This window comes from Adiantum capillus-veneris, chromosome 1 (assembly GCF_014529385.1).
Source record: "Adiantum capillus-veneris isolate H3 chromosome 1, ASM1452938v2, whole genome shotgun sequence".
Lineage (NCBI taxonomy): Eukaryota > Viridiplantae > Streptophyta > Polypodiopsida > Polypodiales > Pteridaceae > Adiantum > Adiantum capillus-veneris.
Window position 1 is genome coordinate 88,772,418 of NC_140931.1, and position 67,585 is coordinate 88,840,002.

At 41.1% G+C, this 67,585-nt stretch overlaps 1 protein-coding gene across 2 annotated transcripts; it reads left to right on the plus strand.

The window, feature by feature from the left end:
• Positions 1 to 13,157: 13,157 nt before the first annotated feature.
• Positions 13,158 to 39,330, plus strand: LOC147465152 (RNA-binding ASCH domain protein). 2 transcript variants are annotated; one of them, XM_086518472.1, is made up of 7 exons: positions 13,158 to 13,382; positions 13,513 to 13,665; positions 15,130 to 15,197; positions 15,321 to 15,371; positions 38,478 to 38,537; positions 38,650 to 38,782; positions 38,941 to 39,330. In XM_086518472.1, the coding sequence occupies exons 1-7, from the start codon at positions 13,253 to 13,255 to the stop codon at positions 38,976 to 38,978; spliced, it is 633 nt and encodes a 210-aa protein (XP_086374598.1). In that variant the 5' UTR covers positions 13,158 to 13,252; the 3' UTR covers positions 38,979 to 39,330. The 2 variants fall into 2 exon arrangements, with proteins under 2 accessions (XP_086374598.1, XP_086374593.1); XM_086518467.1 differs by having other exon boundaries at positions 38,650 to 39,330.
• Positions 39,331 to 67,585: the final 28,255 nt, after the last annotated feature.

A 67,585-nucleotide genomic window follows, 5' to 3' on the forward strand; every position in this document is an offset into this window, starting at 1 on the left:
AAAAGAAATGTCAATGGCACAATCGCTTCATGAGGAGAATGTCGATATGCAGGGCAAACCAATGTGGATCTTGGGATGAGGGTTGTTACCCTATGGATCCAATGATTCGAATGCTGCCTCCTTTCCCTAATCTTTCCACATTCTTACAATATGTGGGGAGGGGTGAGCAAGGACGTTTGGGGTATTGCAAGCGCTAACTTGATGGGTCTCATTCAAGAACACCAAGCCATGTCTATGCATTTGGTGACTCTTGTGAAGGACGACTTCATTAATTAGTAAGAGATCTCCAAGAAGCAAATAATGCAATGGAAAGGATTCAACCATAAAAAATCTAGAGGACATGCTCCCACATGAAAAATATGTTGTTAGGTACTAGGGAGTGTAAACGAGATCTATCTTTCATTGAGACTCTTACACCTAAAGGAGATGCTTGCAAACGGAGAGTGTTGGCAACAAGGTCGTGATTTGCAAATCATAAAAGTTTTTTAACGTATTTAACTAGTGTTATTAGTTTGTGATTCATAAACGTTGTTTAACGTATTTAATTAGTGTTATTAGATTTTTTTATTGTTATACAAACTTTATCCAAGAGGCTTGTGGTAAGTGAAAGTACTAATGATCAAGTTAATTTATTGCATAATTGCTTGACCAAGGAGTACATCTTGTCTATCCTTGATGCACCGAAAGCTAATGCTTTGAGGGACATAGTACAGAAAAAAGTATTGCAAAAGTTTTCCAATTTGATAACTCCCAGTGATATTCGAGATGCTTGTGATGAAGTTGACATTATAACTAGAGGCTACCAAAGGATTCATTGCAACATGAGGGTATCATGAAGAATTTCTTTTTGGTCCAGTGTAAAGTTACAATTGCAAAAAAGTTATCCAATGAAGATGTTATGTCGCATATTGGTGTGTATTTGCAGATTGAGGACTCGACGCCAATGCCACCTACCTTCAAGCGCTTCACAACTAAGATACCACCACGTCATCAAAGAGGAGGGGAAAGAGGAGGGGTTAATCCCATTGCTAATAGCCCTTTGTTTGCTTACACAAAATTTAACAATATTTTCATGGATTTGAAAAGGTTGCAATGCATGGTGAATTTTTACAACTTGCCTCATGAAGGTTTTTTTATAAAATGTTTTCAAAAGTTTGAAAGATTCTTAGTTTGTTAGTTTAAAGTGAATTTATTTGTACTTTTGCAATTCTTAAAGGGAGATTATTTTTTGTGCTTAAGTTGGATGAAGCTCAAATTGGCAAGGGGTGTCGACTAGAGAGAATGAGTATAACGCTCATGAATGAAGCCATGTTCTATACAAAGCGTTCATCTTTTGAGGTACAAACTCATAATCTTACATTTAAGGTTCAACCAAAGGAGGGAGATTTGGTGGCTAGATGCATTTGAAGTACCTCAAGAAATGCATGATATCTTGGCGTGGGTGTTTGAAAGAACACTCTAGATCATAGATGTCATTAAAGCACAAACAGGAGGCAAAGAGGTTGGAAGTGCAAGTGTGAGGGGAGTTTGAAGTTGGTTGTCATTTAGGTGGTGACTTGAAAACCATAAAGTGTATGCTAGGGTGCAAACAAGGGCAGGTTCACATGCAATAAAATCAACTTTCAAGACTATTCAATTACTTACCAAAAATGCAACTCACGATTCATCATGATGCACCGAAACTCTTCCTCTACAGATTCTTGTGGCATGTCATTTGCTATGCCTTTATGGACCTTGGAACCTATGCCATCATCGAGAACTGTTGGTGCATCCAAAATCTTCCAACTTCCTTTGCAATGACATAAGTTTGAGCACGCTCCCAAATTTGAGTGTGGCCAAAGGTAGTCCAAAAAAAATCGGTGAACATTTTGACAAGAGAAGTAGTGCAAGCCGTTTGGAGAGATACGACACTATCAAGAGAAAATAGCATTGCTAATACGCAAGGGAAGTAGTGCAAGCCGTTTGGAGAGATACGACACTATCAAGAGAAAATAGCATTGCTAATACGCAAGGCCCCTTTTTGCTAGAACTTGCAAAGAAATAATGCAAAGCTACAAGATGAATAGCAATGGATTTGGAAGCGATACAAGAAGCCACCAAAGCATACCACATTGGTCTCTATGAAGACACCAATCTTTGTGACATCCATTCTAAGAGGGTCACAATACAAGCGAAAGATATGCAGCTCGCCCACGGATTGTACCATTACATGATTGCATTTTTGTGTACCCTACGCCATCTTGTTTTGTAATACAACACCAAGTTTTTGTAACTCTTGTAAACAAGCAATGAAAGTCCACGTGGGTGGAAGTAGTACTATTGAGCCAGTTCTGGAATTTCCATTGTAGTGTTATGATATTACCTCTCTCTTGAAATCATAGTCGGCCTCAACTATGAGGTAGAGAAGATAAAGCCTAGTCATTAGTCCATGTTTCTTAACGGGTAGAGGATCCCTTTTTACCCTATGCCATTATTCCAGAATGGATGACTAATCCATTCGGTGCTTAGCTGCAGCAAGCATGTCTGCTCTTTAGTCCATATCATACTTCCAAAGTAGAGTGACAAGTTCTACTTGTTGTTTGGGAGACGTTGTCACTTGTCACCAAAAACATATTCCTAAGCCTCCATACTTCTTAAATTTTGTGCACAATAAAAGAAAGAGAATGAGTCTTATAAGACAAAAACATTGTTCATTTAAAATGCAATTTCATTTGCTTACTTTAGTGTAGCATTGTAAGCATTGACAAGGTTCATATTATCCTTAAGCTAGGTTCCTTGCATCCATCTAGCATATTTAAAAGGATAATTATTAAACTTAACAAGAGATCATTGGATAATGTTACCGTTTCTTAGTACCTTGTCTTCGTGTGTCAAAGAATCAATTCGGGTTGCAACACCTCTTCTTGATCTTCGATCTCTAGCGGGTCCTCCATTATTGGTTCTTTTGGTGGCTCTCCTTTGTAAGGCTTGAGTAGGCTCACATGGTTAGCATAGTGAATGAGCCGATGGTTGGGCAACTCTAACTAATAAGCCATCTCATTGATTTGCTTAAAATTTTTAAAAGAAAAGACCATAGCATCTTTTTGCTAGTTTAGCATAATACTCTTGGTGGCTCGTAGGATTCTTGCCCCGTAGTATGCCTTATATGAGCCTTGAGAAACTTTAGCAAGACCCAATAATTTTCCTTAAAGGCTAAGGCTCTTCTGTGCTTATTGGTAGTAGCCCTTTTTGCCTTTGGTTTGAGATGGATATAACCTCTTAAATCTTTGGAAAAGATTCTTGTGAGTCTCGGCTATATTCATCAACAGCAAAGATCTTCCCATGTACTTTAAGTAGTAAGGGACTTTTGGATTTTCCCTCTTTAACCCCAAAAGGTGCTTTCCCCATAGAAGTATGTACAATGTCATTGTATGCGTACTCTATAAGAGGTAGGTACTTCTCTCATTGAGAATGTTGATCTACTTCCATGACATAGGCTTTTAGTAGATTCAAGAATCATTATATTAGTTATTTCACTTTGATCATCCGTTTGTGGATGATAGGCCGAAAGAGAAATTTAATCTACTTCTTAGATTCTCAAAGAGACCCTTTTAGAAATTACAAGTCATTCTAGGATCTTTGTCCAACACTATGGATGTTGGTAAGCCATGATACTTGAAAATTTGAGATCTAAAGAGGGTTGTCGTTTGATGTGCCTTAATAGTCTTTTTGACAGTCATACAGTGTGTTTTCTGGCTAAGCCTGTCGACTGAAACAATCCAAGTTGCTTCCCTCGATCAAATTTCAATTTTTGGTATACCACGCATTTTGAAACATACTCTTGTTTGTTTATTTTTCATGGTAGACCAGCAGAAATACATTTCTACTCCTCGAAGAGTAGATTATGAAATCCCTCTTTGCCCTGCATAAAGAGAAGCATGGGATTCCTACGTGACTTTCTTATTGTATGGGTGAGTAATTCAAGGTGAAAGGTTCTTTTTTTTATTCCCTAATGCAAGGCTGTAATTACCTACTTAAAGTCTCAGTCAATAGCATACTCATCTATCATAAAAGATAGATCATTGTGAGTTGCTATAGACACCACATTTACCCTTGGCCGTTGTAAAAGTGCATCAACCACTTGATTTTCTTGCCATCAATGTGAGCAATATGAAATTTAAATTGTGAAAGAAAATTTGTCCACCTCATTTGTTATCGGAGAGCTTGGTTTGCATCATGAAGTTCTTGAGGATTTGTATTCGTAGGATGAACAGAGCCCCCAAGAGATAGTGCTTCCATGTGTCTAGGACATGTAGAACAACTAAAAGCTCTTTTTCGTATATGCCCAGACCCGTTCATCAGCGTCGAGCCTTCGGCTCTCATATGTTATGGCATGCCCTTCTTGAAGCAAAACTGCTCCAAGGCAATTACCACAAGCATCACATTGGACCTCAAATGGCTTTGAGAGATCCGGAAGCGGAAGGAATGGTTGGGAGGTAAGCTTCTCTTTGAGCTTGTCAAAGCATTTTCTTCTTTAGCAGTCCATGAGTACTTAACGTTCTTCCTTGTTAAGTCATGCAATGGTCCTGCTATTTGAGAGAATTTTTCTATGAAGTGTCTATAGTATGCACACATAGCAATAAAGCTTCTTAGCTCATGTAGATTCCTTGGATTAGGCCATGCTTTTATTACCTCCAACTTTGATGGATTCATACATATACCATCTTGAGAGATAATGTGACCTAAATATTGAATTTCTTGTAGAAAAAAAATCACTTTTCTTTTGATTAATGAAAAGCTTATTCTCTCTCACAACTTGAAAAATTACATGGAGGTGTCACTTGTACTCCTCAAGAGAATTTGGGTGGCCTAAAGATTTTTGTTTATCGTGAGTTTGAATGCGGCTAGAGCATTTGTGAGGCCAAAACTTGTAACTTATCAAATAGATCTTCTACGTACGTCATGGGAAATCTTTTTTAAAAATTTTAGTGATCCTATTTAGTGCTCTATAGTCGACACACATGTGATATGTGCCATCTTTCTTTTGCATTAAAAGTACTGGTGAACAGAAGGGAGAGGAACTAGGCCTCACTATCCCTTTTTCCACCAATTCATGCACTTGCCTCATGATCTCCTCTTGTTGAGCTTGTGAAACTCAATAAGGAGGTTTATTAGGCGGTGAGCTTCTTAGTAGAAGCTCTATTGCATGGTCATCATCCCCTCGTTTTAGAGGTAGCTCACCAGGGATGTCATCAATGAGAACATCTTGGAATCCATTTAGGAAATTAGACAACTCTTTTCCTCTTGATTCCCCTTTTGCTACCTTTGAAAACATTAGAATCATTTATAGATTCTCTAACAAAAATCATATACGCAAAAATAGAGCTTTTCATTGACTTGTCAAAAGCAAGCATATTTACTAGGGATATGGTGTTCCTTGACTCATTAGCATCTATGTACATGCTCTTTTCCTTGTAGGTGAAATAAATTCTCCTTTCAGGGAACTTCATGTTGGCAGCCATGCGGTGAACCATGGTGCCCCTAGGATAACATCCTCATGTTGGAGAGGAGAGATAAAAAAGTCTTCTTTGTCGATGTAGCTTTGGGCATGAAGCCTCAACTTCCCAATCAAGGGAGTAACGAAGGCTTGCTGTCCCTTGAAAGCTGCATCGGTAGTTACACTATCTCCCATCTCAAAAGCTTGAATGCCCAACTTAGTGGCCAACTCCGTTGATATGAAGTTGTGAGTAGATCTAGGGTCAAAGAGAATAAGGGCATCATGCTCCCTTACTTTTTCCCAAGCATCGGAGAGGGATGAGCCTTTGCAATGAGTATCCTCTTTTGGAGCTTCAACCATGGAAGCTCTAGGAGTGTCATTGCGTACATTTCTTTTGGGGCAAGAACGATAACCATGTGCTTGCTCCCCACATTTAAAGCATTTATGGTCTTTACAAAACGCCTCTAATTCTTTGAGAGAGAGCTTATTTTCACCTTTGTAAGCTCCTTTCTCCTTGGCCTTATTGTTGTTGGTGTTAGTGTTGCAAGAAGTACCTTGGGAAGAATTTTGGGCATTGGTTTTTCCCTTTGCATCATTTTTGACTTTGTTTTCGATGGGTTTGACATTCCATCTAGCCCCTTGTTGGAAATTGATGTGGGAAGCAACCATGGTGTGGTGGATTACTTCGATGATAGAACCAGGCCGTTGTGAGTTGACATACTCAGCCATTTCTTCAGATAATACTGCACAAAATTGTTGCTTTTGTTCGAGAAGTTTATCCTTTGAAAGACTATATCTTTGAGATGTAAATCCCAAAACTTGTCTACATATTTGTGGATAGACTCGTTAAAGAGCAGCTTCAAGCTTTGCCATTTGGTGAACACTTTGTCCTTGGCATCGCTTGCAAGGAATTGCTTCATTATGGAAACTTGTAGGATTTTCATGTCTTTGGGGCTTCATTGTTGCCATGAAGGCTAGCCCACCATTGATGAGCAGATTTCTAAAAGTGCATAGGCTACATGGTGTATCTTGGAGGACTGCGTGAAGCCCTCGTCTCCAAAGGCCGCATCAAATTACTGGATGAAGGCCAATACTTTGTTGGTGGCACCAAATGTGCCATCATAGGTGAGAAAAGAGATACTCTTTCCTCCCTCTTTGAATTTCTTGAGCTTTTGGGACCTTCGCCATGCAGGGTAAGTTTTGCGATATCCTCTACTCTTGTATTCTCTAGGAGAATGACTATTGCTTTCGTCGAAAGAGGAGAAAGGTGAAGAATAAGGAGAAGAGGGTGACCTCTTTGTTATCTTTTTCTTTCTTTGTTTCCTCTCTTCCCTTTTGGAACAACGAGAAGAAGGACTATGTGTTGACCGTTTCCTCTTGGGAGGAGTTGGCGACAGTCTAAACCGCCGTCTTCGTGGAGCCACATCTTCGGAGGAACTTAGGGATTTGCTTCTTTCTCGTTCTTTGGATTCCTCCTTTGTTATGGGAAAGAGTCTTCTTTCGGGAGTCTCATCAAGAGACCTCCTAAGCTCTCTCTCTCTCCTCTTGGAGAGGAAGGGAAATCCTATAAGCACCAAGTTGTTGAGTAACTTTGGCTTGCAAAATAGGGTTGCCCATAGCTTGATACAACTTAGTAACAAGATAATTTATAAACATGGGGGCATTATCATTAGCACCTTCATGTGCAAAATCAAAGTTATCAATGTTCATTCTACTCTCTTGGTTATTGTCAGCCATGCTAATTGTACTTATGTGTTTACTTAGTGCTTTCTTTGGCAATTCAAAACCTTAGTTGCTACTCCTCTTAGCCTTTGAAAATAAGCACTTAAGTATCTACACCCACAGTTCGAGTTGGTTAATTATAGACCCAGGGAGGTCACCTAATAAAAATGTAACCAATCACATGAGTTCAACAGAAGGGTATTTAAAGTTCTTGAAACTTACAAAAATATATATATAGAAGCGTATTATTTTTTCAAATTTGAAAAAAACTTACAGATTTTAAAAGAAAATGGTACATTATATTCTTAACAAAATTCACAGATAGGGGTTTTACAAACATGTCTTGAACGCACGTGATATGGTAGTTTTACACATAGTGAACCCCCCGAGATTATAGAGAGTAGTGGGGTGGGTCTAACATAGCAGAAATGCCGAGGGATAGCTCCTTTCGGACTTCTTATGGCTCAATAATGATAAAGCCATAGGCAAGTCTAAAAAGACCCCATTATTAAGACCAAAGCTCACGAGGTGTGCATCATATCCCACATAGTGGGCTCAACAAAACCGATAATAGATCCCAATCCCACTTATCCTAATATAATTAACAAAATCAACCATTAATAGGCTACTTAAGGACCTCTCTTCTTAAGTAAGAAAAGAGAAACCAAATGCTCTGATACCAATGTAATGGGAATGGCCTATGAACTTTGAGAATAACAGAATTAAGAGAATTAAAGTGAGCATTTTTGTGAGCTCGCTTTGAGAACATAGAGGGTGAACTTAATTGATGGTAGGAACATAAACGTAGTACTTAATTAACTTGGCATAAACAATACTTTTGCAAGAGAGAGAGTATTAGAGAACATGACAATAGTTGAGGACCTGATTTACTTGGAGCCGGTCCCCCCTCCAAAAGGCGTTTATATTATAGACTCTCCCATCAAGAGAGACTTGGTACAATACAATCTTTGTGTTCCTTGTGACCTTGGTGATACTATGAAGATGGAAAGCTTCATGTATCATGAGCATAACATAAACTTTGCAAAAAGCATTAACTATCCCAAGCCTCAGTCCCAAGGCCTCAAACACCTTCGAAGGTGGAGAGAGCTAGTGGGGAATGAGAATAGGGAAGAGGAAGAAGAATCATCCATAAGAGAAAGAAATAGTTCCTCGCTTATCATCTTAGCGTAGCATAAAAGCATAGTAATGAAGATGAAGAAGATGGCAAGCTTAAGCATTGAAGCATGACTCTTGGTTGGATTTGCATTTCATAGCCAAGAGTGTTGGTGTAGGCTCTCCACTTCTCAACAAGCTTGGAGAAGGAGATGGAGCTCTTACACTTTATACTCCACACAATGAGAGAATGCGTGTGTGTGTGTGTGTGGGAGAGTATACGTCCCCCTCTCAATCTTGGTCCCCTTATTATCTCTCTCGTGTATTATTTAATTATATCATTTGAGCATTTGTCCTCTTTTTACTCTTTGAGAGATAGAACTTAATTATTTATTTTTATGCATCTAAATTCTCATTGGACCCCTTTAAAGCCTATCCAATAGGATTCAAGCACATCATGAGGGCCACATGTGGAGGATTTTGACATGTGTCGTTTATGCTTCTTAAGTCATTTGGTTTGAATTGAACACTTCAAGCACTTAGTCAATTAAGCATGGAAACCGTTTGTGCCTCTTGAGAGTTTATCTTTGAATTGAACACTTCAAGAACCTTAGCCATTTAAGCATGAGAATCACCTCAAGCTTGGGCAAGGTTCCCACAAATACTTTAAGCACTTTGGTTAGCGAGCCGACAAGCACCTCATGCTTGGGTAGGATTCCAACCTCAAGGTTAGCCCTAGCTTTCCTAAGGTCAAATGACTTTTTAACACTAAGGTCTTTAATGAAGCTAACCCTAAGGTCTTTTAAGCTCCATTAGATGCACGTTGCTCTTTGATAGACTACCTCCTTTTGGACCCCTATTGAGATGTAACCATCTCTCCTCTTGGTCCCTTGCTGAGGTAAATCTAGAAGCACTTATTGTAGATTGCTCTTTGGTAGACCATCTCCTTTTGGACCCCTATTGAGATGCAACCATTTCTCCTTTTGTTCCCCTGTTGAGATAGGTCTAGAAGCACATATCTATATCCTGACACTTGTTCCCCTTTTATCTTTCCATATTGAATGATCACTTTAATATAAGAAAATCATTTGGTAAAGTTAGATATTATAATTTATGACATCACTGCAGTTATGATTTCTTATAGGGGTCGTATCGAAAGGACTCCCATCATTTCTTTGTACAATTTTGATAGTGACTGCAAATGTTGGTGGCCCTTGATGTTTTACCAATGTACATAGATTATGTCACAATCGTGGTTATAAAAATCGTAGCTTCATATCTTTGGCCATGCGTTGATCAACACGAAACAAAATTTGCTTCAAACAAACAATAAATCAAGACACTGGTTCATGTTGTAACTGCTTGTAGCCTTGTAATTGGGATAAAGCACTCTTGGCCACGTCTTCTTGCACAAATATTTAATTAGATATTCTTAAATGTGTCCCATTTTTGTTTAACATAGTCTTCCTGTTGTACATACCATGTATCCACTAATCCTTCCAGTGTGATGCAAACTTTGACAAATTTTTGAGAACTATCCCATTCATGATATGTGGCCATATTCTTGGAATGGTCTAATAATGATAACACACCTTCTGTCTGGAGGCCAGCAAATAACTTTGGTCCTACAAGATTGCTTTGTTTATGCACAAGAATCTGTTGTGTTTGCATTTGCTGATTTTCCATCAACGTCATCAACATCCGATTACTTTATTGAAGCTGTTGAATGAAATTTTGTACTAAACTGTCATTTATTATACTCGAGGCCATGTTTAGTGTAGCGCCCATGAATTCTGTAGGGTATTCCCGTACTCTTGTTAATATCTTAGTGAAGATACCCACCTACTCATAACTTTGGACTTAGTGGTCGAGCCTAATTTGATTTCACCTTGCTGTGTAGCATCATTGTCGTGTTTGTATCGACATTGTCTTGTTTGAATTTGGACACCTAGAACAATAATTTGTAGCGTGTCAACTCCACCAAGAACTCTCTTGTCTGAAATGCCTCATAAAGTTAACATTAACACCTTAATATGAATAATGACAAGAGAGCAAGAAAGTACATATTAGTGTCATTATTCAGATAATGCCTTGCAGGTAGGTTATAAAGGGAAAGAAGCAGTAAGTAAAGCATTGGTGGTGAGAGAAGAGAGACGAGCATTGGTCAAAGAAGAGAGATGAGGAGAAGTTAAGGTGGGACGTAAGTGAGCATGGAAAGACGGGCTGGCAGACAGTTGCATCCCAAGCACATGACACTACAAACGACAATTATAATTTTAGACAAAATGCTTTGAAGCTTTAGTGGAAGCAAAAAAGGCAAAGTACCAAAATGACCTTTGCCCTTAAGACGAGCCAAGAATAACTTTTGAGGATTGATTACTCATATCATAACCATTTTATTTATTCACCAATAGAAGAATTTCTTGAAATACCATCTCTTTTAGTTATAATTAAGCCAAAAAAGCTAAGCAATGCTATTGCCTTACCCTTCCCTCAACACTATCTCACACATGCATTCACACAATGGGATCAATGGCCCATCTTTATTTGGGGTAGCATGGGCATCGTTGGCCTTGTGATGCCGCCCAATTTACCAATTTGCCCGAATTTACTAAACTGACCCGTGTTTAGAATTAGGTGGTTTTGCGATGAAAGAAACATGTCTCCCAATGCTTTCAAGTATCACGTGCATGTGAGGTGGCTTGCAAAGGTGAGGTCCTGTGTTCTTGTCTGGGAGGGGGGAGGGGGACACACCCGGATTTTCATGTTTTGTGCACTCGAATTTATAAAAATCGGATTGGACGATGCAAATCACACCCGATCCCCAAAATAGACACAGGCCATTGATCCGCTCCTATAGCACCCTTTCGCCATGCCAAATAGTCAATGATAGAGCACACGTTGGCTTTTTTGGCCTGTGGAAGGCCATAGGGTTCATTGTGCAAGGTTGTTGCAACACTGAGGCCGTTGGATTCTTTGGTTGGATGAGCGTCACATGGCAAGGGTCTTTGCAAAATAACTTTTTTGTCCCTTCAATTGTTTCCTTACACGTTCTTTGAGAGACAAGTGTCCCTAAGGGATTCAAAAGTCTTGTGAATAGAAAGCTAAAACTTTGGAATAGAAAGCTATTCTCCAAGGCAGCATTTACTTTGTCTGCATGCTTGAAAATGAATTTAGAGATCAAAACATTAAACAAAATATTCATAGGAGTTTGATCTTATGATGCAATCTTCGAGAAAGTATTTTTGTCTAAGCGGCTAGTTTCCTCCTTATACAAATAAAAACTGAAAATACTATTAGAATTTTTTAAATTTGCAAAATATTCGAACTATTTTCTAGTATATTTTATCGGGTTTTTTCTCCTTTACCATCCTTTGCAACCGGCTAATCTCGATTTTCAATCGGCTTAAGCCTAAGCTCAGATACACCTTTCTCAAACACTGAGGTATTGATAAACGATTCTCTCATTTTAGGATTTCAAAAAAATTCACTTCACTAAATTGTTTAATTATTTTCTATGCTTATTTGAAAGCATTAAAATATTCTTTTGTTTTGAATTTTAATGTGTCTTTTTGTTCTAGTTCCTTTTTGTTTTGTTTTGTTTCAAAATACTGATGTACAATGTGCACCATTTACCTTATTATTGGGTCTCCTTCATAATATATAAGCCATTTGCGAGTAGCGGATACCGACTATAAGAAAATAAAAAAAAGGCTTGATTGAGACTTACCTTAAATGTTATTTAAATTTTAAAATATTAAATAGATCTTTTTATTTCACCTTTCATTTCGCATCCTCACATTGCTTGACTTCTCTTGCATTCTATTTTTTTAGAATGCTAAAGTGAAGCTTCACCTTACATAATTCTAGTAAATTCTATACAAAAATACACATATACATACATACATAAATATATACACACACACACATATTTATGTACTTAAGTTTATTAAACCTATCTTTTTTTAATGAAGGCATTAAAAAAGAAGTTCTTAAATAACAAGACATTAGGTAGGGCGTTTATAGTTTGTAATTGTGTGTATATGAACAATATAATTTTATATTAAAACAATACAACTACAACACTGATTAAAACCTACTTTTGATAAATTTTTCCTCCTTCAAAAGGCCATCGTGAGTCCTCACCTTGTTGGCTTTCTAAAAGAAACCCTTAGTGTTGTGTTGGGTTAGGGAGACTTTCATAGTTTTCAGTGCATGATGGAGACTTACCTTTCATTTCACAATCTTAACATGTTTTTACTTTTCTTGCATTCGTTTGTTTTAGAATGCTAAAGTGAAGCTTCACTTTGCATAATTTTAGTACATTTTACACACACACACATATATGTTTTTTCTTGAATTCTATTGTTTTAAAATGTTAAAGTGAAGCTTCACCTTGCATAATTCCAATAAATTCTACACACACACACACACATATTAATTAGTTCTTTTCATTTCACAACTTCACATGGCTTTACATTTCTTGCATTTTATAGTTTGATTCCAGTCAGTGTTAACGTTCGAAAAAGTCTCTTTTATTAAGCGGTTGCTCATCGAGTTTCTTTCTCACAAAGAAAAAAACCGAAAATACTAGCAAAAATTTTGAGGTTTGCAAAATTTTTGGACGACTTTCTCACATATTTCATCGATTTTTCTTTTGTTTATTATGGTTTGCAGCTAGCTAGTTTCGATTTTCAATCGATTCAAGACTAAGATGAAGCAATCCTTTCTCAAACACTCATACTAGTTTAATTCAATCTACCAATTTTATCACTTTCTTATTGTTTTTGAAAGCCTGCGTGACCCTTTCACTTGTTTTTTTTGGGTTTGGGAGGAGGGATGGGTTTGAGCCTACGACGTGACCGTGTCGAACGCTTTACGATCGCTTGGCAAGGCAGATCTCGTGCCCACAGAGAAAAAATATATAAGTGAGCAGGAGCGATGTCTAAGCAGCAGCAGCAACCTCCGAAGGCAGGGGATCTCTGTATTACGCTTCATCAGCCCTGGGCTTCGCTTCTTGTACATGGCATCAAGCGAGTGGAAGGTCGCTCCTGGCCCGCACCCCTTAACGGTGAGAGAGAGAGAATATTTGTTAAGCAGTCCTCTCAGAGCGCATGCATATATATATATATATATATATATATATATATATATAGAGAGAGAGAGAGAGAGAGAGAGAGAGACGTGGCTTTGTTGGACAGTCCTCTCAGAGCACATCTGGATCCATGCTGCATCAAAGGTACCTGATGCTGCGACCATTGAAGCCATGGAGAATTTCTACCGAGAGGTTTACAGCGTGGACGGAGTTACAAATATCAAATTTCCCGAGCATTACCCTGTCTCTGTTCTGTTAGGTGGAATATAATCTCTCTCTCTCTCTCTCTCTCTCTCTCCGTCTCTCTCTCCTCTCACACGCACGCACGCACGCGCACACACACACACACACACACACACACACACACACACACACACAAAATATAGTTAAAATATTACCTCTTACTTACGGTGGGCATGGGATGTTCTTTTTAGAGTTGGGATGCTAACCAAAAGAAAAAGCCAGGATGCCAAATCTCCATTGGATATGTTTCTCTCTCTCTCTCACGCACGCACGCACGCGCACACACACACACACACACACACACACACACACACACACACAAAATATAGTTAAAATATTACCTCTTACGGTGGGCATGGGATGTTCTTTTTAGAGTTGGGATGCTAACAAAGAAAAAGGCCAGGATGCCAAATCTCCCATTGGATGTTTGCTATATAGCCATTTGCATTCATCATCCTGCATGCGGTCATAGTGGCCGAGAAACTCGTTTCTTTCAATCAAGAACTTACGAAATGGTAAAACATTCTGAAACTTCTCTTAAACATTTCAAACGTGGATGCTTTCTATCAGTGTCTTCGTGTCCATAGGTTACTTGTATTGAAGTTTTTAACTTCAAAGAGAGTTTTTGAATCTCCTTGTTGATTTGTGTGTACATATGTTTGCGTATAAGCTCTAAGCACACATATTTATGGCTTGACACTTAAAGATTTTGCAGAACTTCTATTGTGGCGTTTCATAAAACATTGACACCATTTTGAAACTTTTGAACTTGGTTGCTACAGATCGTTTTGAAACTATATGCATGCCACACAAATAGTTCATGCTTATGTGTGGCGATTGAATAATGTGTGTGTGAAATCTGAATGCAGATAAATTTCTCTTCATTGTGGAACCTTTTTAAGCTTGCCACTCTCTCTTGTCCTTTTTGTTTGAATGACTTCAAAGCTGACCTTTTGTAAAACTTGGGTAAAGTAGCTTCTCGTATGTATTTTTCCTTATCTCTTTTTTTAAAAATGAAAATTAATCTATTACTTTATCTAATTTTAAGTCTCAAAAGAAAAAAAGGTTTATGTGCTTTATGATTGCTTTATGCATGTGTTTTAGCGCTTGCTATAGGTGTAAGTGGAAACATACAGGGTTGGGCAATGCTTTTTATGTAGTGCCAGGGTGTTTAAAAGTGTGAAATCTGGGATGCAATGGGTATAGCTCTAGTGTTTTGTATGAAAATATTCACATATATTATTATTTTAGTTAAAAAAAATGATACATACTGATACCTACCCAAAATTTTATCAGTTCAAAGTACGTACCTTACCTATTGATTACGTACCGTACACTACGCATCTTTCCACCTTGTCTCGTTTATACCAATTTTTCTAACGCAAGTTGGTTGTGGATTTTGGTGATGAAGTTGCAATTATAAGTGTTTTTGCTTGATTTACAAGCTATCTATGACGATTGTAAATTTGTTTGCCATCAGGCTCCGTGAAGGTGGTAGGATGCCTAAAGCTCGAAGAGCTAGTCAGTTGGGAAGTCCTTCCACAAGGAGTATGCTTTTCAGAATGCATTCCCTCCTTCAAAAGCAGATGACTGAGCGATCTATTTGCATTTGAGAGTCAGGAATTGTATCAAATTGGGACTTGACTGTAGGATTTTCTATTTGCTATATAGGTGCGTTTAGAAGGTCAGACAGATTATTGCTGGCTATGTGAAGACCCCAAGGTATTTGTCTTCCTTCTTCTTCAGTTAAAAAAGGGAGTTCTTTTCGTTTTTTTGGGTATATTATGAAGCGCCATGCTATCATCTTTGCAGAGAACCATAACAGACTTATAGCTAGTCAAAGCACTCTTTGCTTCTAGTTGGAAAATGCATTTGAATGCTTAGTTTTGGAAATTAGAAAAAAGGATCTAGTTTTCCGAATACTATTTAACATTGTTATATTTTAGTCAATGCCCAAAGTTTGATTAGTTCTTGTTTTCTCTGGCGAGCTCTCTCATCAGCTGCATTGTGCATTTCAAGAGACTGCATTTAGAGAGAAACCCTCACTCCATATTTGTTGAAAATACCCCAGAGCTTCCTTGCTTTAACCTTGCTGAGCGTATCCCATTGGGCAATTCAAGAGACTGCATTTGTGGAGATTGAGATGCTCTTGCATCTGTTGCAATCTTCCTGTCCTGGACTGGTCAAGGAAGATATGCCCTTGCTGGCATATCCTCCTATAAGTGCATTGAAAGATACTGCATCAAAGGAAAGGCCCTCTTCTTTCATACTTTGAAAACAGTCCAGTCCTTGCTGGGCATTTCCTCCTATAAGTACGCTCCAGTCCATGAGGGTTTATCCTTTAATATTATAGATTGGTTTTGGATGTCACAAGTTTAGGGCATGGCGGAGATTTCGTTATTCTAACTAAGGGTTGATTGTGCTCTTCTTGCATTTTTTAGCTTGTTTATTTTGAGCCTTTTACAAGGGTTTCAGCAGGAGAGTGCTGACCTAGGCCCATCTGTAGTTTTTGTATGTGGCAAAGAGTCAAGACCTGAGATATGGAGATTTTACCCTTTGTAGGGTGCATAGTTTAATGTTTGGTGTATTGGTAGTTTGGATGTAACAAACTTGGGCACCCCAAGTCTAGGTTCTGTCGCGACACAATAGAGATTCTCTTAAAACACTTCACAGTTAATGAGTTGACACGGCCCGACGTAGTTCCGTGCCAAGAGAGATTGGCCCCAAAGACTGGCGCCCCTTTCGATATTTCTTTCTTTATTAATCTTTGAGCAAAGTACAACTCCCGTGGGTCCTCGGCTCTCAGACTCTGCATCCAGATGCCCTGAGAAGTGAGGCCCTTGGGCTCCTTATAAACTTACAAAGGGATGCCAAAAGTAGAGCCCCAAAAGCCATAAACTCAAAAGCAAAGTCTTCCAAAAGCATCTTGGTCCAAAAACTGCGGAAAAAGCAGTCATCGCAATTTTCGTACGGCTGTCAGCGCAAAAAGCGGAATTCCGTGCGTTTGGCCACGTCAGCCTATCAACACAATTTTTGCCTATCACCACAATTTTTGCCTATCACTAAAATTACATACCCAGGCAATCTCATCCAATTAGGAATATTCAGTGGTGGTTGGCACATCACAATGCAACACAAATGCTCACATATGCATGTTACAAGACATAGAAACATAAAGCTGCCCGCAAATAACCATCCAGGTCCGGGCCATGAGCTGTTCAACGACTCCCTCATCGCTCCTCCCGCAAATAACCTAAAAAGGTCCGGGCCATGAGATATAGAGGCCTTTTACAACCAAACGTCCCCCATACGGCAGCCTGCGTCGTTTGGAGGTGTTGAGAGTAACCACTGCTCAGACTTCTTAATACTCCCCCCGTAAGCAACCATGTAGGTTTGGGCCATGAGTAACAACAACAATACTCCCCCCGTAAAACAACCACAAGGGTCCGGGCCATGAGTATGAACAAGTATTCTCAAACATCATTTCTCACCCTCCACCCAAGAGTAAAATCACCAATCATTGAAACCAGTATTAAAACCAGAGTCAAACATTTCAAATCGGCACCAAGACAGATTCAAAACAGATACCATCCATTTCAATCAAATTTCAAACCATACTTTCTCAAATAAAGTTCAAAAGTATCTAACTATAAAACAACTAAAAAGTTCATTCAGGGTTTTGTTCGGACAACCGAATTTTGAGGACGATTGGCTTGTCCTTCTGCATCACGGTGATGGTTCGGTTCCGAACCTAGAGAGTCGCATCATTCTTGTCATGCCAAGGCATGCCTAATAGAACATCACAATTACCCAACTTCATAATGTGGAAATCGGCGTTTCTATGATAATCTTGGATAGTCACTGGAAGAGCACCAATGAGTGGTATCACTTTTTGAGTTTGCCCTGTGGCTAGCTTAGCTTCAATTTCTCCACCCTCTGCATCATAATCAAAGTGCATCTGCTTTAAGAATTCTGGATGGATGAAATTCTCTGTAGCTCTGGGGTCAAAGAAAATAAGGGCTTTGAGCCATTGACTTTACCATATGCTCGACACAATTCATTTGTACTTTCAAGGCATATGCCGTAGATGTCAGGTACTAATCCAATAGCCGGTTTAGCTCGTTTGGTTGGAGATGGTCCTGGGTTTCTGTTGACCGTGGACGCGGGAGTTGGCTCCTCGAGTCTGTCAGTGCGTTGGGCCAACCAAAATAGTTATGTCCTGTTTGAAAGCATCCAAAACATCGGCCTTCTTGTAGTAAGGTGTCTCGTTGTTGAGGTGTCAAACGAGGCCTTTGTGGTTGACTTTCACAAGACTCTCGAGAATTTGTTCTTTGTTGGCGAGAGTTGTGGTTAGTGGCCGGAGATTCTTTTGTGGTAAACTCTAGCTTTCCTTTCATCAGTTTGTAGCCGACTGCGGCATGGTCCATAAGTTCTTGCATGGTGGAGACTTGCTTGGATAGACAATATTCTTGCAATGGTGATGGTAGTTCAATGGTGTGTCGCTCGCATTGGGCCTCCAAGGAAACAGATCTAAAGGACACCAGAAGGTACACTTCGAGAAACCTTTGGTTATATTTGTCCATGGTTTCGGTGGCAACCATTTTCAAGTTGTCCCAATCTTCCAAAGTCATGTAACTACGTGTAAAAACTGTCTTGAAAGCTTGCCAGGTTCTTGGAGCATGCGGTTGTGTCGCGATTGAACTCCACCATTGTATAGCATTATCTTTAAGAAATCCTGAGAAATCTTGGATTCTTTTGTATAGTTCCCTAAAGCATAGATGTTGTCGAATTGTTGTAGGAACTGCAGTGCTTTCTTGCGATCTTTCACCCCAGAAAAAGTGAAAAATTTGATTGTTGTGTCGCCATCTTTGAAATCTTTGGGTTGGTTAGGCGCATATCTTGGGTATGGATAATAAGGGTATCCATATGGGCTCCAACCTTTGTAGCCTGGTGGCGGTGGTGGTGGTGGAGGTGGGGGCAATGGCGGTTGCATTGGATCAGGGTCAGATGGCTGTACCATATTCTTGAAGACTCCCCCGATCGGAAAAGATGGCTGAGAAGTTTGCCAGTTGGAAGCTCTCGTACTTTCTGTTGTCAGAGGAGGTACCACCTCGGGCATCAGAGGGGGTAACATGTAGTTCAAACATTGTTGAAAACTTTGTAGCATCGGAAGATTCTGTTGAGGATGCCGCGAAAGAATGTCGTGGAGTTCGTTTAGCAAAAACTGCAAATATTCAGTTGAATCCATGAATTCCAAGTCTTGGGTTCTTTATGGCTTATGCCTTGTTAGACACAGCGATGAAGACGGGAGTGCGCCTGATGCGCTATGAAGTAAGGGTGGGAGTGGCTAATAAGTCCGCGGTCGGATACCGAATGTACCTCAAATCAAAGCTAATAAGTCCGGGGTCGGATGCCGAATATACCTCAAATCAAATTCCAATAACCGGTATGCTTTCAGAAAAGCACACGCCTTGTGCTCTGATACCACTGTCACAAGACGGGCACCACGTGCCGATAGAAAAGAACAGACTGAACAGACTTTTAGCACTTCAATCACAACTGAACTGAAAGAGAGACGACAAGCGACACGGAGTGGTGGAATTCCACCCCAGAGAGTATTGGCCCCAAACCTTGGCACCCCTTTCGGTATTTCTTTATATTGCATCAACACAGTACAAGCCGGTACTCCAGACTTTGCACTTTCTCCAGGAAGCATGCCAGAGAATGAGCCCTAACCTCATATTTAAAGGCCCTTGGCCTGAAAAGTAGTTACAGTGAAAGGCTTTCAAAACTCAAAAGCTTCTGGTTTAAAAGCAATGCCAAAAACTGCTAGCGTAATTTACGGAAATCCGTACATCTTGCCACGTCACAACTAACGGGAAACGCAGAAATCCGTACGACCTGCCACGTCATCAACCAGCGTGATTTTCGAAACTTTCGTACAGCTGCCATGTCATCAGCTTTGCGTGAGTGTGTGTGTGAGTCCTGCTTTATTTTAATCCCTTTATGTCACTAGGGCCCCATCAGACGGGGTCCCCATAAGTTGGTAGGACTTCTTCTGGTACTTGTTCTTCTTAGGGTTTAGGCCCCTCGGCCAGCATCTGCAAGTTGGCTCCATTCTTTAGGCTTTGACACGTCAGCAGTTTGTGACACCACGTCTGCCAGCAATGTATTTAGTAATCGCATCTAGATCCATCGTGGACCTCACTGATGTCGGATTAACTAATCCTTATTGCGACTATGTCTATAGAGAATTTTAAGACCGAAATGTTGCAGTCATTTCGTCTTTTAGTTCTTGCACTCAAACAAGTCAGATGAGACAGTACAAATTATTCATGTTCAATTTCGGGAATTCCATTTCATAAAGTCATATAGCAAAATATTGTCAGCTTAGCAGTATCCCTGAAACCCAAAGGGATATCAGTGACTATTCAATCTAGGTAATTTGTGACAAAGGAGTGGAGTGACTCCCCTCTTGTGCACCATATTCAACCCTGCTGATCTGCGGGATCTCTTGGAGTAGACAACTAAACCGAATGCTTCAGGGTAAAGTTCAAAAATCTGAGGAGTCTGCTAGGTCCACCTCCTCCATCCACTTCGCATCCAATGCCGGATAGTTCTTGAATTTAACTAAGAACCGCTGAATCACTTTACCTTTTACTTTTCTTTCCTTGTGTGCCAAAATCTCTTCAAGAACGAGTATCTTGTCGCTCTCTTCTACTTCGGGCTGCTCATAAGGTTCCCCATCAATTGGCACCCCACCTTTCAAAGGTTTCAAGAGTCACATGAAATGCATTGTGAATCTTCCAAGTATCTGGGAGGAAAAAGCTGCTTCTCTAAAGCCCTTTCGTTTCCTTAGGTGTGCCTTTCCAAAACGTAAGAGCACCCAATCGTCTTCCTTTAATTTCAAGTCGCGTCGATGTCGATCTGCTGCCTTCTTATGTCGTACTTGACACTTATCCAAAGCCTTGCGGACCTTGGGCAAAAGCAATGTCCAAGTCCTTCGTGTACTGGTCGGCTTCAAAAATCTTGTCTTTAGTGCTGAGAAAGAGAGAACCTTCTGAGCACCTTCAATTATTTCAAATGGCGCTTTCCACGTCGAAGAGTGAATCGTGTTATTGTAGGCAAATTCCACCAAAGCCAATTTTTTTTCCCATTGAGTCTTCTGAGCAGAGATGCAAGACTTTAACAAATCCAAAACAAGTGAATTTGCGATCTCAGATTGTCCATCTATCTGCGGGTGGAAAGATGACGAGAACTGCAACCGTGTGCCAATGTTCTCCCAATGTTAGGTGCAACGGAATGAATGTTTGAACTTTGCTCAAGATGAGTGCTCCGTACTGTGCTCAAGGTTCCTTTTATTCTTATGGAAGGGAGAGCCTTCCGTTCTTAGTGAGAGAGTGCTATGATCACAAACAAAGTGAATGGACACTGTGCGTGCAAGTGTATGAGACTGAGAGATAGAGAGAGAAGAGAGATACGACACCAGAGACGTTGTAAAACCCTCCTCCGAAGGCCCCACTCTCATCGGCGAGAGTGGTCTACTATTGATTGCACAAACTGGTACAAACTGAATTCATGGGACTGATGCAAGTCTAGGCTATGTCGGCGATGACGACGATGATGGCGAGACCGACCTAAGGGCTGAAATCTGCAATCCTTTATCTGTTGTCCAAAAACGCTATGGGTGGAAATTTGCAAATCTTCTACCTGCTGAATTCTGACTATATGTCGATGACGACGGTGCGACGACGACGCGCTGAAAACGCAATGCTGAAATCTCCGTTTTCCGGGTTGAAACCGTAAACCTTGCGGAAACTGACCGTGCGGCGAGGAACTACTGCGGGAAGGTGAGATTTGCGAGGTTTAGGACTTTATCTCCGGGTGCTAATTGCTGAAAAGTGAAAACGCTGATGTTCCTTGATGTTCCATCGCGGTAAAGCTGCAAAACGCCGGGGCTGATCTGCAAACCAAAAACGCTAGGGCTGAAATTCTGCTGCTGTCGCCGGTTGCTCTGCAATATGCAAAACGCTAGGCTGGTCTGAGGTTGTGCTGTCGTTGGAATCTGCAAAAGCAAATCGCTGGCTGATTTGGTGATGAAAACGCTAGGTCTCTTGAGGGGGGGTTCTGTTGAGAAGGTGCCTGTTGAGCGTGTGCTCCTGCTGCCTCTTCTGCCAATTAGTGCTAGTCTAGGTTTGCTTATACAAACGTACTCAATTTTCCCTACCTACTTTCTAACAAAAGTCACTTAAAAATAATAAGTGAAAAATGTCAAAAATAGGGAAAATAGGCTAAATGCACTGGAAAATTCCCCTGAAGGATTCTGATGGGAATGCTTATGATCATGCTGTGAGCAACCAGAGGATATGCATCTACACTAAGTGCCTGGGCATGCACGGTCTGTGAGAACAGACTCACAAAAGTGCCCGATCACCTCTAAATCTAGACTGACTGGACTGACTGAACCCTTGTCGTGCTGTAGCTTGTCCACGGACACATAGGGTTGGATGTGTCACGTGACATCCCCTCCTTTTCGAAGTGAGGTACTGGTATCGAACTGTATGGTGTCGACGGAGATTGCCAATAGCATCCGGAATCCTGGAAGGGACTCTTCGCCAGCCCACTCTGATGTGTGGGTCGTGCGGTACTTGAACTTCATAAAGGTCTGCAACGCTTGCTTTTTTGGGCCGCGTCGAAAGCGACACAAAGTCTTTTGTGGCTCCATTAATGCTTCAACTTCGTCGAGAGTCATGCTTCTTTCTTCTTCAAGAATCTCCATGGCTGAAAATTCCTGAAACCATTTCCAACACAAAACCATAAACATACCTATTCATGTAAAGTGAGTGGAAAAAATCGTCTCCCTAAAAGACTGTGCATGCAATGTAGATGAACAAAGAGACGGAGTGCCAAACCGTTCACCACACACACGCAAACAATGAGATCGAATCTTTCTCTTATGATCCAAAGCAATCAACTGTGGCAATTCACAACCGAAATGCCCATGCTTGGTGCTCATACTTTCATGTGCTCGTTCTACGAATTTGTCATGCCAAGGAAGAGACATGGAATGTGACTTCCTTACTTACATACTTTTCAGCTTTTCATGAACAATCCGCATACATTTGTGCTCATTCATGAGTGAAACGTGCTCAACGTACAATATGTCACGCCTAGGAAAAGAGATCACATAAAGACGTTGACGAAAATACTGGAAACGATCACGAATGAAACACTCGTACAATGCGTGCGTACTACTCATGCGAACACATAAGACTTCCTGTGAGGGTTCTTTGGACGTAGGCTCGAGATCCAAGATCAATCCTTCGTGATTGATTGAATCTGCAACGAGGTTAGCTTCGCTAGAAAAAGCATCAACTAACTCATCATCCTTGTGAACAATCACGTCATCTTCATGCAAATCGTCATGCTTGTGAGAAATCACATCTTGATCATACAAATCATCATGCTTGTCAGTGTCATCCAAATCATCTTGGCATTCAAATCATCATGCTCATCATTATCATTCAATTCATCATGCTTCTCATAATCATGCAAATCTTGTGTGTCATGCTTGGGAGAAGAAGGGAGTGAGAGAGGCTCCTTTTCCTGATTCTGTGCAAAGTACGCCTGCACTTGAGAAAAAAGTTGCCAGAACTCTTTCCTGTGTCGGTCGCTCTGTTCTTGTCTTGCTTTGGCTGCCTTTCTTTCTGCTTCCATTTCTGCGTGTCTGCGATCTATTTTTGCTTTTCTTTCTTTGTATTCACGATTAAATTTTGCCATTCTTTCTGCTTGTCTTGCTTCGTGTTCTAACTTCCTTTCCATAAACATCTGGCCCAAAGCATCCATAGGAGTTAGTGCAATCCTTGACGTAGATGGGGAAGGGGGAGGGTCGGAAAAACCTCCTGGTTGGGAAAATTCTTCTTCGCCTCTCTCATGTTCATCACCTCCAAGCGAAGTATCCATTCCGCTTCGAGTGATGACCATCCACTAAAGTCTTGGGTCCTTGTGGGTTCTTGTGGTCTTGGGTTCTTAAGTTCACGAGGAACTTAAGTTCTTGGGGGTCTTGGTTCTTGGGGTTCTTCTTTTGCTTGCGATCTGTGTTAGAGAAGGATCTTCTCTTCACCCGAGTTCTGCTCTTTTCTGCGGACGCACCCCTTGGCGGCCTTGCGCTCACACCAAGGTTGCTTTTTCCCACCTCACGTCAATTGGCCGGCCGCTAAGTGCATGGTCCGCTCTCAATGAATGAAAAGAGGCACAAGGGGAGGCTGTGCAAGCCCTTCTTTCTTGGGTTTCTTGTCACTCTTCAAAAACACGATCAGGAATCGACACGCCCAAGAGGACTTGGGTTACATGCGACCTCTAACAAGCAAAAAAAATTCAGTGGTTCTTGAGTTTCTTTCCTTGAGTGATAGAGAACACTGCCAAAGCTCTGAGACCAATGTTAGGTGCAGCGGAATGAATGTTTGAACTTTGCTTAAGATGAGTGCTCCGAACTGTGCTCAAGGTTCCTTTTATTCTTACGGAAGGGAGAGCCTTCCGTTCTTAGTGAGAGAGTGCTATGATCACAAACAAAGTGAATGGACACTATGCCTGCAAGTGTATGAGACTGAGAGATAGAGAGAGAGGAGAGATACGACACCAGAGATGTTGTAAAACCCTCCTCCGAAGGCCCCACTCTCGTCGGCGAGAGTGGTCTACTATTGATTGCACAAACTGGTACAAACTGAATGCATGGGACTGATGCAAGTCTAGGCTATGTCGGCGATGACGACGGTGATGGCGAGACCGACCTAAGGGCTGAAATCTGCAATCCTTTATCTGCTGTCCAAAAACGCTATGGGTTGAAATCTACAAATCTTCTATCTGCTGAATTCTGACTTTATGGCGAGGACGATGTCGATGACGACGGTGCGACGACGACGCGCTGAAAACGCAGATACTGAAATCTTTGTTTTCCGGGCTGAAACTGTAAACCTTGCGGAAACTGACCGTGCGGCGAGGAACTGTTGCGGGAAGGTGAGATTTGTGAGGTTTGGGACTTTATCTGCCGGTGCTAACTGCTGAAAAGTGAAAACTCTGACGTTCTTTTAGTTCTTGCACTCAAACGAGTCAGATGAGACAATACAAATTATTCATGTTCAATTTCGGGAATTCCATTTCATAAAGTCATATAGCAAAATATTGTCAGCTTAGCAGTATCCCTGAAACCCAAAGGGATATCAGTGACTATTCAATCTAGGTAATTTGTGACAAAGGAGTGGATTGACTCCCCTCTTGTGCACCATATTCAACCCTGCTGATCTGCGGGATCTCTTGGAGTAGACAACTAAACCGAATGCTTCAGGGTAAAGTTCAAAAATCTGAGGAGTCTGCTAGGTCCACCTCCTCCATCCACTTCGCATCCAATGCCGGATAGTTCTTGAATTTAACTAAGAACCGCCGAATCACTTTACCTTTTACTTTTCTTTCCTTGTGTGCCAAAATCTGTTCAGGAACGAGTATCTTGTCGCTCTCTTCTACTTCGGGCTGCTCATAAGGTTCCCCATCAATTGGCACCCCACCTTTCAAAGGTTTCAAGAGTCACATGAAATGCATTGTGAATCTTCCAAGTATCTGGGAGGAAAAAGCTGCTTCTTTAAAGCCCTTTCGTTTCCTTAGGTGTGCCTTTCCAAAACGTAAGAGCACCCAATCGTCTTGCTTTAATTTCAAGTCGCGTCGATGTCGATCTGTTGCCTTCTTATGTCGTACTTGACACTTATCCAAAGCCTTGCGGACCTTGGGCAAAAGCAATGTCCAAGTCCTTCGTGTACTGGTCGGCTTCAAAAATCTTGTCTTTAGTGCTGAGAAAGAGAGAACCTTCTGAGCACCTTCAATTATTTCAAATGGCGCTTTCCACGTCGAAGAGTGAATCGTGTTATTGTAGGCAAATTCCACCAAAGCCAATTTTTTTTCCCATTGAGTCTTCTGAGCGGAGATGCAAGACTTTAACAAATCCAAAACAAGTGAATTTGCGATCTCAGATTGTCCATCTATCTGCGGGTGGAAAGATGACGAGAACTGCAACCGTGTGCCAATGTTCTCCCAATGTTAGGTGCAGTGGAATGAATGTTTGAACTTTGCTCAAGATGAGTGCTCCGAACTGTGCTCAAGGTTCCTTTTATTCTTATGGAAGGGAGAGCCTTCCGTTCTTAGTGAGAGAGTGCTATGATCACAAACAAAGTGAATGGACACTGTGCATGCAAGTGTATGAGACTGAGAGATAGAGAGAGAAGAGAGATACGACACTAGAGACGTTGTAAAACCCTCCTCCGAAGGCCCCACTCTTATCGGCGAGAGTGGTCTACTATTGATTGCACAAACTGGTACAAACTGAATTCATGGGACTGATGCAAGTCTAGGCTATGTCGGCGATGACGACGGTGAGGGCGAGACCGACCTAAGGGCTGAAATCTGCAATCCTTTATCTGCTATCCAAAAACGCTATGGGCTGAAATCTGCAAATCTTCTATCTGCTGAATTCTGACTCTATGTCGATGACGATGTCGATGACGACGGTGCGACGACGACGCGCTGAAAACGGAGATGCTGAAATCTCCGTTTTCCGGGCTGAAATTGTAAACCTTGCGGAAACTGACCGTGCAGCGAGGACTGCTGCGGGAAGGTGAGATCTGCGAGGTTCGGGACTTTATCTCCGGGTGCTAACTGCTGAAAAGTGAAAACGCTGATGTTCCTTGATGTTCTGTCACGGTAAAGCTGCAAAACGCCAGGGCTGATCTGCAAACCAAAAACGCTAGGGCTGAAATTCTGCTGCTGTCGCCGGTTGCTCTGCAATATGCAAAATGCTAGGCTGATCGAAGGTTGTGCTGTCGCCGGAAGCTGCAAAAGCAAATCGCTGGTTGATCTGGTGATGAAAACGCTAGGTCTTGGCTCTGCTCCAAAAACGCTAGGTCTCTTCGGGGGGTTCTACTGAGAAGGTGCCTGTTGAGCGTGTGCTCCAGCTGCCTCTTGTACCAATTAGTGCTAGTGTAGGTTTGCTTATATACAAATCTACTCAATTTACCCTACCTACTTTCTAACAAAAGTCACTTAAAAATAGTAAGTGAAAAATGTTAAAAATAGGTAAAATAGGCTAAATGCATTGGAAAATTCCCCTGAAGGATTCTGATAAATTCTGATGGGAATGCTTATGATCATGCTGTGTGCAACCAGAGGATATGCATCTACACTAAGTGCTTGGGCATGCATGGTCTGCGAACAGACTCACAAAAGTGCCAAATCACTTCTAAATCTAGACTGACTGGACTGATTGAACCCTTGTCGTGCTGTAGCTTGTCCACGGACACATAGGGTTGGATTTGTCACGTGACACCCAAATAGCCCTCCAAAACAAACTCGTGAATCGGGGATCTCAGTCGGAGATTATTGTCTCAGGCATGCCATGTAACCAAAATATCTGTGCAATGAACAGTCTCACTAAATGGTGCGGCTTGGCTGTTTTTATTTATTTATTGGAATGAAGTGAGCTTGCTTGCTAAATCTATCAATGATGGTCCAAATGCCATCGTGCCCACTCTTTGTCTTCTGGAGATCAAAGATGAAATCCATTGCAATACTTTCCCAAGGGCGGGTGGGAATGGGTAAAGGCTGTAGTAATCCCTGTGCCTTATGCCTTTCAAACTTGACCTTTTGACATACTAAACAACTGTGAACAAAGTCGTCCACATCCTTCTTGAGTCTCGGCCAAAAGAAATATCGCTCTACCCCCTTCAAGGTGGTATCGATGTCGCGGTGACTCGTAAACGGTGGACAGTGGCACACCTTTTCCCTCTAAGGCTGTGTGACACACAACATCGTTTTCTTCATCAAGTAGCCATCCCGTATAGAACTGTCCCCCCATTCTGTATCCAAGTAAAAACATCGGTAAAGTTTGGATCTGTGGTGTATTAATCAACCGTATCCTCGAAGCTTCCGCGATGGATCGCAGAAATAGCCAAGACGAGGGGCTTTCGAGACAATACATTTGCCACGAAATTTTTCTGTCCCTGAACATGGATTGTCTGGAAGTGGAACTGTGACAAGATGTTAGCCTACCGCATCTGCTTTTTCGAAAGTTGCTTCTGTGACAAGAAGTAGCGTAGACTCTGATGGTCTGTAAAAATTGAAAGTCGGCTTTGAGTAGATAATGTAGCCAGTGTGTAAGAGCATGAATCACTGCGAATAGCTCTCTCTCATAAATCTGGGCTGCCAATGAAAACATTCTCTTTCATAAGCAATCACATGGCCTTCTTGCATCAAGACCGCTCCTAGACTACGACCACAAGCGTCACAATAGACTTTGAATGGCTTTTGCAAGTCTGGCAAAGTCAACACTGTCCAGTAGTCAATTTTTTCTTAAGTGTCTGAAAAGCAGTCACCTCTGTCAGTCCTCACGAGAAAGGGACTCCTTTCTGAGTCGATAAGTGCAAAGGCGAAGCTATCTCTGCAAACTTCCAAATGAACCGCCGGTAGTAAGAATAGACGCCATGAACATTCTTCAAGTCAGGCCAATCGTAGATAGTCTCAATTTTGACCAGGTCCATCTGTACTTCTGCTGTTGCTGAGACGATGTGTCCCAAGGAATGTATCTCCGGCAAGAAAAACTCGCTCTTTTTGGCATTAATGACCAATCTATGATCGCGCAAATGGTGGACCTGAAGCAAATGGTGTCGGTGCTCTGCTTCATTCTTGGAGAAAACTATAATATCATAAAAAAAAGTGCCCACAAAAGATCGACGCTCTAGGTAAATCCTATCTATCATTCGGTTGAAAGTTGCTGGAGCATTGGTTAGTCCAAAAGGCATCACCAAAAATTCGTATAAACCAAAGCTTGTCTAAAAGGCCGTCTTGTAGACATCTCCCGGAGCAATTCTGATATGATGATATTCGTTTTTCAAATCAATCCTGCTGGAATAAGAGGATCCCTAAAGTCTGTCAAGAATATTTTATCGATCCTTGGAATCGGGAATCTATTCTTGATGGTGATTTTATTGAGAGCTCTATAGTCAATGCACATTCTCCAAGATCTGTCTTTCTTTAGTACTAGTAAAACGGGAGAACAGTAAGGTGAAGTACTAGAGTGGATGAGACCCTTTTCAAGGTCTTTTACTTGGTTCATGATGTCTTCATTCTGGGCTCGGCTTACATGGTATGGTAGCTAGTTCGGTGGTGTGGTTCCAGGGATTAGATCAATAGTGTGGTCCTCGGGACGTGATGGAGGTAACTCGCCTGGTAGGCCTTCTGAGAAACATTCAGCATGTGTGCATAAATTCTTGTCGTTCTTTGTCCAATTCAGATATGTTCGTTTGTTGTTCATCATTCAATTCTTTTAAATAGATCGAGTAAACAAAAAGACTAGATTTCATTAATTTTGAAATGGCCGAAGCCGATACAATAGGGACAGACTCGCTCTTCAATTTTACATCAAGTACAATTTTGTTGCCCTTTTCATTGGTCAAAGTTGCTTTCTTGGCTTGATAGTCAACCACGGGATTGTTCTTATGGTACCAAGGGATTCCTAGGAGGACGTCACACCCTTTCAAAGGTATGATGTAAGAGTCCTTGTGCCCTAAATACCCTTGACAATGCAAAATGAAGTTTGCCAATGACAGGTGTAATGGCTACATCCCGTTCGGCATTGTTCTTATGGTACCAAGGGATTCCTAGGAGGACGTCACACCCTTCCAAAGGCATGATGTAAAAGTCCTTGTGTCCTAATACCCATGACAATGCAAACGAAGTTTGCCAATGACGGGTGTAATGGCTACATCTCGTTCGGGTGCCGCTAGAACTGCCTCTACGGGTGGCCCCATCCTGTCGGGCGTAATCTCGAGTCGACTTTGCATAAAACATGTGGTTGTCAGAGTCCGAACTATCAGAGGATGACTCTTTCGTAGAATTATCAGAAACTGGTCGGAATTTGACCTTCTTTGCCTTTTTCTTATTCTTTTCAAAACTTTGTTTCTTGCTTCGCTTCTTGCCTTTTCTGTCCTCCTCGCTCGAGTCGGAAGAGGAAGAGCTGGAAGAACTGACGGAAGAAGAACTGGGTAGTCCCTCAAAACTCAAATGCTTCTTCGTTTTCATGCAGTTGCAAAAGAAGATTGACGGCCCAAGTAAGCGGGGTAGTTAGTCCCCTCGTTGCGCTTCTTCAATTGCTTCTTCGATGGTTTCTTGTCGTGTCCAGAATCTGATTGATTCGTGTCTTGACAACATCATGAAGTTCTTCTTCCGTGAACATCCTCGGAGTAGGAGGTTTCTTGATTGCCGGTTTGATTGGTGAAAATGGCTTTTTGCCACTGAGTATGCACTTCATCCATCGACTGTTGGGTCAAAAATTTTGCATACTGGGGATCCTTGGCAAACTGAAGCATCTGCTTTGCGCACTCGTCAAGCGGCTGTTGACGTTGCATCTCCATGAGTTCATACTGCGAGGGCCGGGGTGGCCTGTACTCATTCTTTGCTAAATCGCTTGAATTTTCGGTACTGCCTCCCGCCTCAGGGGTGGCAGATGCAGTCGTTTGGTTTTCTTCGGAATCCATAGTGCCGCGAGAAGAAGGATCGAATTTCCCGGTAGAAGAGAAATCTGTCGTGCTTTGATCCCGCGGGTCCTTAGCTCTCAGACTCTGCGTCCAAATGCCCTGAGAAGTGAGGCCCTTGGGCTCCTTATAAACTTACAAAGGGATGCTAAAACAGAGTCCCAAAAGCCATAAACTCAAAAGCAAAGTCTTCCAAAAGCATCTTGGTGCAGGAAAAGCGGTCAACGCAATTTCCGTACGGTTGTCAGCGCAAAAAACGAAATTCTGTACGTTTGGCCACATCAGCTTGCCAGCGCGATTTCCGAGGTCATATGGCATGCCTGCCATGTCAGCGTCTGTACAGTCTACATGCCATGTCAGCGTCCGTACAATCTACATCCACGTCAGCAGTCTGTCCGTACGTCTGTGTCCGGGTAGAACTGCCATGTCATCAATATGTGACATGGGATGGTTTAGATGCGGAGCCATGGTTTGCATCACATGCATACGCATTGCTTTTGGACATGATGTCACAAACGGGAGCGCATAACAATATAAAATACATTCGGATAAATAGATTTTATCACTTATTACTGAAGCCAAAGGATATAGAGAGAAATAGATAGAGAGAGAGATAGAGAGTGAGAAGATCGACACAGTACTGGGGACAAGAAGATGGGCTGGTCCCTCCCCGTAATAGTATCTTTATTACTGAGGAGAAGTCTATACAAGCACTTGAACCGAACGTATTACCACATTCGTTCTAGAATAAGACTTGATGGTTCTTGGAAGCCTTTGCTTCCGATTCCTAGGGCAAAACCCTATTCCAAGGAACTTCTGTTCCTTATTCCAAATCCTTGAGAACCAAGGTTCTCGCCTTTGGATCTCACCTTCCAGACTCAAGGCATGACATCCCTGCAACTCTTTTCTAACTCTGTTTCCAGAGTCCTCTTCCTGCAGATTAACTTGGACACGAAGTCCTTCCCTTGGGAATTTCAACTTCTGGATTACATCTCGAGAGTCTACCTCTCTTCGATCCGTGGATCTGCTTCCCAAACTTGGGTACGAAACCCTTGGGCTGATCTGGCTCTAGTTCCTCAGAGCGCTTTTCTCGTGCAAAGGCTCATGCCTTCCTCTGCTCCTACTCCCTCACGAAGAGGAAGTACACCTGCAATCAAATACTCAGAGATCATAACATGAAAATGTTACCTTCAAAGTCTCGATGCTCGAAACGCAACTCGGTTCTCGAAAAACAATTCCCCGGAAGAGATCTCTACATAGAAAATCCTCTCTTCCAATCTTACACACAGAAGAGGTGTGTTCTTGGGTTCCTTCTCGTAGAGCAGCCCCGTCTACGACGTTTATGGGCTGAAAACAGAGAAAACAAGCAACTTCTCGCGATGGAAACACGCTCCGTAGGCACTTCTTCGCGAGGGAACTCGCGCACTGGGTCTTGGCGACATCTGGTACACTTGGGGCAGCCATGGGCATCACCGGCAACGTCTTCTTTACGGCTGAAATCTGTAGCAGCATCTCCTCCTTGCAAAGATTGGTCTTCCCCTCTGAGTGAGGGCATGTGATGCTTTTATAGCTCCTAGCCACAGGCACGAATAGCTGCTCGTGTAGAGATCGCGGCCGTTTTTTTTTTTTTTTTTTTTTTTTTTTCATTTTTTTTTTCATTTTTTTTTTCTGTTCTGCCAGAAAAAGAGAGAGAGAAACCTTATTTATTAGATGGTTGCCCACTTATTAAGTGGGCGGTCGGCGTATTTTAAAAATAGTCTGAACCTGCCCAAAAACTCAATAAAACCTTATAAGTTAAAAACAATGCTTTCACAACACTTCCTAGGCGTCCCCAGATGCAATCACATGCACAGTTGCAATGCAGACATAGAATTCCTCGCGGGAAAGCATCTGCTTTCTCGAAAAGCAATCCCGCTTTCTCAGAAAGCATCTGTTTTTCCTCAAAGTTTCCTCTGAACCCATCTTCATTCAAGTGCTTGCTTTTCCTTGTGCACAATTCCAACACAGTTCGGAATTTCCTCTTGACTATGGATATCCCCTTTCCGATGCACCCGTCACCCACCTTGTCACGCATCAGGAATACCCATCACCTAGTCCTTTCCTATCGAACTTACGGTACAATCTCCTTCGCGATGCTCTATGTCACCCATCCTATGACGCATCAGAGATGTCCGTTCCCGGATGGTCGGATACTTCTTTCCGATGCTCACTGTCACCCATCCGATGTGACGCATCAGAAGTACCCGTTCCTGGTGGCCTTACAGATATTCCCGTTCTTAGTGCTCCCGTCATTACTTTGAATGACACACTAGGAATACTCTGTACTCGGATGTCTCCAATGAGAAAAACCCTCTCACTTAAAATTCCAATAATTCATTTAGAATTTTTTTTCCTTGGTGTTCCAAGCGAGAAAACCCTCTCACTTATAAATCCAATAATTCATTTAGAATTATTTTTCTGTAAGATAAAGCCATTTTAGCAACACATGATTTTACCGAGCTGGTGCAGAGAAAACCAGCAAGATTTTTAAGTATGAGATGTGGATCTTCTACTTTGGGAGTTTTTTGAGTGTTTTGTGGGTTCGCTGGCTTTTGGTGGACATGTTTAGAGGTCAAAGGTCTTGTCTCGTGCATTTTCCCTCCGACATGCATCTCTTCGGTTATGAGTCCACAATGCAAGCCTTTTGTGGAACCCATTCCATGAAGCCTTTATGCAAAACATATTACTGCCAGCAGAGGTAGTTGAGACTCTGCAAAGAAATGAGCATCGTCATTGTGAGTCTACATTGTGCTTGGGAGAGGAATGTGTGTAGGGAAAGCTTATGGCTGTGGGGAAAGGAAGCTCTAATGTGATCAAGAGTTGAGCAATCAACTTGGGTGTGATGCTCAGATTGGCGAACTTGTTGAGGGTGTAAAGTGCATAGTTGATGAGACTCCATAGTTACCCGGAACGGGAACGGGAGGGTTCGGAACGGGACGGGAACGAGAGGGAGGAGGGGAGCCGGAACGGGAATGGGGCCGGAACGGTAGACCAAAGAAACTATATATATTATATGTATTATAGGGTTATATGTTAGTGAAAAACTATAAGCTAAGCTTTTGAATTCGACCATCCTAATTAGAGCCATATTTAGACATGCTTTACGATGATGGAGCTTTGGAGTTTGACGAGAGAGAGAGAGAGAGAGAGAGAGAGAGAGAGAGAGAGAGAGAGAGAGAGAGAGAGAGAGGATGGAGCTCGAGACACGAGAGGGAGGGATGGAGCTTGAGAAAGAGAGGTAGAAGCCACATTTTTTCTTTGAGGGTGTTGTGCTTTCCGCCAAAAAAGAACAGGTACAAGCTAGAGCTCCATGTCCAAGCTTAAAGCTTTAGCAAGGAGAGTAGCTTAGTAGAGATGTTGAGAACTTGAGGAGGAGGTGAGACGAGCCTCCAAGCAGCCCCAAATCAACGTCGAGGTTAAGTAGACGCCAAGTCCAAAGGCCTGAAAAACACACTTTGATACCACTGTGAAGAACACGCTTGCTGTGTGTGTTTATTCATAACTGAACTTATATAGAAACTGAAACTGAACTACTAGAGACAAAGACTCAATAGACTAGATGTGTGTTGATTGATTGAAATGTGTTACAAGGGCGTTCTTATATAGAAATTGAAGAGACACGATGAAGAGACATGACCATAGGTCAAAATACATGACTCTAGGCCAATAGTCGTGTCCCTTCTGTTGTAGGGTCGTGACCCTTCTGCGTAAAGGTGCAACCATTTGTTGAAGAGGCATGGCTATTCGCCGAACAAGTGCGAGTCTTGGGCGAAGAGACATCTTTTGGAGAATCGGGGGTCTCCGATCTAGTGCATCTTCGTAACTGCAAAAGAATCAAGTGAAGAAGGTATTACCAAGAGAAAGAATACGTCACAATCGTGATGCAAGCGTCCATCTCAGATAATTGAGTTTCTTCCAGTAGCCCTTGATCACAACCATCTTTACAACCGTTTTCCCTGTTGCACTGGTCTTGCACATCCTCTTCCTTATGGAACACCATCACCTCTTCTGTGATAGGGTCTCCATCCGCTCACGAAGGACCCTCACGCGAGGAACTGGTGCATCCTCCATCATACAATATGAGAGATAGGCTTCTAGTGTTGTGATCGTGGTGATGCCTTCAAAAACATCATACTTCCTTGGAACCTGGAATTCCGGGTTAACATCAGACTTATTGGGATGAAATTGAATTGGTGCATCCTCCATCATACAATACGAGAGACAAGCTTCCAATATTGGGATCTTAGTAATGCCTTCAGAAACATCATACTTCCTTGGAACCTGGAATTCCGGGTTGACATTAGACTTTGTCACAAGACGGGCACCACGTGCCAATAGAAAAGAACAGTCTGAACAAACTTTTAGCACTTCAATACAACTGAAACTGAGAGAGAGAGAGAGAGCACACACGACACGGAGTGGCGGAATTCCACCCCAGAGAGTATTGGCCCCAAATCTTGGCGCCCCTTTCGGTATTTCTTTATATTACTTGAACTCCGTACAATGCCGGTACTCGCGCTCTGCACCTTCACCCAGAGGAGTGCCAGAGACTGAGCCCTCTACACTAATTTAAAGGCCCTTGGCCTTGAAAAGCAGTTTACATGAAACTCAAAAGCAACTGGCCCTAAAGCTGGCGCTGAAATCAGCCAGCGCAAATCATGGAAATCCGTATAGGCTGCCATGTCAACACAGTCAACGTGAAACACGAAAATCCGTACAGGCTGCCACATCAGCAAGCCAACGCAAGTCCTTCTATGTAAGTGTGGGTCCTGCTTTATTTATTCTCTTTAGGTCACTTGGGCCCCATCGAACGGGGTCCCATAAGTTGGCGGGAACTTCTTTAATAATAGACCCACTCAGCGAGGATCTGTAAGTTGATGAGAACTTCAACTTTTTCTGCTGTTTCTAGGGTTTAGGCCCCTCGGCCGGGAATTGCAATTTGGCTCCGTTCTTCAGTGGCTTGACACGTAAGCAGTTTGTCTCATCTAGTCATGGAATATTCATCTCCACAATTCGCAACTGTTGATGAAAATTCGTTGAATCATGCTGACTGTGCTACTCAGAATCAGAATTAGTCAAGGATTCACATGACGATTTGGATGATCTGGAGAATTCCCTTTGGTCTTGGATATCTTCATCCAACTGGTTTTGGACTTGCGTGTGAACATCCGCCAAAGTTTGAAGAATGAAGTATGGACAATCCTCAGCATTAGAAACCTTGTGACCTCTCTTCGACAATGGTCACACCTCTTGCGTGGTTGACTATTCTGAATCAAAGTTTGTTGCCACCATTCCTTGACAGCTTCCAATATTGCCAAAAGATCTGGGCCTATCCTGGATTCATCTAGGTATATTTCTTAGTCGTATAGCGGACATGCAGACTTCACATTGTGAAGTTTTCGTCCGAGTTACGACCAGTTGATATTGTGCTAATTCTTTCTATCTTTTGTGGTGCGTATGCCCTATCAACTACCTCATTTTTGTGCTAATTTTTTCGATTTAATGCTTTTGTTAGTGCTAGGCTTCATTATGGCTGAGTCTGCCCTTGATCTTCGGAGTCATGACAGAAACTTAGTACGCTGAACTTTGTGTTGATGTATGCTCATGTGTGTGTGTGTGTGTGTGTTGTGTGTTGTGTTTGGGAGCATATGTTAGTACCTAGTTCTACACTCACTATTGGGCACTGACGACGTTAGTGGGGATGTCGTGGTATTTAGTCAATACTATGCATGATGGAGCTGATGGTTATATTGTCTTGTGGCTGACTACCATGGGTCTGTACCTTGCACTTTCCTTTTAAGGGTGAATCTGGGCCTATCCTGGATTCATCTAGGTATATTTCTTAGTCGTATAGCGGACATGCAGACTTCACATTGTGAAGTTTTCGTCCGAGTTACGACCAGTTGATATTGTACTAATTCTTTCTATCTTTTGTGGTGCGTATGCCCTATCAACTACCTCATTTTTGTGCTAATTTTTTCGATTTAATGCTTCTGTTAGTGCTAGGCTTCATTATGGCTGAGTCTGCCCTTGATCTCCGGAGTCATGACAGAAACTCAGTACGCTGAACTTTGTGTTGATGTATGCTCATGTGTGTGTGTGTGTGGTGTGTGTTGTGTTTGGGAGCATATGTTAGTACCTAGTTCTACACTCACTATTGGGCACTGACGACGTTAGTGGGGATGTCGTGGTATTTAGTCAATACTATGCATGATGGAGCTGATGGTTATATTGTCTTGTGGCTGACTACCATGGGTCTGTACCTTGCACTTTCCTTTTAAGGGTGAATCTGGGCCTATCCTGGATTCATCTAGGTATATTGCCAAAAGATCTTCAGCATGATGTCGTTGAAAAGATCACTATTTACTCTATTTAACTAATAATGATACTTCGATTAACGTATGGAATGGCAATACTTGAATGGTGCTGATAAGAAATTAACCCACTTTGGAAGAAAATCTTCATCAATATTTGTATACATTGCTTCTTCATGCTGGACTATAGTTTGAGCTGCTCTCCCAGACCTCGGTGACTCAACACCTATCAACTCTTGTGGTTTGATGTCTTCAGGATTGACTCATGTCATATTCATAATCTGTGTCGGTATCAGAGCTTGATCTTGAACTGCAGTCACGTGGAAGTCACTTTTTCTTTACACAAGGTACACTCCTAGGCCATGTTGTATATGCTAAGGATCTAGCTCCCGATTTTGTTGGTCCACCCTTGAAAGGTAGCATAGGCATTTATTGCAAAAGGCATTCTATTATAAGCAAAACATCCCCATGGAGTGATAAAAGTTGTCTTTAACTTATCTCCATCTGCAATAGTGAGTTGGAAGTAGCCAAAGAAGCTATCCTTGATAGAGTCTCTCATAGCCTGCTACTTGATTTAGTACTTCATCTTTAAGAGATAGTGGATAATAGTGCTTTTTAGTAGCGGCGTTACGAGGTTTATAAATAAATATATACTCAAAATTTGCAATTCTTCTTAGGTGTGATAACCACAAGAGACACCCACTCAAAACTCTTTCAACAGGAAAGATAATATCAGCTTCGAGCAATTTCATTACTTCTTGATGGAGAGCCTCTAATTGCATAGGAGGGAGACGTCGAAGCCTTCGATCGTACCTTTGGAATTGCTCCCTCCTTGAGCTCTATGCTGTGCTCCACCCCTTCAGCTCCTCCCAAATCCTTGTAGCTAGTGAGTGGCAAAAGTTTTGAAAACTTGGCACACATAGTGATATATTCCTCCTTCGGATGTATGCTGATATTGCTCAGCCTCGTACACGGCTGAGCAATGCCTCTTTTCCTTTTCAGTGGTCTCAAGCTAAAGCCCAAGCTTTTGTTTATTCGAAAAAGCGTCTCACTGAGGCACCCAGATTGGTTGACTCCAATGTGTGTGTATTGTTAGATGACTTTATAGTTCACACTCGAGTGAATGAATTTTCTCTCATTAAGTGTGCCCACCTGTTTTAAATTGTTTCAAACTTTTGTGGGTTTGTGTGTCATGATTGTGCTAGGTGCAAGTGATTTTATCTCCTCCTATGTCACAATCTGGTGACGTGGCACTAAACAAAAGAAGAAGACCAACCTACAGATCACAGCCGAGGGGCCTAAACCCACTGAAGACACAAGGGGATTAGGATAAAAATCCTAACCCTACGAACTTGCAGATTAGTGGCCAAGGGGCCTAAAGCACTTAAAGACCAAATCAGAAACCTACTTGCATAAAGACTGACGATGTGGCAGACTGTATGGACACCTTGGATTTTGCGTTGACAGTCTGTATGGATTTCTGTGTTTTGCGCTACAGCCCAGCGGACCGTCGCCAGATTCTGGATGTACTGCTTTTGGATGCAGATGCTTTTCATGTGAGATGCGTTTGGGGGCCAAGGGCCTCTAAATATGTTCTCTCTCTGGCATCCGAGTTGCAAAGGAGTAGAGGAGAGTCCTAGGTCTTGTAACCTTGCTTTGGAGTGAAACTCCGCCACTCTGTGTCTCGCGTGGATTCTCTCTCTCTCTCTCTCTCTTCTTTCAGTTCAGTTGTGTTGAAGTGCCAAAAGTTTGTTCTAGTTTGTTCTTTTCAGTTGGCACGTGGTGCCCTCCTGCTATGTCCTATTGTTGGTTAGTTTATGCTTTCTTGACTTATTATGAAGGTATATGCATCTTATGAGGAAGGTGTATTCTTTGTTGATGCCATGCCCTTGATTGTAGTGCAGAAATTGGTGGTTCCTTTTCAAATGCGCGGTTGGTTGAAGGTTTACAACTTGGAGAAGCGAGTAAGCTGTTCTTTCTTGCATTTCACATCCTTCAGCTTGTCATGGATGCTGGTTTTGTGAAGGGCATGTTTGCACGCACGTGTGTTTGAGGCGCTTGTGGTCGGTGCTATAGATTGCAGCCGATGCAGCAAGGGGACTTAGACCGGTGCTTGGGCCTGCACCTTTTAAGTTCCCTCTTCCCGACTTGTCGGATGCTCGCTCTTTGCAGCCTGGATCGCTACAAAATATGCTCTCCCAAGAAGCGGGTAAGAAACTTGTAACCACACCATCGTTGGATGCTTCCATTGCAGATGCTCGTGCTGCTGCAAATCAATTTAGGAAAAAGGAGTGGTCTGAAAGCACAGGACCTGCAAATCCATTGAGTAAAAACGAAATCACAGGACCGGGTATGTCAAATACGCAGGGTCCTTCAAGGAACCAAGCTCAAACAAAAAAGGATAGCAACAACGTTACTCAGACATGGGTTCGAAAATGCTGACCTTATGACGGGACAAGGAGATAGTTCAGAGAAGCAAATGAAGGGAAGAATTGTCATCCCTTGGATATAGTTCATAACCAAAAGATTTTGTATGAAAGAGGTGCCTCAATAAGGGTGCCATGTGTACCAAATTGATTTTCTCTCTGTAGGCATTTTTTCAGCTTGATTTAGATAGTAGTGCGAACACAGGCTTTGAAAGGGCAAGTTGTAATTTATACCACAGTCAGCTGTTGGTTTGTGTATATACGTTTCACTTAATTGTACTGACACTCTTACACACTGATTGTAGCATCATATAAATTGGCGTTTGTGTCATTTGTGTGCTTTTGTCGAGTTTCCTATTTTTAAAGGCAGTAATGGCCTTCACTTCCTTAACATTAGTGCAGTAATATCTTGAAAGGGATGACTGTGTTTTGAAACTCGAATTTAACATTGTCTTGACTTCACCTAGGGTTATAATCTTGAAACATAATGTAGGTTCCTCCATGGAGACTGTTATGGTGAAAGCCAACTAGATTTCATGCAAAAATGAATTCATTCATCTTGTTGTTACAATGCAACATTTTTCATGGAATTGTTAAAAGGTTGTTATTAAGTGATCCTTTGTGGTCTTCAAGAATCTTAGAGGAGGTGATAATAACATTAAAGAATGTCAATGCTTACAAAAAACTCTATCAGCCTATTAGATGTTGACCTGGAAGGGTAGAGATCCATGTTCACTTATCAACTACATAACAAAGAGATTACCTAGGTTGAAAACCATACATCAGGATGAATAGACTAAAGCTTGTCGTAACATATCTTTGGTTGACCGTGGATGATGAGTGATATTTTAGGCTAATTGTACCCAACCTCTTGGATTTGGCTCGACAAAATGACTTGAATTTTGGAGCACGATTGCTCATAGTGTCATTTGGTAGCCCATATAACTTGTACACATTCCCACAAATACATATGCTAATTTTACAGATTTTGTTGTTGACGCGAGCGTTGGCCAACATGTCGATCACAACCCAGTGGAACCATGTCCGTAGTTTGTGGTGGGAAGACCTACAATGAATATTCTAGAGTTACTTTTCCTATTTCTATTTAAAATCTCTAATTGATGCATTCCTATACATGCTTGTGCTTGTTCACATGGCACTTTTGTTAGTGTAAGACATACTCTTGGATTTCTTGGAGCTATTTTTGCTAGAAAACTTTTCTCCTATGTGCATGTCTTTCTATTCCTATATGACGTGCACTGGGAATATTGTGACACTCATAGAGGCCTAGTGTTTGAGTCGATCGTACACATACACTTCCTTTATGCAACAAGTACTCTATCAATGGAGAAATGTTTCCAAATATTCAGTTCATCACTTGTTAGAGGAGGACCATATCGTGGAGTTACCAACGTCACTTCCTTTGAAGTGAGAGAGATTTCTCTTTTGTATGAGAATCCACACCTTTAGAGGAGTATGCTTGATCACAGAGGGCAACCCATGTTGTAGTTGGGAGGCATTGCAAGGTGAAGTTCTATAGTTGGAGGGCAAGCAACCCTTTCTTTTTTATATGCTCCACGTAGAAGGTTGCAAGAGTTTCACAAGCTTGAGGAATATTAAAGAGGTTGATACCTCAAATCTAATAATATTATCTTAAATGAGTAAAATGAAGGGAAAATTACCAAAATACCCTCTAATTTGTGGAGATTCCCAAAATACCCCTCAAATTTAAAAAATTCCCAAAACACCCTTGTATCTATTTTGGTTGAATTATTCAAGCTCATCATTCCTTTATTCTTTTTTGACAATCAAGATCCGTTTTTGAGTGCTTAGCATGTAATTTGTCACAAATTACCTCGCAAAAAAGGGCAACTATATCTAAAAATAATGACAAAGCTTGCATAACCTACTCAAATTCTAGTTTTAGTATCTTGTATTGATAGACAATCAATCTTCTTATGAAAGTTTTTTAATCTTTGGAAAAATTTAATCTCACAACAAGGGGTATTTTGGGAAATTATGACAAAATATCGGGGGTATTTTGGGAAATTTTTAAATTTGAGGGGTATTTTGGGAATTTCCACAAATTAGAGGGGTATTTTGGTAATTTTTCCTAAAATGAATCCACCATTGGATTTAGCAAACAGAAAGACATTAAATGATTCTGACAAAGCTATAATTCAATCATTTTATTTTTATGAAAAATGTACCACATGGTTATTTGGTGCCATAGTGTGTGTGTGTGTGTGTGTGTGTGTGAGAGAGAGAGAGAGAGAGAGAGAGAGAGAGAGAGAGAGAAGGGCATCCCTCCCTCTCGTGTTTTGATGCAATGCCATTTGGTACTTACGTTTTTTGACATTTTGAATCATGTTGTGGAGTTATATGATCTTTTGAGCACTTCTACTAGGTTTTTGAAACTTTTGATGTATATATGTCAAATGCTTTTCAACGTCAATCTTTGAGAACTTCTACTAGGTTTTTGAACTTTTTCAATGTATATCAAATGTTTTCAAATTTGCTAGTAACAATATATTCACATATAAGAAGAGATTGCATTAAGAGGTAGGGGCTTCTTTGGCGCAAGACATGAAGCCTCTATGATGGGTTGTGTGTTGTTCCTACCGAGGCTACAACATATGAGGTTTGGATTGGATGTTAGGGCTGTTACCATATACATGTGGTAGTGATGTGTGTCAGACACACTTAGGACTGTCGGGGCAGTTTTTCCCCCTCTAGGAGGTTTTTCCCCCGTGCATTGTATATACACCCATCATTCTAGGGCTATCTATCTTTCCATTGCGCACTAAGTAATACACTTTGTTGTGTGCCTTGAGCTTCCTTCGTCTTCTCCAAGCTGTGTGTGTTTTCTTGCAACCCTAATTCCAACAATTGGTATTAGACAAGTTGTGTCCTCTCGGGCTTAGTCGTCAGCAGCTTCAGTACACGCCTGCTCACTTTCTCCGATTTCTGTAAGCTTTGGCGAGCGTTCGCATGTCGATGAAAATTTTGGGTAAGCTCGAAGAACCTAGTTTGCTCAGATTTTTGATTCGGGCTCATTTCGATCTCCGTTTCCACTACACACGCAGTACTGCACAGGCTATTTCATCATTTTATGCAAAATTTCAGTCAATGCCATTTTTTGCATAACTAAGGGAGTCTTCTACGGTTTGTGCTATATATCACGTGTTGTTCCCGCTCCGTTTCTCCTCTTTTCGGATAGTTTTCACATCAGGTGCAGACATTCATCATGGCCGACAACAACACAAATGTGCTCAAGATATTTGCTGCTGAGGACATATTGGATGGGGAAAATTACCCTATGTGAACTTATATGATGCAACATGTTCTTGTGTCAAAGGGTGTCTGGAATATTGTATAGGGCAGGTCGACAAAAATTTCGGGTTAGCTCAAAGAGCTTAGTCTGCTCAGATTTTTGATTCGGGCTCGTTTCGGTCTCCGTCTCCACTACATACAGTACTGCACAGGCTATTTCGTCATTTTGTGCAGAATTTCTGTCAGTGCCGTTTTCTGCATAACAGGTCTCTTAGAGTCTTCTACGGTTTTTGCTATATAGCACGTGTTGTTCCCGCTTCATTTCTCCTCTTTTCGGACAGTTTTTACATCAGGTGCAGGCATTCGTCATGGCTGACAACAATACACATGTGTTCAAGATGTTTGCTACTGAGGACAGATTGGATGGAGACAATTACCCTATGTGGGTTTACATGATGCAACATGTTCTTGTGTCAAAGGTTGTCTGGAATATTGTGCAGGGCATTGATGTACGTCGTAATTCTGAGGATGTAGGAGATGTTGAGGATGTTGCAGGTCTTGCTACTTTTAGAATTGTTTTGCCTATGACAGAACAAGCTCGTTGGGATGTAAAAGATGCACATACTCATACATTGACTGCGTTGTCTGTGAAACGCACTATTACTCCTCACATTCGTTTAGCGAAATCTGCAAAACAGGCTTCGGGATAATCTGGCTGGTCTTTATGCAAGTCGGAATGAGGTTACAATTGCATTACTGCGTAAAGAGTTGGAACCAAAGATTATGCATGAGGAAGATGACATGGACACTTTCCTTGTTGGTGTCGAGGATATCAATGAACAACTTATTTCTGCAGGTGAAGTCATTTCAGTCAGTTCCCTTGTGCAGACTGTTCTTGATGCCTTGCTAGATTCTTACCAGACTTTTGATAGTACTTGGAGACTTATGACCCAAGGAAATCATGAAGTTGTCAAGTTTGATGCATTATGCACATTGTTGTTCTTACAGAAATGGCACGATGTATGGTCAAAAGTCAAGCTTTGCCGCATTCATTTTGGGTTGAAGTTATCATGTGTGCCACTTATGTACTAAACAAGTGTCCTACAAAAGCTTTGAAGTCTATTACTCCATATGAACCATGGCATGATAGAAAGCCTTCTATTGAGCACATGCGTGTTTTTGGTTGTTTTGCATATGCTTTAATGGCACAAACACAACAAAAACAATTGGATGATAAGGCTGTGAAATGTATTTTTGTTGGTTATACTGCTGAAAGCAAAGGTTACAGGTTACATTATCCACAAACAAAGCGTATTCTGGTTTCACGGGATGTTATGTTCGTGGAAGATTCTGTCCAGCCCTTGCTTTCATGTACTAGAGACAGTAATGTAAGATCATATGACATTTATGACACTTTATTGCCTCTTTTCAGTGGTGGAAGTTCAAATGTAAGTTCCAATGAGGCAAATGTATAGCCTATGAGGGTTTCTAAAAATGTTATAGATCACCCTATTACTGATGCAGATGTACCTGATGTAGATGAGAAAAGGGATGAAAATGAGCAGGCTAGAGGTATGCCAAAATGGCTGGTGCATACATTGCGTGACAGTAAATTGGATGGACCTTATCTAAACGAACTCGTTCAGGCTCTCGCCATGCATCTTATGCATCAGATTGTTATGCTTTGGCTGTGTCTAGCTTACATAATGTTGAGGAACCTCTGTATTTGGATGAAGCACATAATGCAAAAAAATTGGATGGCTGCCATGCAATTAGAATACGATGCACTTATAGAAAATTACACATAGACTTTATGTGATTTGCCTCCTAGCAAAAAGGCCATTGGTATGAAGTGGGTTTACAAGTTGAAATGCAAGCCGGATGGTGAGATTGATCGCTATAAGGCTCAACTTGTTGCAAAGGGTTATGCACAACAAAAAGACATAGATTATGAAGAGACTTTTTCTCCCACTTGTTGTCTGACTACTGTGCGTTTTCTATGTGCATTGGCAGCTCATTTTGGTTGGGATGTACATCAATCAGACATTGTTATTGCTTTCTTGAATGGTGACATATTTGAGGAAGTTTATGTAACGCAACCTCGTGGTTTTGTCAAAAAAGGATGAGGATAAGGTGTGCAAATGTAACAAAGCTTTGTATGGATTGAAGCAATCTCCTCGTGCTTGGTATGAGAAGGTTGACACTCATTTGGTCAAACGTGGCTTTCGTAATAGTCCAATAGAAAGCACATTGTAGGTAAAGGGTGAGGGTGATGTACTTTTGATTGTGGTTCTTTATGTAGATGATTTGCTGATCATTGGACCAAATGAGAGACATATTGCTGAATTTAAGGCTGATTTGAATGCTACTTTCAAGATGAAAGATATGGGGTTGTTGCATCATTACTTGGATATACAATTTAAGCAGTGTGATGGAGGTATCGCCTTGTGTCAAAAAAGTTACATAGAGACATTGCTATGTAAGTTTGAACTTGAGGATTGCAAACATATCTCCACTCCCATGGAAACATGTTTGAAATTAAGTCTTCATGATGCTAGTGATCCTGCAGATGTGACTCTCTGCTTTGGATGCCTCATTTATGTATGCAACACGAGGCCGGATATTCAATTTGCAGTCTCATAGGTCATCAAATTTATGCATAGCCCAAGGTCTAAGCATTGGTAGGCTGTCAAGAGGATTTTCCGCTACTTGAGTGGCACTTTACATCTTGGCTTGTTTTATCCCAAGGGGGGATCATTGCCGCCAGACTTACATGCTTTTTTGGACGCATATTGGGCTGTTTGTTTTGACACACGAGTGTCCACAAGTGGCTTTTGTTTCATGCTTGGCAGCTCATGCATATCATGGTTGAGCAAGAAGCAACCTACTGTGGCCACTTCCAATTGTGAGGCTGAGTATAAGGCAGTCTTCACAGCTACGATTGAGTGTGTATGGCTCAGACGCCTTATGGTTGGTTTGGGTGTTGGACATGACACTGCCAACACTATCTACACTAACAGTCAGAGCGCATTGGACGTTGCGAGGAACCTAGTTTTTCATTCTCGCACAAAGCATATTGAGGTGCATTACCACTATGTCAGGGAGAGGCTCTTAGCAGGAGAGATCAGCTTGGCTTATGTGCCAACACAGGACAACCTTGCAGATCTTTTTGCAAAGGCATTGTCTCATGAGAAGTTCGAAGCTTATATCAACGTTTTGTAATGAAGAAGACGGTTCATAATTTTTAGCATCATCTTTGCATTTGGTGAGTATATTCTTATTGTTGACTTTAGAAATTCTAAGAAGGGGAGTAACATAATTTATACATAAATGTGTTGACATAGAGATGGATTTGTTTTTCTTCTATAAATCAATAAGCATTGATTTGCAGAGGAATTTACCAAGCTATGTTATGATTGTTTGGTTACGGATGTATATTTTTGTAGCCTTTTGAATTACGAATTTACCTTTTACATTTAAGTCATTACTTCTTCTTAGAAGTTTCATCATTTTTTTTCAGCTCATTGGAAAAAGCTAAGAGTAAGAGAAGTGTGTGTGAATATTGTATATGGAAACATTGTTGGAGTCGTATTCAAGCTCATATGGGAAAGTATTCTTTGATGCCATTGAAAACTGGATGTCATTGTTGTATATAGGGGGCGGGATATTGGAGTGGTAGTAAGGTTCATAAAGGAAAGTATCTTCTGATGCGTGAAGAGTGCACGATGCATGCAGAGTGAGAGGGAGAAGAAGAGCAGACACAAAGTGTGGTGGAGCTCTTAGTGAAAATTTGAATGCCTCACTACTCCTTATGGTTGTATAAGATCAAAAGAATAGATAAGGTTAGTACGGTCAATGTGAAGGGTGTCCGACCAATTGGTATGAACCCTAACAATCTCCCACTTGAAGGCCAATGTGGCCCAAGTGGCTTATGTATGTACATCTGTACAACCATGAAGCAATCCTATGGATTCTCCCGACACCCATCATCTCCATGCAATGTGCAAACTCCTCTGAGGGTAGACTCTTCGTGAGAGCATCTGTAGGGTTGTCATCCGTATGACCTTTGACTAGCTCAATGCATCTGTAAAGTTGTCATCCGTATGAACTTTGACTAGCTCTTGCTAGCCAATATGTCTCGTATCACATGATAACGAACCTTTATGTGTTTTGACTTGGAGTAAAAAACGGGATTCTTTGCTAACACAATCGCACTCTGACTATCACAATGCAACATTGAGTCTGAGTAATGTCAAGATCTCCTACTAGGCGAGCTAACCACACAACTTCCTTGCTAGCACCAGAAACTGCCACATACTTTGCCTCTGTGGTGAGAAGTGACATACAATTTTGGAGACATGATCTCCATGACACGGTGCTCTAACAAATAGGAATACATAGCCAAACGTGGATCTTCTACTATCCACACAACCTGCATAATCAACATTTGTGTAATATACAATGGATGCGTCACTGCTCCCAGAGCGCAAGTACTTGTCTACCATACCTTTTAGATATCTCAAGATGTGCTTCAATGCTTCTTGGTGTTTGATTTGCCATAAATCTGCTAACCACTCCCACTGCAAAAGCAATGTGTAGTCTTGTGGCTACCATGGCATACATAAGACTACCGACCACTGAAGAATATGACACCTTGGCCATTTTTTTATTAGACTTGGGAGCATCATTCTTGCTAAGTTTTTTATATGCTTGCATTGGGGTACTCAATGAAGCTTCCCCCCCTTGCATATTAAAACGTTGCAAGACCTTGTGGATATACGTTTGTTGAGACAACTCTAGTATTCCATGTTTCTATCCCTCACTTGATACACATACCAAGAAGTCACTTAGCTGTTACCATATACATGTGGTAGTGATGTGTGTGAACACTAGGACTGTCGGGGCATTTTTTTCCTCTTTAGGAGGTTTTTCCCCCCGTGCATTGTATATACACTCATCACTCAAGGGCTATCTATCCTTCCATTGCGCACTAAGTAATACACTCTCTATTGTGTGCCTTGAGCTTCCTTCATCTTCTCCAATCGGTGCGTGTTTTCTTGCAACCCTAATTCCAACAATTGATATTAGAGCAGGTTGCGTCCTCTTGGGCTTAGTCGCCAGCAGCTCCATCATACGCCTACTCATTTTCTTCGATTTCAATGAGCTTTGGCGAGTGTTAGCAGGTCGACAAAAATTTCAGAGAGGCTCGTAGAGCTTAGTCTACTCAGATTTCTGATTCGGGCTCAGTTCGGCCTCCGTTTCCACTACAGCCAGGTCCGCGCATGCAATTTTGTCATTTTGTGCAAATTTTTTATCAGTGCCAAATACTGCATAATAGGTCCCATACAATCTACTGCGGGTTGTGCTATATAGCACGTGCTGGTCTCACTCAAGTTCTCCTTATTTTGGGCAGTTTTCACATCAGATGCAAGCATTTTTCATGGTTGACAATAACACAGATTGTTCAAGATGTTTGCTGTTGAGGACAGATTGGATGGGGACAATTACCATATCTGGGCTTACATGATGCAACATGTTCTTGTGTCAAAGGGCGTCTGGAATATTGTGCAGGGCATTGATGTACGTCCTGGTTCTGAGGATATAAGTGATGAGGATGTGACAGGTCTTACTGCAAGGATTGCTGCTATTAGAGTTGTTTTGCCTACGGCAAAACAAGCTCGTTGGGATGTAAAGGATGCGCAGTCTCATGCATTGATTGCTTGTCTGTGAAGCGCACCATTACTCCTCACATTCGTTCAATGAAATCCGTAAAACAAGCTTGGGATATTCTAGTTGGTCTTTATGCAAGCCGCAATGAGGCAAAAATTGCATTGCTGCGTAAAGAGCTGGAGTCGAAGATTATGCATGAGGAAGATGATATGGACACTTTCCTTGCTAATGTCAAGGATATCAATGAGCAACTTATTTCTGCAAAAGGTGAAGTCATTTCAGACAGTTCCCTTGTGCAGACTGTTCTTGATGCCTTACCAGATTCTTACCAGACTTTTGCTAGTACTTGGAGACTTATGACCCAAGGAAATCCTAAAGTTGTCAAGTTTGATGCATTGTGCACATTGCTGTTGCAAGAGTCACTTTCCAAAAAAAACAGGACTAGACAGCGTGCAATTGAAAAGGCTTTGTTTGCCTTTCAAAGAAAGGGTGGTAACAACAATGCAAGCACTTCTTATGGTTCTTCTGTGAGTGGAAAAGCACATGTTCCTAATGCTTCTGCTGGCAGCAATTCGTATGGAAAATCTGGTGATAAGGGCAAAAAGAAGATGCGTTGCCATTATTGTAAAGCTAATGATCACTTGATCAAGCAGTGTCCTAAGTTGAAGGCCAAAGAGGCTATGAAGAAAGAGGGTGGTTCCATTGCAAATGCTGGTTCCAGTCAAATGCCGGTTCCAGTACAAATGCTGGTTCCAGTACAAATGCAGTTTGAGTCTTTTGTGAAAGGAGACTGTGATGCTGATGTTGATGTAGAATGGGCTTTTAGTGCAGAGTGCACTTACAATCTTGTTGTCAATGATGCATGCATGTTAGTTGCTGCAGATTTACATGTGTGGTATTTCGACAGTGGTGCTACAAAGTACATTACCTCACATCGTGAATTGTTCACCTCTCTCGAGTCTGTCCCTCATGGGAATTGAGTCACTTGTGCCAACAATGCTTCTTATCCAGTTCAGGGAGTTGGAAAGATTGTGCTTACTGCTACAAATGGTAGTCCTTCCACACTTGTTGATGCACTTTATGTACCTGGGATCAAGAAGAATCTTTTGTCTGTATCTGCACTTGCTAGACTTGGACTTGTAGTCAAATTTGTGGATGACAGATGTACAATTCATGATCTCAATTTTGGTGATGAAATTGTTGCATCTGGCCTTTTGTGCCATGGGCTGTATAAGCTCACTTTGTATGACAAGTGTGGACAAAATTTTGCAAATGCAGCTACAGATTCAAGGGCTATTTCAGATGTAAAACTTTGGCATGCACGTTTTGGTCATCTAAATTTTGCCAGTTTGTTGCATTTGTAGAAATCTGATATGGTTGCTTCTTGAAGCACCTGTCAAACATGTTTGTGAAGGCTGTATTTTGGGTAAGATGCAGCGTTCGAAGTTTCCAAAGGATGGTTCAGTTAGGGCCACATGCAGGTTGTAGCTTGTGTATAGTGATGTTTGTGGGCCCATGCAAACTTCGTCCTTGGGCAATTACCTTTACTTCGTGACTTTCATTAATGATTACTCCAGGCATGCATGGGTATTTTAGCTTAAAGCGAAGTCCGAAGTTTATATGTGCTTCAAACAATTTCTGGCTATGGTTGAAATTTTTTCGACATGTACTATGGGCACCCTCTGTTCCGATCGAGGGGGGGAATGTACGTCTCATGAATTTAATGCATTTCTAGCTAGTTGTGGGATAAAACACCAATGTACAGTGCCTTATACGCCTCAGAAAAATGGTGTTACTAAGAGGAAAAATAGGTCACTTATAGAAATGGCACGATGTATGGTCAAAAGTCAAGCTTTGCCGCATTCTTTTTGGCTTGAGGCCATCATGTGTGCCACTTATGTACTTCACAGGTGTCCTACGAAAGCTTTGCAGTCTATTACTCCATATGAAGCATCGCATGATAGAAAGCCTTCTATTGAGCACATGCGTGTTTTTGGCTGTTTGGCATATGCTTTGGTGCCACAAACACAGCGTAGAAAATTGGATGATAAAGCTGTCAAATGTATTTTTGTTGGTTATAGTGCTAAAAGCAAAGGTTACAGGTTATATCATCCGCAAACAAAGTGTATTCTGGTTTCACGGAATGTAGTGTCTGTGGAAGATTCTGTTCAGCCCTTGCTGTCATGTACTAGAGACAGTAATATAAGCTCACATGACATTTATGACATTTTGTTGCCTCTTTTCAGAAATTTAGTGGTGGAAGTTCGAATGTAAATTCCAATGAGGCAAATGTACAACCTATGGGGGTTTCCAAAAATGTTATAGGTCAGCCTATTACTGATGTAGATGTACATGATGTACTTGGTGAGGAAAGGGCTGAAAATGAGCATGCTAGAGGTATGCCAAAATGGCTGGTGCATACATTGCATGACAGTAAATTGGATGCACCTTTGTGTAGTCGTACTCGTTCAGGCTCTTGCCATGTATCTTATGCATCAGATTGTTATGCTTTGGCTGTGTCTAGCTTACATGATGTTGAGGAACCTCTGTCTTTTGATGAAGCACAGAATTCAAAAAATTGGATGGCTGCCATGCAATCAGAATATGATGCACTTATAGAAAATGACACATGGACTTTATGTGATTTGCCTCTTGGCAAAAAGGCCATTGGTACGAAGTGGGTTTACAAGTTGAAATGCAAGCTGGATGGTGAGATCGATCTCCATAAGGCTCAACTTGTTGCAAAGGGTTATGCACAGCAAAAAGGTATAGATTATGAAGAGACTTTTGCTCCCACTTGTCGTATGACTACTGTGCGTTTTCTATGTGCATTGGCAGCTCATTTTGGTTGGTATGTACATCAATCAGACATTGTTACTGCTTTCTTGAATGATGACATATTTGAGGAAGTTTATGCAACACAACCTCGCGGTTCTGTCAAGAAAGGACAAGAGGACAAAGTGTGCAGATGTAAGAAGGCTTTGTATGGGCTGAAGCAATCTTCTCGTGCATGGTATGAAAAAGCTGACACTCATTTGGTCAAACAAGGCTTTCGTAACAGTCCAACAGAAAGCGCATTGTATGTAAAGCGTGAGGGGGATGTATTTCTCATTGTGGTTCTTTATGTAGATGATTTGCTGATCACTGGACCAAACCAGAGACATATTGTTGAATTTAAGGCTGATTTGAATGCTACTTTCGAGATGAAATATTTGGGGTTGTTGCATCATTACTTGGATATACAATTTAAGCAGTGTGATGGTGGTATTGCCTTGTGTCAAAAAAGTTACATAGAGACATTGCTATGTAAATTTGGACTTGAGGATTGCAAACCTATTGCCACTCCCATGGAAACAGGTTTGAAATTGAGTCTTCATGATGCTGGTGATCCTGCAGATGTCACTCTTTACCAAACTGTTGTTGGATGCCTCATTTATGTATGCAACACGAGGCCGGATATTCACTTTGCAGTCTCACAGTTCAACAGATTTATGCATAGCCCAGGGTCTAAGCATTGGCAGGATGTCAAGATGATTTTCCGCTACCTTAGTGGCACTTTACATCTTGGTTTGTTTATCCCAAGGGGGGATTAATACCGCCAGACTTATATGCTTTTTCGGACTCAAATTGGGCTGGTTGTTTTGACACAGGATTGCCCACAAGTGGTTTTTGTTTCATGCTTGGAAATTCATGTATATAATGGTTGAGCAAGAAGCAACCTACTGTGGCCACTTCTAGTTGTGAGACTGTATACATGGCAGTCTTCATAACTATGGTTGAGTGTGTATGGCTCAGACGCCTTATGGCTGATTTGGGTGTTGGACAAGACACTGCCAACACTATCTACACTGACAGTCAGAGTGCATTGGTAGTTGTGAGGAGCCCAGTTTTTCATGCTTGCACAAAGCACATTGAGGTGCATTACCACTATGTCAGGGAGAGGTTCTCAGCAGGAGAGATCAGCTTGGCTTATGTGCCAACACAGGACAACCTTGCATATCTTTTCACAAAGGCATTGTCTCCCTAGAAGCTTGAAGCTTTCCACAAAGCTTTGGGCTTACTCCCCTTTGTCGACTGATCATGTCCTCAGGGCATGGCACTTCCCTCTACTCATGTGCCAACTCTCGTTCACCGCATCACTCCAGGGGGGATTACCATATGCATGTGGTAGTGATGTGTGTGAGCACACTAGGACCGCCGGAGCATTTTTCCCCTCTTTAGGAGGGTTTTTCCCCCGTGCATTGTATATACTCTCATCACTCTAGGGCTATCTATCCTTCCATTGCACACTAGGTAATACACTCTCTATTGTGTGGAACTTCCTTCATCTTCTCCAAGCTGTGCGTGTTTTCTTGCAACCCTAATTCCAACATTAGCATGCACTTTGCTATGAAGGATTTGGTTGTTAGAGTTCATGCCAATTGGCCGGACACCCATCACACTGACCGTATCAACCTTATCTATTCTTTTCATCATATAGAACAATAAGGAGTAGTGAGGGATTCCAATCCTCACAGAGAACTCCACCAGCACTCCGTATACCACTTGAAGACTTTGTGGTGCATGGAGAGTGTGAATTTCACTTGAAGAGTGCACAGTGCATGCAGAGTGAGAGGGAGAAGAAGAGTAAACACAAAGTGTCTGTGGAGCACTCAATGAGGACTCAAATGCCTCACGACTCCTTATTATTCTATACAATCAAAAGAATAGATTAGTACGTTGTGTGATGGGTGTATGGCCAGTTGGCTTGAACCCTAACAATTTGTTTATGAAGGAAAAGACAACCACTAATAGTAAAATGAACATGAAGCAAATAAGTGTCCCTTCATAAGAAATGTTGCAACTTCAAAAGAAAACCATTTCAAGTCCGTAAACGAGATTTGAGTACATAGGCTTGTGTATGTTGTTCACATCTTCAATGCATGTAGAATCTATGATTTTGTGAAATTTTAAGACAATGTGAATGAATATATTCATGTAATTTAAACGAGACCTTTCATAAGATATGCTACCATTTCTTTTAAAAGATTTCTTAATGCAATATTTGTTTACTGCATTGACGACGTGTCCTATTTCTTTGTTATCTGCATAGCTTAAATGAAATGAGGCAAATAGTTGTCTTCTTCATCATGTAAGTACCCTATAGATCAAATCAATGAAACCAGTAGGTTTGCACGCATGCTTGATTAAAGGGAATCACCCAAGATCTTTCAATTCAGTTTTAAAAGCAAAAGAGAGAGATTGACAGGTGGCACGTTGTCTACGGTGGTAAAGTCTCTCTCCTTTTCTCTCTCTCTCTCTCTCTCTCTCTCTCTCTCTCTCTCTCGTTAGGAGTTGTGTTCGTCTGGTCGACAGTGATGTGTTGCCCTCTGCCTGTCTTGTCAAGTGCTTGGTGAGCTCACTTGCATCTGCGCATGACTGCATACTGCAAGAGACAGAGAGTGTGACAGAGCACGCAAGCAATAGTCATGCCTCTACATCCGTAGAAATTTATCACATCAACTATGAAAATTTGGATAAGTCTTGCTTAGGATATACTTGTTTTATACAAACCAATAGTCGTGCCCAGGGCTAGAAAAATATATTTTTTCTAAGCGACGAAAATAAGGGAAAACTTGATATTCTACCGTTTTTTAGGTCAAATTTTGAAGCTTTTGTCGGTATTTACACTAAAACTTGTGTAAATTTGCCGGTTTTCTTTAGGGCAAGCTGAGAATCTAACCGGGACTTTATGATTTTAGCCGGTTAAAATACAATGTACCTTGGTGTTTTTTTAAACACTGGTCGTGCCTCTACGTTTGAAAAAGTTACCAACTCAACCGTTAAAATTTGGCTAAGTTATGCTTAAACTATAAAAATATCTCTTGCGTCATACACTCACCTAAAAAAATGGAACTTGGTGCAAAAATGAAACCGTGTTATCTTTTTGCTTATCGTGTGCAGTTTTGCATGTTGAGATTCTGAAATGAAAATTTGTGAGGAAGATAATAGAGAGGAAAGAGACGTGATTGTTATCTTTAGAATGTCGCAAAGGATGGCAAGTACCCCTCCTCATTGCCTATCACCTTGACGCACCCTCATTCACCCACGGACTATTTGACATCACCTTGTAAGGTAGGATCGACGATCCAGGATCTCTGAAAGATGTGGACCTCATTCACCTTGCTTGGTTTCTCTTAATCTCAAAGGCCGTAGTAAGTGTGCAAAACACACAAGGAGATTGGACTCTTGTAGCTACCTTTCTGCCTTTTTTGGTCATAAATCCTCTTCAATTACTAGTCATTAGAAAAGCAATCTATTGTAATATGCGGCATTGAATTATGAGCACTTGCCTTTTTGTATTGTCACTTTTAGAACTTTTCTCATACGTTTCAGTTGTAGAGAGGAAAGGAAAAAATGTTTATTTTTATTCTCTCTCACTCTAAAACGCGTTGGCATTTTTACAAAGCCAAAAATTGAGTCCAAACTTTTTTGAAAGCCCATCTAGAATACACCTCATCTCTCCTTAGCTTCATGTTTAAGTCACATGATATTGAGCCTCCCTCTACACAACCTCCCTTCATACGACCGCACCAGCCTCTTCTTCGAGTCTTTGATGTCTTCGAGTCTTTGATACTCTTTAGGAATTCCTCTATTTTTGTTGAGAGAGGATCCATGAGATTTTTCTCATTGAGACTCAGCTACAATATCCACAACTATGTGTGGTCTCCTCTTCTCTCCATTAATAGCAGGATTCTCTTCAATAACATTCCCTTGGAGAACAATCTGAATATTGTTTCTCCTTGAGATAGCTAGATAAGTATCTTTAGAAACCTCCCTTGCTAGTTACTCGCTCACTTGTAGGTCATTCCTTGCTGACTATCAAGACCAAGTTCTTACTAGTTTGGTATTAGATATTACTTTGTGAAAGACCCTTGCCTTTTAACACTTTGATTGCTCCTCGATGTGTTCAAGGCCTAATAAAAAAATCCCTTGTTTGTAGAATTTTCATGAATATAATGCACTCTTTCCTGGTTCAATATGCGTATGACTCCATTGATTGGTACCTTCTATATCTTAAAATGTTTAAAAAATGGGGCTAAATAATCCCTTCTATTGAACTCATGTGCTATGTTAACATATTTCCTCGTGAACTATTTGAAGATTGCTCTATTGCTAGATCCTTGATTATCTCAACCAACTTTTCCCATTCCTTAGCCCATTGGTCTTTCACTTTTTCCTTGCCCTTTCCTACTATATTATTATCTTTACTCCATCCAGGTCTCTCATTCTTCTCGAATCTTTCTTTATTTCTTAATGATCACCACTTTTGCTCTTTGTCACTACATTGATTGGCATTAATTTCATAAGATCCATTTTCACTTGAGCTATGGGTTGACCTCTTCAAAGGATTCTACTCTTATAGACATGCGACTGCAAAATGACCTTACTTTCCACAATTGTAGCATTTGTATTCTTTCCTTCCTCTGCCTCTTCCACAATCAATCTGACCTCTTCCTTGACCAAAACCTCCTTTGCAATTATAGTCTCCTCTAGTGGCATTTGCTAATGTGTAGTGGTTTCTTCTTCTTGCACCTTGGACTATCTATCATTGATACTTTTGTTTTCACCCTGAAATGTTGCAATTTGATCTTGTGATTGGTCTAGGCATGGACAATTGCAACACAATACATACACTACTCTCACTCATTTACTTGTACGCTTATCACTTTTGCAACACAATACGTACACTACTCTCACTCATTTACTTGTACGCTTATCAATTTTGCAATGTGTGCACAATAACTCAATTTTGTTGGAATTCATCCAAAAATTGCTAATTTCTCCATCTGGTTCATTACATCTTCTATGTGATTTTTCTAACTCCCTTTCTTCTTAGTTTTCTAGTACCCTCTTCACATTCACTTGTGTCTTGACTATGAAGACTTAAATGTACTTATCACTTCACGACTAGTTCCTTTGATTTCTTAGTCTTCTCCATCTTCAAGACTTTTAGATGAGATGGATGAATCATTTTTTATTGTTTGTGATTTGAAATTTCACAATCTCTTTATCATTGCCCCCCATTGAAAAACCAAGTTTGAAGATTTCTACATGATTCTAGGTGCTCCAACTATCTTGCCATGTCCTTGATGCAATCCACATGTTTCTGTATTAACTTACTATCTTGCTATATTTGGCTTAACTCATCTCATTTGTATAATTTTCGTTAAATTTTTGTGTGAAGAACCTTATTATTTGGGAATAAGTGTGAACCTTGGAAGCTTGGCAATGGTTATACCATAATTGTCTTTGCGCTTCATTGTTTGTGGAAAATATTCCACATTATTGATTGACCTTAGGATCTTTACTTCGACCCATTTCTCAAATGATTTAAGTATGCACATATGGACTGGCATTGCTTTCCCATTTGAGTGGTGGTAGACTAATTTAAATCTACTTGATGTCTCCCTTTATGAGAGCTATTGTGAACTAGTCATTCATCTTAAATGTGAGTGTCTATGTACTCCTCTATGGTTATGTCTTCAACATTTCTATTATTCAAATGCCAATTCATTCTGCCTACCATGTCTTCAAGATGTGAAATAGCATTAGGTTTGATTATTCATTTGTGACTACTCTTCTATCACTAGCCTCTCTTTTCATCTCTAATTCTTTGGGCTTAGGGTTAGCCCATTTGGAATCTCTCCTACACTCCCGTTTAAATTTCTTTGATTCTCTTCTAGGTTGACCATAGTGAGGAATCAACATATGCCCTTCCTCTAGAAACTCAGATAGTCATGTGATCTTCTTAGATAGATTGATGTGATGAGTGAACTGGACATGAAAATTGATTCTTAAGACGTAAACCTTAATGGTATAGACTCTCTTTAGTACGTGTTTTTGAGCTCTAGCTTCCCCTTATTATCCGTAAAAAGAGAAGTTGCCAAATTTGCAATGTGAGTTGAGTGTGGAGAATTAGGGGTAGAACTGAATCTTTTGCCGGATAATAGGACATGACTGAAGGTAACCGAACAAGAAAACTAACAAAAAATTCACAACAATGAGTAAGCAAAGTGAGTCAAAAGGAGTATATTATCATTAGTAACAAAATATAATGATTGCCTTGATAAATTTGTTGATTGATGTCTTGATTTCTCTGATACCACATGTAAAGCTTATGGTGCGTAGAGCAATGAGGCATATATGGTTTCACCATAACCAATGGATAATTAGGATAAGACTAGAGAGTGAGCTTAATACACAATGTAGAATGAAAATAGCTTGCTTAATTGATTAGAATTGGAGAGAGAGTTACAAGCTTTGGATAATGGCCATCTATAGGCTCAATGTGGAGAAGTGCAATCGATGATTGGATGGATATAGCAAGGTTCATGTGAGCTTTCACAAATAGCATGTGGCTATCAAGTGTGTAGCATGTGTGAGGCTTTATAGGTTCCATAGCAAAAATGTGACCATGCATTTAAATGGCAAGGGTCATGTGGAAAGTGTCATGTAGCATGTGTTTAGGGAATGTGAGGCTTTATAGGTTCCATAGGAAAATTGTGACTATGCACTTAAATGGTGCATGCTTGGTTTTTAGGGAGTGTTCTCACTATGAGTGTAAGCTAAGGCTTACCTCAACAGAGTGCACCTTTTATAGGTAATAACATCATCATGCTCGGTCACCCCTTTGTCAATGTACTTTGAGTGTGCAACAGCATCCCCTTCATTCATTCATTCATTAGTAGCCATCGACGGTCTTAAGGGATTTCTTCCACCATTTCTAACAACTTATATTTTCAAGTGTTTAAAACTAGACCCTTGATCAAAATAAACTAGTAGCTACTTAGACCTTAATTGGTTTCTTATTCTTCACATATCAATATTGAAATATCATAATTGAAATTTTCTATCCATATTCTTTATGAGTCATTTAATTTCTTGTTTTTTCATTATACCATTTTTAGTGGGTTATGCAAAAAGATCCTTAGAACGGGTAGATATATCATAGTCTTTGGCCCTAACCATCACCTGAAGCCAGCTTCAAAGATTTAAAATAGTGTTTTTGAGCTAAAAATTGTTGCTTAGAGAATGCATTTTGATATTGATGAGATGCATATAGCTTTGCATCCATTAACACTAGTTTGGTAACCTAATAGGACATAAAAGTGTCCTTTTCAGGGTCTAGGAAAAAATCGGCAACTCCCAATAGCTGGCTCCAGTTAAAAAATCCTTCATTGAGCATAGTGACAAGACCCATATGCTGTAGGAAAAATTATGAAAAGGGCCAAATATACATTGAAATTGATGTACTATGCTCTCAAAGTAGGTGCATATCTACACAATGCTAAAAACAAGGAACTCTTTAGTGTACAACTTGATGCTTCCAAAAAAAATTTAGTGAAGCCGTTTGAGAATTTTTGTAGACAGCTATCATACTGTAGCTATCAATAAAATCAGTAGTTGTAGCCTCAAAAAATCACTCACAAGCTCTACATTTTTGTTGAAATTAACATGTCTTTTTGGCAGTTAGGGTATAAGTGCATGTAGGCTTTCGAGCATCTAAATGAGAGGACAATTTGTAGCACCAAAGGCCTAAAAAGCACTATGACTCCTTGATCATTGTGTCTACAATACATTTCTTACAATTCTCATTGAAAATGAGGAGGACAATGTTCATGAAAAGATGATTCCAATCTGCACAACAATGAAATACAGGTAAATGTGCCACCAATGACCAATAAGTCATTCTTGAACCTCATCAATCATACCAAATGTAGACACACTATCCGTGAATAACTAATGAGCTGACCAATTAATGCATACTAGGATAACACACATCACTTCATGCATGAATATTACATGTTCAAACACACACGGATGTAGTAGTTGTTGTAGATCTATATTGAGATGGCACAAACCATAGCTCTTAGAGAGGTAAGTACAATACCATATCCATGACTTAAATGACAAATCTCCATGAGATTTCATCGTAGCCAATGTTTAAGAGAGGGTCCATGACATTCTAGCATAAGATAAGAATACACAAAAGATGATGTAGGCTCCTCAATCCACACAATCCATGAAGGCAACATGCTTTCACAAAAGTCTACCATAGAGTTTTATCACTTGCAAAAAAAAAAGGCAAAAATGAACCAAAATTAAATGGCATATTCCATAAGTTGTAAATCACTATAGACAACCATAAATAATAACTACCCAAATACAAGCTCCCCAATGTAATAGAAATAAAGAAAAATAGCCACACTATCCCATAGCCATCCATCTCCTATGATCATGAAAACAACACTGCCAAAAATGCTTCTCCCATTGTACGAAGCTACCACCATGAAAACTAAACGAGTAGCTCCCATATCCACTGATACACAAGTCTAAGAAGATCTACTAGCATAACCAACTATAGATCCAAAACCCATAATCAAACATAAAGGAGACAACATGGAGATAACATGGCACCACCTGCCATAAACTAATCATAAGTAATCACATGAACCATGATCTTTCACTTCCCATTAACAACACCTTCCATAAACAAATTGAATACTTGTGCCATAAAGAAAACCACACCTACCAAGTCCTCATGTATGCAAAACACTACATCAATCATATGCACTACTTGAAAAGTCCTAAAAGAGTAGCTAACATAACTTGCACTAAATCCAAAAACCTTTATTAGATAGAGGAAGACAACAACATGACCATATCTAGTACCACCTGCCATAAACCTATCATATAGCAACATAAACCAATCACATGAACCAAAACACTTGCCAAGAATAAAGCAAATGGCACAAACCACCAAATGCCATAAAACACCAAAAAACATAAATAACAACGACCATAAAATAAAACCTTCCATAAAACAAAAAGTGAACTTGCCATAAATTTGCTCATCTTCATGTCTACCAGAAGCCAAACAATGCATGCCATAATATAACAATACATGTCATAAACTTATAAACTTACTCATCTCCACACCAATCATAAACATACAATGCATGCCATAATATAACAATACATGTCATAAACTTATAAACTTACTCATCTCCACACCAATCATAAACATACAGCAAATGGCACAAGCCAACAAATGCCATAAAACACCAATAACCATAAATAACAGTTGTCATAAAATAAAACATGCCATAAAACAAAAACCGAATTTGCCATAAATTGGCTCATGTTCACACCTACCACAAGCCAAAAAATGTCTGCCATAATATAACAACACTTACCATAAGCCAAACAACACGACATAAATTCATAAACCTGCTCATCTCCACACCAATCATAAACATTCTAGCTATCATAAAACAAATGACATAGACCAACAAATTCCATAAAACACTACAACCTTAAATAACAATTGCCACAAAATAAAACCTATATTAAACAAGAGCGAACTTGCCACAAATTGGCTCATCTTTACACCTACCGCAAGCTAAACAATCCGTACTTTAACATGACACCTAGTAGAAGCCGAACAATACCTGCCATAAACTCATAAACTTGCTCATCTCCACACCAATCATAAACAATCTAGCCACCATAGAGAAAATGGACAACGCAAAAAATTCCATAAAATACCAACATCCATGAATAACAACTGTCATAAAATAAAACCTACCATAAGCAAAAAGTGAACTTGCCATATATAGGCTCATCCTCACACCTACCATAAGCCAAACAACACCTGCCATAATATGACAACACTTGCTCCAAGCCAAACAACACCTGACATACACTCATCTCCAGTCCAATCATAAACCAAAACTTGCCATTAGCAAATGGCAAAAACCAACAAATTCCCAACAACCATAAATAACAACTTCCATAAAATGAACCTTCCACAAAACACTAGTCATCTATTAATAAACTATTTGCATGCAAGTATGAATCATCCACATGCTAGCATAAACCATAAGTTACCTCCTACAACCACTTTGGTAGCTGCAAAAGAATACTTCATTTCTAGCCATAAGCATAAGCAATGCATAAACTTGTGAAGAAAACCATAAACATGCCATAGTTCAATTCCACATACCTCAAAATACATAGCCACTAAACCCACTATCAACAAGCCGCCATAGGATTCTACATGTCCAAGAAAACAAAATAAAATAATTAACATAGAAACAAAAGGAAAAACATCATTTGTATAGCACAACTATGAACCACTTACATAGAGGTGTAGGTTCTTGTTGCCTTGTCACTCTTGACCTTCCATCATACAAGACGTCAACCACAACATTTTCATGATAATATTTGAATCAAAGATCAACACACATGGTTTTTTTGCTCTTCCCACAACCCCATTTAGTGCCCGAAGCTTACATCCCTCGGAGTCTGATTCCCTCCACCTGCTTATGCTCTGACATGAGCTTATTTCGCTTTGCAGTAGACACAACACATTACTTGCTTGCTTCATCATGCAAACGCATTGGAAAGTGTCCATGGTGTACATCCTCAACCAGAGGACTTTTGCAAATATACCACCAAAATGAATTATTGATCAATTGCTCATGTAAGCATAACATAAAATCAAACCGCAATGTATCTAGTTTGCCATGAAAATCCTTCTAAATTATCCAACAATTGGTAAACAAAAAGTCCATAAGATCCCAAAAGCATGCATGCCTCCATTTCCACCCATGCATGGTGGTTTTTAAGCTATAACCATATCTAAGGACCATACTATCAAATACGTTGCGTCCTGCTTTACATGCATTATATTTGACAGCCACATCTGGACACGGTGGTGCAGCCAAAGTTGGTCGACCATAGAAGATGGCACAGGAAGGGATGTGTATGCTAGAAAGTGCATGCCAGAGGGTTGAAGCAGGTATGGAAGGCCTAGGTAGGCAGGTAGTAGTGGTGGTCGTGTATGGCAGATGCGGTTTTATAAACCAAAAGGGCTTCAAACTGGGACAAATGGGATGGCAAATGAAGGATGTTTGAAGTGCGGGTTTTTTGATTGGTGATGTAGAGTTTGAAGTGCCGAGGGATCTAGTCTAGACGGCTCATCAAACAAAGCTATGGATTGCAAGATATGATGGTTTGAAGCTGGAGTGCATTGTAGATTCTTGACGGACAGAGCATGCGGAGACAAGTGGTTAAAGATGAAATGAATACATGGGTGTACAATGATCATAATGTGGAGCATGTTGGTCTTTACGGATTGACAATCATAGTCCCAAAATCTAAGTTACGAGCGTTTGAAGTTTTGCCAGAGGTTGGTATTGGGTTAGTTTGACTGCTTTTGAAGTTGTGCCATTTGAGGTTTTTTGAAGCTCGACAAGGTTTATGGATGTAGTATGCAGTGTATGAAGTTAGCAGGGAGCGACAAATCCTCAAACATAGCTTAGAGCATGAAGATAATGCAAAATGCAGTTTGGATCAGTTTACAACGGTGCAATGCCAGATGGGTTTTCTAGTTTTTGGTCGCATCGGTTGGTGGATCCGGGAAAATCAAAGTGCGGTGAGACATGTGTGGACTAAAGTTGGCAATGGAATCTCACTTGGTTTTGATGGCTCGGCAGTTGGTTCACGGAGCAGGGAATGACAAGGGGTCAAAGTTGGTTTTGTTTTTGAGAATTTTGGGGGAGAATTTTGAAGTCCATGGGGGTACATTGCTTCTGAGCATGCCACATGGCAGGGAGTTCAACCCATATGCAAAGAGAGGTCTGCCAAGTGCAAGGTAAAAAGGCTGGAGGGGGGCGCCACTTCAAGCAATGAGTTGAGAGAGAGAGAGAGAGAGAGAGAGAGAGAGAGAGAGAGAGAGAGAGAGAGAGAGAGAGAGAGAGAGAGAGAGAGAGAGAGAGAGGCCCTTGAGGCATCCGTGGCGCTGGCATGACGGTGCTTTTTGTTGATGTTGGAGGTGGCGGGGGTGCACCGAGAGCCATTCATGGTGAATGGTAGTGATGACATGGAATCTCAACCAGGGGCTTGTCCCATGCCCGAAAACGGCCCATATTTTTAAAGGACTAGGGGGGACCCCACTAGCGCTGGCGCTAGTGCTTGGGGGGGCCTTCCCGCAGTGATAATGCAAAGGTAGAGAGAGAGAGAGAGAAGGAGCCTGAGAAGTGTTTCACATGGAGTTGAAAGTGGAAGCTTGCCGAGGTGTCAACACCATGCCGTGGTTGCTAAATGTGATAATGCCATGTGTGTGTGCAATGCAGGGAAATTCCAAATGAAGCTCAAGTAGAGCTGCACAAACCAGATAAACAAACTTTTTTCTTTTTTGAGATTTTACCGACTCCTATAAAAGGAGGTTCTCACGTTTTTGTAAGGACTTTTGGCCATTTGAGGAGGCCATGCAAGGAGTTTGCCTGTGAGTTGTGTCGAGTTTTTAAGGTGAACTCTATTAAATTGGGGTGTTGTGTATATCTTGGGCTATAGAGAGGCATTGTGTTTCACCTTTTTTCATGCAAAAACAATTAGAAGCAAATAAGATTTTCTTTTTGTCCATCCACGAGCAAGCAAAAAGACCTTCCTTTTTACAAAATGCAAAACGAGAGGCACCACAGTCTTGCTTACCCAAACCTAACATGTCCTTACATGGAAACTGTTACATACATATGTCCTTGTGCCACCTTGACTTTGATTTCATAAGTGCTCTAGCAACTTCATCAAAGTGAAAAACCTGTAAAACAACACATGGTGTCCTTGCCTAGGCTAAGTTTTCACAAGATCTACAACCACATGAACGGACAACTCCTTGCATGGCATCTTGTCATACACTTGAAATGTGAAGTTATATCCTATGGAGGAGTCTCATAGATTCCACACCTGTATGCCAAATTTATGAAGAGTTTTGAGTTGTAAACCCTACATGGATTTAGGTTGCATTTTGATGGAATTATGTGCTCATCAACATCCACACATTGACCAAGATTATAGTACTTTTGAAACGTAAAATTCAATCTCTCTTCCAACTCAAGAAATTGTCACAATTTGTGTTCTCTACATCCCCCAAGTGGCCTTTTTGCATTATCTCTAAGATATGAAAATCTCTTTATTCATTGGAAAGAGGTATGGCTCTTCTCACCAACGTTTGGAAAGTGCAAAGATCCCCTCATGTCATCCTTCCAATAATGTGGCTTACTGGGCATGGAGTGTAGTGCCATGCCTAAAGCCATTCCCATGAATAGCAAGAAGGAATGACAATCCAAAGGCACTCATTGTTGCATAGACTCATGTAAGCCTTGAAATCTATCTCTTTGTGGACTAGTATATATGTTTATCTCATAGATTAGATGGTCGATAAAGTCAAGTGGAAATAAAATAAGAAACAAATGAAACTCAAAAAATCCACGAGGCACATATTCCAAATGTGGTCCAACCATTGAAGGTAGGGAGAGACCAAAATGTCCCAGTGAGTCTTGCTCTAAACGAATAACATCAATAAAGTCTGAATCGGCTTTAGGAGAGGAGAGTTATCTAAAACGGGCCTTGTAGAGGAATAACGTCAATAAAGTCTGAATTGGCCTCAGGATAGTCATAAAAAATGGGCCCTTTTGCCTCTTCATCCTCATCATACCACATTCTATGCCCTCATCTTCACATACATGCTCATCATTATCTTCCTCATCACTTGCCCCTTTATACAGTCTTTGTACAATATATTAAACACAAAAAATTAACAAAGTTAGCCATGCCCAACATGGGGCCATGTGTTGGGCATGGCATCCAACCAACCACACATACTTCAACATACCATAACCAAGCTTCTTAGAAGGAACCTCTAGCCCATACAACCATTGATAATCATTATCTGAGAAGACCATAAAATATACTAAAGCACAACATAAGCTGAGAAAGAGCAGACCATGACTTGCACCATGGTTACCACCATCATGGAGGGCTTTGTCACCATCCTCCAAGGTGCCCAAGAAAAGTGGAACTCAGGAAACACCAAAGCAACACACAAACCGATACCGTTGAAAGGGTGGGGCCCGACGTCCCCATCACTAACACCAACCACCCGAGGTGCCACCATGCCCTTGCCACTACCACTAACACCCACATGCCTCGAAAGAGCCGGAGAAACAACCGAACAACAACAAAAAGAGGCCACTGGAATCCAACACAAGTCCACATCAATGCGGCCCAACCATCAACACCGACATATCCACCAAAAGAGCACAAAACACAAGTAGATCGAGCACCTCCAAAACCCAGAACAGGCCAAACCACACAAAGTAACAGAAACCCCCACTGCAGCCACCATCATCGGGTCCCATGAGGGCGCCCCCTTCTAGATCTTGGCCATCCTTGTCCCCCGATGAAGGAGAAGGGAGGACAAGCTCTCCTACATCCAAAAATAAGGGGCAACAAGACTCGTCGGTGCAACACAGGCCAAGAGAGCCAAGGGCCCCCCACCAAGGCCATCCCCCGCCTCACAAGCCCATCACCTCCCATGTGCACCTTGAAACACGATGAGAATATCTGATCTCCTATCCCACTGAGCTCCCCAACTCTAGTCTCTCGCACGCAACACCAGATAGGTGCAACGTGGCTGAAAATCGTTGCAGCAACCTTAAGACATGTAGACTCATTTACAAACTTTTTTTTTCGAAATTGACTCCACACACACACACACACACATAGAGAGAGAGAGAGAGAGAGAGAGAGAGAGAGAGAGAGAGAGAGAGAGAGAGAGTTGGCAAAGAGAGGAGGTTCATGGAAAGCCCACCATAAGATTTGACAAAAGTGTTTTTGTTCCTGCGAATCGCCTTCTAAGATCATGGCTAGGCCACTGCCAATGTGAACGCATGTGTGTAAAATGTGTGTGTGTGTGTGTGTGAGAGAGAGAGAGAGAGAGAGAGAGAGAGAGAGAGAGAGAGAGCAATTAGAGAAGCACCATTTAATGAGAAAAAGAGAGTAGAGAGAGGTTGTGTGTGTATGAGAGAGAGAGAGCCGATCAACAAGAAGAGAGCAGAGAGAGGTTTTGTGTGTGTGTGTGTGTGAGAGAGAGAGAGAGAGAGAGAGAGAGAGAGAGAGAGAGAGAGAGAATTAGAGAAGCACCATTTAATGAGAAAAAGAGAGTAGAGAGAGGTTGTGTGTGTATGAGAGAGAGAGAGAGCCGATCAACAAGAAGAGAGCAGAGAGAGGTTTTGTGTGTGTGTGTGTGAGTGAGAGAGAGAGAGAGAGAGAGAGAGATCACATAGAGGTTGATTTTCAACAATTGTGCATGTCAAAGTGAGCCTCAATTTTTAGTAAAAGATTATTAAGTGGTGTTTCCTTGCAATGAGACAGCGGGTCGACTACATACACATGGATGGAGAGAGAGAGAGAGAGAGGGGGCGGCGGGGGGATGTTTCTAAAATTGAACCATGCTCCTTGGCCGTAGCAATGCGCGCGTCACATACTAGTATAAAGCAAAACAAGGACAAGGAAGTCACATGGGGCATCAATCAAGGGACCCATTTACACACTCAAAATAAAGCAAACAAAATTTTGTATGCCTTTGAAGTTTCTTTTCCCGGTCCTTAGGCATGTTGGAGCATGCCAAAAAAAAAAAGAAAAAAAAAGGGTGAGAGAGATGCTATGTCCTTGCCACTCCTCTCTCTCTCTCTCATGGCAGGTAATGTGTGCAACATAAAGATCCTTGCTATGAAAGATAACATTTTTTGTTTACGCAATATGGTGGCATTGTACGCTTTTGACCGTCAATGCCAACTTAACCATTTCCCTTGGGTTGACCACTCTAGATGGAGGAATCAGGATTGCTTTCACGTTCAATGGCATTATTTGTCTCCATGGAATTGTGAGCTTTTAACCAATTGAAGCATCCTCCTTGGGTGGGCCATTAGAGGAGAAAAGTTTGGCACTGTACAAAGGGAGGTCACCTAGATTACAATTATGCATCTTTGCAACTCCATCTAGCAAAGGTAATCTCTCTCTCTCTCTCTCTCTCTCTCTCTCTCCAAATGACAAAAAGTTTCACTCTCAAAGGTTCCCCCATGATCTATTCTTCCTACTGGTCTATGGGCATTTCAATAATTAATTAAGTCTGAAGATTCCATCTGCCTTCCGTTTGCAAAAGCAAAAGCTTGTCGCTTGTTGGTTCCCACGCTCCGTCTGCCCTGATCGGCGCCAATGTGGAGCCAATACCCCCCCCCCCCTCCCCCTCGCTCCCAAGTACCTGCGCCTCTCGCACAATCCCCATCCTTGCTTCCTTTGTTGCCTTTATCCAGCGACGCAGATGTATTCAATTTCCTGCCCTCCGCTCCTTTCCTTCTACAGGTTTCTGCCATGCGCCAAGGCGTTGGGCACCGCTTCATAGCAGCATCACAACAACCCTGTTCATCACGGCGGTGACTACACGCAACAGAATATAGGTGCCTTCAAAGGCGACCAAATTTTTTTTTGCTCTCGTTCCTCCTTCGTGTTGAGAGATGGCATCTCTCTCTCTCTCTCTCTCTCTCTCTCTCTCTCTCTTTTTCTCCTAGTGTCGCCGTTTGTCGCCATCCGTGGCCGTGCCAAAAATCATATGCGACGACAGATGTTCATTTTATTCGCTTCGAATTTCAAAAATTCTCAAAGCTCCCCCAATATTCTATCATAAATTCCCAAAATGCGGTTTAAATTTTCCGCAATTCCCAAAATATCCCAATCGTAAGATTAAATTTTCAAGC

What these genes read in the sequence shown, in the direction of transcription:
- LOC147465152 (XM_086518467.1), top strand. Translation starts at nt 13,253, where the DNA reads ATGTCTAAGCAGCAGCAGCAACCTCCGAAGGCAGGGGATCTCTGTATT. An exon ending in CCCTGTCTCTGTTCTGTTAG is followed by an intron (nt 13,666 to 15,129) that starts GTGGAATATAAT and finishes GTTTGCCATCAG; the next exon opens with GCTCCGTGAAGGTGGTAGGA. An exon ending in GGCTATGTGAAGACCCCAAG is followed by an intron (nt 15,372 to 38,477) that starts GTATTTGTCTTC and finishes ATTGTAGTGCAG; the next exon opens with AAATTGGTGGTTCCTTTTCA.